Genomic DNA, 72,089 nt, shown 5'->3' with positions numbered 1-72,089 from the left:
TCATCTCTGTTAAACACAAGTATATTTTTATGGTCTGGACTATAGACATTGAATGTATATGAACTCTGAAAAAGTTGTGGTAGCCCTGGGCAAACCAAGGCAGTAAAATCACTCTAGGTATAGGGACAGTGTGAATATTAATATATGATAAATAATGGAACAATTAAAAATAATAGCACAGAGTTTTCTCTCTCTCTCTCTCTTTATTTCTCTTTCTTTTCCTTCCTTCCTTCCTTCCTTCCTTCCTTCCTTCCTTCCTTCCTTCCTTCCTTTCTTTTTCTTTCTTTCTTGCTCTTTCTTTTCTTGTCTCTCTCACACACCCACCACCCACTCTCTCCCTTCCTTTCTATTTTTATTTATTTCTCTTCCTTTTTCTTTCTTTGTCTCTTTCTCTCCCTTCCTTTTTTTCTTTCTTTCTTTCTTTCTTTCTTTCTTTCTTTCTTTCTTTCTTTCTTTCTTTCTTTCTTTCTTTCTTTCTTTCTTTCTTTCTTTCTCTCTCTCTCTCTCTCTCTCTCTCTCTCTCTCTCTCTCTTTCCACCTCTGAGACAAGTGCCGAAGATGCAGGATGAAGAAAGAAGGAAAAGAGGTGCGAAAAAGCCCAGGAAAGCAAGCGGAGGGACCAACTTTCATTTGCTCAAGGACGGTTGCTTTGCACCACTACGGCATGATCCGGGCTACAGTGGAGACACAAGTCACATCTCGGCACTTAGTTCAGTGCCCAATCTCCCCCTGCCCTCCCTGAGGCACTCTCTCTCTCTCTCTCTCTCTCTCTCTCTCACACACACACACACACACACACACACACACCCCTAGTCTGACTGGTACAGAATGATCTGGTGAGCTCCAGAGCAGTGGGCAGTGCAAGAAGGCAGAAAGCAGGTGGTAGGGATGGCGGCGGAGGGCGGAGCATGCTTCAGCCGTGGCTACTCGTGTTCTTCATTTCATTGTCCCCCAGGAGAAGGAAGAAGGCAGCATGCTCCAGCCTCTTCCCCCTGCTTCTTCCTTCTCCTAAGGGATGACGAAATGAAGAAAGCGAGTGGCCATGGCAGCTGCATGCTCTGGCCTCCACCACCAAATGCAGCCACTGTGGCTGCTTGCTTTCTTTCTTTTGTCCCCGGGAGAAGGAAGAAGTGGGTGGCACAGGTCCTGGGGCACGAAAGTAAGAAAGCAAACATCTGCAGCGGTGGTATTCCAAGAGGACGGAAGTCCCTGGACTGCTGCACATGGGCACCTCCGCCGCCCCTCTCAGCCCCAGCACAGCAAAAATGCCCCCCAAGGGCCAGCTGCCTGCCTACCAGGCCAGGCCAGAAGTGGTGCATCCCCTGAGAGAAGGAAGAAAACAAGTGGTGCTGCTGCTCCAGGAGCCATGTCCTGATGCTGCTGCAAATTGCACACATGTGCAGCCTGGGACATCCACCTGCCCCCCCCGGTCCCTCCAGGTGAGCTCGGTGATGGGGGGAATGCTAGCTAGGTGCTGCTGTCTGGGATGGGGCCATGCCAGCAATGAAGTCAGCCAAGTGAGCCTGGGAATGGTGGGGGGGCCCTCAGCAATCTTGGGGGATGGTGGGGGAGGGGGAGGCGAGTGTGGGCTTACCTGTGAGCAGGAAGATCAGAGCTGCTCAGTTGGGGCACAGGCACCATGTGGGAAGACAGGTTAAGCCATGAGGACCCAGTGTGGAGTGAGGAGTGACTGGGCGGGGTGAGCATCAGGTGAGGCAAGTGAGAATCGGGTGGGCAGGGCAAGTGAGTGAGCGGCAACCGGGCAACCAGTTCGGGCACATGGCCAGCCAGAAGTCACTACTGGTTCGGTGACCCATGCCAAATTATTGCTATTGGTTGTCCTGAACCGGTGCAAACAGGCTGAATACCACTACTGGTGCAGTCCCAAAACAACTGGAGCACCACTTGAACACCATAGGCATTGACAAATTTGCCATCAATTGCAAAAGGCAGCTTTAATTTGAACAGCTTCCATCTTGCGGCAATATCTGTAACACCATCAAACATCCAGATTTGCCTATTTCAGATCCTTGGTAAGGACTTGATAGGTAGACAAAAATGCCAAGCCCAGTCTGAACATTTGGCTGATTGTGATTATTATTATTATTATTATTATTATTATTATTATTATTATTATTATTATTATTATTATTATTTTCCCGGTCACTTGTAGACAATATAGTCTGAGATTATGACTTCCACAGTTCATTGGAAAAGACAGAAACAGTATAATAATGACATAATGACACTGGTTTAGATCAGTGGCCTCCAACCTTTTTTGTGCCGCAGCCCGGTACCGGCATCACAAAATCATCCACGGCCCAGTACTGGCATCACAAAATCATCCACGGCCCGGTACCAGCATCAGCACACATGGCAAGGTGAGCCAAGCGACCGGCCAGCCAGCCGTCCCCCTCTTCTCCCTGCCACCTTCAACTCCTCCTTTGTACCTGTGTCGATGGGCTTCGCGATGGCTTTGGGACAGTCGCTCAGCTCGCCTTGCTATGCGTGCTGAAAGAATCCTCGCACCTTAGTTTTGTTCAAAGCCGCCACCACCACCCCAATGAAACTAAGGCGTGAGGATTCTTTCAGCACCCAAATGCCGCTTTCTACCCGGAAAAGCTCACCGGAAGCACTTTTTCATCAAAACAAGATGGCGGCGCCCAGCAAACCGGCAGCCCGGTAGAAATTGTTCCATGGACCGGTACCAGTCTGGGGACTGGTGGTTGGGGAGCCCTGGTTTAGATTCTCAAAATCTACCTAACCATTCCCAAGCAGTTATGCACCCAAACATTTTCTAGGAATAAGTCTATTTTAAGTATTGTGCATAAGCTAGAACACTTTAATTTTTTTTAATTTGTAGTGCAGATTTGAAATGGCTATCTTCCAATGATATTGAAAGCAGCCTTCATTTAATGTAAATATGAGCATATTCAAAGCAAGATGTTTTGACAGCAGGCAATAGAGACAATTTAAAAAGGCCTGAGTAAAGTGAGGCAGCATATTATAAACAAGACACAAGAGGAATCATAGCAACCCCATTTTTAAAACAACATTGCAGTTCTATGATTTCTAAGCCATCTGCCTATGGAAAGTATTCACACCTCCTAGAAAATTGAGGATATTCTGTAAGTGGCATGGAATTTAACTGCTGCAGTCAGAGATACTTCCCTAGAAAGCATTTTTGCAACTGCCAAATAGTCATGTGGCTGAAGGATTCTGGGTGTTCAGAATTCTCCTACTGAACTTGTGTATTCGCCTCTTGTTTTAATTATCATTTTAAAAGCTCTGATTAAAAACAAAAGAGTCATGCAAATAAGTAAAGGACCAGACACTAAAAGCGAGGGAAATGTAAATAGACAGGAAAATGTTCAGTGAATCATTAGTCTGAATGGAAACTGCTTCAGAAAGGAAGGACAGAATGATAGTAGATTTCTTAGCCAAGCAGACGGAATTCCATTCTCTCACTCCAGCATCCCTTGCCTCTCAATTGCCAGAGGTAGAAGCATATCCATGGGAGGGTATCATTGCACATTTTTTGCCTGATTATCACAGAGTTTTTCTGAGCAACACTGTGGCCTGGAGGTGAAGATGTTCTCCTTCCATTCGGAAGGCTGAGAGTTGAAAACTAGGCAATGACAGATGTATCTAAATCAGAGTACAAAGAGAAAATATCTGCTTTGAACTCCAATTAGGCATCAGGAAGGCCAGCACATGCTCAGCTCCACTCAGTCACCCCAATCCCACACTGAAGCAAGGGATTACAAGGTTGTAAAAAGAAAGAAAAAAATACAGACTTTTTCTCTCTAAAGATTGTCCCAGTAAATGAGAATAGGCCACTTTTGAGAAGGTGTAGGACATTTAAGCACTGATCCTTGGCCATGCCCACTTCACCCCCAGCCATCTGCCTCAGCCAATTTACAGTCACCTTTCCTCCTCTGCTGGCCCTCCTCCGGCCATTCTCCATGACCAATAGCCCTACCCATCCACCGTTTGACCCAGGCGTTTTGCTGCATGGGATAAATAGACCGTAGCCAATCTGGTGGCAGGCAGAAGCAATGGTGCTGGAGGGATAGTGCGCAACTGGCAGGCAGTGGATCAATTACAGGGGCTGTGGGGTGGGCAGCGTGCAATGCAAGTTTTGTTTTTAAGGGGCTATGCTTTTGGACCGATTGAGTGGCTCCAGAAGTGTGAGTCTTAGAGGTCATGCAGAAAGAAACAGGACTGGGTTATAAAATGAAGGTGTCGGAAACAGCAAAGATGCAGCACAAAAGCATCCCGTTGCTCAGGGCCATGCGGTACTTGGAGGGGAGGGGAAGGGGCAGGGGAAGTAGCAGCTGGCAGGCCCACTAGGAAGGCAGACAGATGAAAGTATGTTGGGGAGGGACCAGGAAGAGAGAGGGGGGTACCTCTAGTCTAGAGGGCTTCACAAAGATGGCTTGGTTCACAACTCTGGGAGGAGCCAGCCTGGCGCAGCCCTGATGGTGATGGGCATTGTGACTAGTTGCACTCTCAGCAGAGAAGAAGTAGGTGTCACTGGAAGGAAGTGGTGGACGATGGGAATTGTAGTACAGACTACATGGACATTCAGAGTTAGAAGAAAGCATGTTCAAGAGAGAGAGAAGAATGGAAATTGTCCATGGGGTGTGTGTGTATGTTCAAACAGCATTACCTGTGTACATAAGTGTGAACAGAGTATGGGGACTCTATAGTAGGAGCAGATTCAGGGCTCTGCCCTGTCTCCCTCTGTCAGAACCACAACTGTCAGAACCTGTCAGAACCACAGCTCGGGAGCCCCCCCAATGGTCTGAAAGTGCAGCCCCTTTAAAAAACAATTTGCAGAGCAGCTGCAGCGCTTTAAAAACAATATCTTGCATTGCATGCTGCCCATCCTCCAGGTCCTACGATTGCCCCGCCCACTGCCAATCATGTGCTATCCCTGCAGCACTATTGCTTCCACCAGATTCTCTAATGGGGTATTTGTCCCATGCAGCAAAACACCAGGATCAGACTCTGCTTGGGTGAATGGTCAGGGAGGAAAGGTAGAGAGCCATTGGCCATGGAGAATGGCCGGAGGGGAGGGCCAGCAGAGAAGGAAAGCTGGCTATAAACAGTGGCGGATTAAGGCTCACTGGTGCCCTAAGCATTGACAAATCTTGGTGCCCCCCTCCTTTGTACATACAAGGTTTTTTTACAAATCTTCATTGGGTTTTTTTTCTTTCTCAACTTTGCGGTGCCCCTTTGGGACTGGCTTTATAAAGTATACTAATACAGATAGTGCTCAACTTATGACCACAACTGAGCCCCAATTTTATGTTGCTAAGTGAGAAGTTTAAGTGAGTATTGCTCCATTTTACAACTTTTCTTGCCACATTTGTTAACCGAATCACCGCAGTTGTTAAATTAGTAGCAGGGTTAAGTGAATCTAGTTTCCCCATTTCCTATAGTGGTCATAAGTGTGAAAAATGGTCATAAGTTACTTTTTTGAGTGCTGTTGTAACTTGGAACGGTCACTAAATGAACTGTTGTAAGTCGAAGACTATCTATACTTCATGTGATTTTGATTCTCTGCCTCTGTTTATATAGCCAAGGGTTGTATTAGCTTTTTTGGCGGCGGCTGCATGATACTGGCTCATACTGAAATGATCATCCACTAGGACTCTAAGGTTCCTCTCACAGTTACTGTTTTTGAGCTAGGTTTCTGTTAAGGTATTAACATTTAGAAACTGACCTGCAGTGAGTAGCTGCATGATATTGTGAAGCTGATGTAAGTCTGGCTGATGTAACAAGAGCGATTCAGCAGAGTATGGATATTTCCCTTTAAGGCTGGAGAGTAAAGTTCCCCTTAAGAGGTGTATATATGAAGGCAGCCATTAGAGGGCGTGGTACTCTTTCCTTGTCGCCAGTATTCAGTGAAGAAGTTCTCTGTGTGTTAAGAAGAAGGAAAGTTTTCTCGTAAAGGTATTTTTCTCACCACGTGTATACCTATTGTATATTAAACCACTGTTACTGTCTAAGTCTGTGTGCTGTGTATTGCTCCTGGGTTGTCTCATAAAGGTAGTCATGCTGCCAAATGCTCTGACAGTTTCACTGAATCTGTACTTGTACCTTTGTTTTTTTTAAAGTGTAAAACCTTGTTTTCTCCACATTAAATGTTATTTTGTTAGATAGGGCCCATTGTTCAACTCTGTCAAGATCTTTTTGGATCCTGAGCTTATCTTCTGGGTTGTTGGCTATTCCTGCCAATCTAGTGTCATCTGCATATTTGATGAGTTCCCTTCTACAGGTGAAACTCGAAAAATTAGAATATCGTGCAAAAGTTTATTTATTTCAGTAACGCAACTTAAAAGGTGAACCTAATATATGAGATAGACTCATTACATGCAAAGCAAGATAGTTCAAGCCGTGATGTGTCATAATTGAAAACCCCAAATCCACAATCTCACAAAAATTAGAATATTGTGAACAGGTTCAATATTCTAGGCTCAAAGTGTCCCACTCTAATCAGCTAATTAAGACATAACACCTGCAAAGGGTTCCTGAGCCTTTAAATGATCTCTCAGTCTGGTTCAGTAGGAATCACAATCATGGGAAAGACAGCTGACCTGACAGTTGTGCAGAAAACCATCATTGATACCCTCCATAAGGAAGGAAAGCCTCAAAAGGTAATTGCAAAAGATGCTGGATGTTCCCAAAGTGCTGTATCAAAGCACATTAATAGAAAGTTATGTGGAAGGGAAAAGTGTGAAAGATAAAGGTGCCCAAGCAGCAGGGATGACCGCAGCCTGGAGAGAATTGTCAGGAAAAGGCCATTCAAAAGTGTTCACAAGGAGTGGACTGAGGCTGGAGTCAGTGCATCAAGAGCCACCACACACAGATGGATCCTGGACATCGGCTTCAAATGTTGTATTCCTCTTGTCAAGCCACTCCTGAACAACAAACATCAGAAGCGTCTTACCTGGGCTAAAAAAACCCAGAACTGGTCTGTTGCTCAGTGGTCAAAAGTCCTCTTTTCTGATGAGCGCAACTTTTGCATCTCATTTGGAAATGGACCTAGAGTCTGGAGGAACAATGGAGAGGCTCACATTGCAATATGCTTGAAGTCCAGTGTGAAGTTTCCACAGTCTGTGTTGATTTGGGGTGCCATGTAATCTGCTGGTATTGGTCATTCATTAAGTCCAAGGTCAACGCAGCCGTCTACCAGGAGATTTTGGAGCACTTCATCCTTCCTTCCACAGATGAGCTTTATGGGGATGCTGACTTCATTTTCCAGCAGGACTTGGCATCTGCCCACACTGCCAAAAACACCAAAAGCTGGTTCAATGACCGTGGGATTACTGTGCTTGATTGGCCAGCAAACTCGCCTGACCTGAACCCCATAGAGAATCTATGGGGCATTGCCAAGAGAAAGATGAGAGACATGAGACCGAAAATGCAGAAGAGCTGAAGGCCACTATTGAAGCATCCTGGTCTTCCATAACACCTCAGCAGTGCCACAGGCTGATAGCTTCCATGCCACGCCACATTGAGGCAGTAATTGCTGCAAAAGGGGCCCAAACCAAGTACTGAGTACATATCCACGCTTATACTTTTCAGAGGTCCGATAATGTTCTATGTACAATCCTTGTTTTATTGATTGCATGTAATATTCTAATTTTCTGGATCGTGGATTTGGGGTTTTCATGAGCTGTAAGCCATAATCATCACTATTATGACAAATCATGGCTTGAACTATCTTGCTTTGCATGTAATGAGTCTATTTCATATATTAGTTTCACCTTTTAAGTTGCATTACTGAAATAAATGAACTTTGGCACGATATTCTAATTTTTCGAGTTTCACCTGTATTCCCTCATCTATGTAATTTATGAAGACGTTGAAGACTTCTGGGCCTAAGATGAAACTTTGTAGTACCCCACTGCTTAATTCCTTCCATGTAGATATAGTACCATTAAGGACAACTCATTGAGTACAGGTTGTCAGCCAGTTACAAATTCATCTGGTGGTAATTCTGTCTATTCCACATTTTCCTAGCTTACCAAGTTGCGGTCTATTTTATCAAATGCTTTGCTGAAGTCTAGGTATATTGTGTCCACAGCATTTCACTGGTTTACTAATTTAGTGATTTTGTCAAAGAATGAAATAAGATTGGTTTGGCATGATCTGTTTTTAACAAATCTGTGCTGGTTTTTAGTTATAACTTTATTTTTTTCTAGAAGTTTGCTGATCTCTTTTTTATTATCTTTTCCAGTATCTTGTCGAGCATAGATGTTAAGCTCATTGGTCTGTACAATCTGTGTCTATTCCCCCCCTCCTTTTTTTAAAAGATGGGAATCATATCAGCTCTTTTCCAATCCTCAGGTAATTTCCTGGTGTTCTAGGATTTTTGAAATATATGGTACAATTGTTCTGAGATAACATCTGCCAGCTTCTTCAGAACTCTGTGATTCATCAAGATCAGATAGGTGTTCTCTAACCATTTTCTTGCTTATTTTATTTTTTATTTCTAGTCTGTTGTTTAGGTTTTGGGTAGGTTGGGCTAATTACATTTTAGTTGAAAACTGATAAAAAGAATGAATTAAACAGCTCTGCTTTTTCTCTGCTGTTACTTCCTTGCAATCTTGTCTTTAGTGGACTGACTTGTTTCCTTGAATGTTTTTCTTGTTATTAAAATTATTTTTGCCATTTGTTGCAAGTCTATTTTATTATTATGAACCTTAGTTTTCTTGATTTTTTATTCTATTTCCTAGATTCTGAACATTTTCCCATAGAGGCTAATATGGACTTTGGAATTGTTACTTCATAATTTTTTTAAACTGAAAAATTGTTATTCTTTTAATTTCCCCTAATGTGAATGCTGCTCATACATGTCTCCTTCAAGGCTCCAAATAGTACACACAATAATTTATCCAATGGAGATACAAAGGCAATAGATGTGAGACACTGGTTAGATTGCCTTTTATTTCTTGGAGGGTACAGTGATCAGCACGTGTGGTACTCTGAACATTTAAAGAAAAGATGATTATGGGTTAGCATGAAGTGGTTCCTAAGAGTTTGGTGTTGTGGAAGAATCCTGTGAAGTTTTTGGGAAGAATACAAATTTTATAAATAAACATAATATAATTCTACACAATTACATTTGATAGATCTTAAGGCATCACAAATGTTCCTTGTATTTTAAAAATCAAGTAGGAAACGTGCCGTTATTTTTTCCTTTACAAATATTCCTGTTCTAATTCATTTTATATTTACTATATGTAACTTGTAGTTTTTTTTTTTAATTGCTTCTACAGCACATTTAATTTTGCTAATAATTCTATTAGTCAATTGTGAAACAATCATTTCAACCAAATCAAGTGATTTGGTCCAAATGCACTGAGTATAAAGTTGGAGCAATTATTTATTCAGGATATTGTACAGTCTTGCTCAAATGGAAGTCCCACTGATATCACTGAAACTCACTATCATGGAGTAAGTATAAAAATAAAGCTAGATAGTTCAAGGGACAATATGTTATTGAGTTCAGTGAATTATTTAAATAGATAAACATAAGATTCCATTGTTAGAAAAATCATCACTATTTTATCACTGAGGGCATGTAATGTAGATTACATGCCCTCAGTACCACAAAGGGGGCACCACAAAGTTGAGAAAGAAAAAAAAACCAATGAAGATTTGTAAAAAAATCTTGTATGTACAAAGGAGGGAGGCACCAAGATTTCTCAGTGCTTAGGGCACCAATGAGCCTTAATATCAAATATTGATATCCTGCATATGCAGTTAATAAGAAATGGAGAAATGATTAGGACAGTAATGGTACGTACCGGATGATTAAATTTCAGTAAAGTGAATAGAAATTTGGCATCATAACCAAACGTAGAATTACAGCCAAACATATCCATACTAAAGAGCTCTTTTTCAGTTCTTGATTTACAGCCAGTGGTGTATTAACCATTAAACAGACTAAGCACGTGCTTAGGGCACCAGTCCCAAAGGGGGCACCACAAAGTTGAGAAAGAAAAAAACCCCAATGAAGATTTGTAAAATCTTTATAAAGATTTTTTTGACAGAAACAACTGCAGCCAAAGCCTCCTTGTCAATTTGGCTGTAATTGCGCTCAGCTGGGGAAAAGGTTCTGGAGAAAAAGGCAATGGGTGCCTCAGAACCGTTAGGCAGTCTACGACTTAAAACAGCACCTATGCCAAAAGGAGAAGCGTCTGCAGCTAGAACTGAAGGCAATTGTTCATTAAATTGTATCAGGACAGCACTGGATGTAAGTAATGATTTGACAGCGTGGAAGGCATGGGCTTCCCTAGGTCCCCAGTGCCAGGGGGATTGCTTGTCCAAAAGTCTGTGCAGAGGCTCTGCAATGGAAGCTTTGTGAGGCAAGAATGAAGCATAAAAGTTAAGAAGTCCTAAAAAGGCCTGGAGCTCAGTTTTGTTAGTAGGCATGGGTGCCTCATGGATAGCCCTTACTTTGGATTTGATTGGGTGAATACCAGAGGTGTCAATTCTGTATCCCAAAAATTCTACCTGTGGGGTGGCAATAGTGCACTTGTCTTTCTTTAACTTAAGGCCTGAAACGATCGAGGACTGCTCTGACTCTTTGCAGTAACTGAGGCTTGTCAATGGCAGATATTAAAATGTCATCAAAGTACGGAACTATGCCCAGTAATCCTTGGAGAAGTCTTTCCATTAAGGATTGGAAAATCCCTGGAGCTACACTTACGCCAAATTGGAGGCGCCTACATTTGAAAGCGCCCCTGTGCGTTACTATAGCTTGCAGTTCAGCAGCTGTGTCATCAACAGGGAACTCTTGATAGGCCTGTGACATGTCTAATTTAGCGAAAATGGTTCCTGGCTCAAAAGAATGTAGAAGGTGCTGGATAACAGGGACTGGATAGGCGCTGATTTGTAAATATCTGTTCAATGATGTCTTGTAATCAGAGCATATTCTCATGCTCCTGTCTTTCTTTAGGGGTGTCACTATTGGGGTTTCCCATTTTGCGAAGTCCACAGGCTCCAATACACCTTGTTTAATTAATTTGTCCAGCTCAATGTCTAATTTGGGGCGGATTGCAAATGGTACCCTCCGAGGCTTTAAATGGATTGGTACTGCCTGAGGGTCCAAGTTGAAGGATATTGGGGTTCCTGAATAACAGCCCAGCCCCTCGCTGAACACATCAGCATAGTCCTTAAACAAGGTATCCACTTCAGCATTTGTAATAGAGTGGATTCCGCTTACATGGAGGCCAAGGGCAGGGAACCAGTCTAACCCCAACAGGTTAGGGAGTGCACCATCCACTACCACTAAAGGCAAGTGACCTTTAAAATTTTGAAATTGTACAAAAAACTTGCCTTTTCCGAGGACTGGGATGGTTCTGCCTTGGTAGTCGCGTAGGGTTAACTGGCAGCTGAGAAGCTTCTTCTTAGCCATTCTGGGAAGTAGCTTTTTCAAGGTGCCCCAGGAGATGATGGACAGTGCTGAGCCTGTGTCAATCTCCATCCTGCAAGGTTTTTCTTCTATAGAAACAAAAACACTAATTTTGTTAGAGCCTTTGTTAGTCTGCTTGGCTTGATAGCAGGTAAAACAGTCTTCAACTTGTTTTTGGAAATGTTGGGTTGTCTGAGGCTTTTGGGTAAAAGTCTTTCCTGCTTGACAGACCCTGGCTAAATGACCCTTCCTTTGGCATTTTAGACAAATGGCATTCCTGAACTTGCAGGATGCCCTGAGGTGATTTCCCCCACAGCTTAGACAAATGGGCTGATGCCGTGGAGGTAGAATGGGGTTTGGCCAATTTTCCCCTTGACTGTTTTTTTGCTGCCTGAGGCGATTTACTTCATTAGCTGCTTCAGAGCCTTCTTCTGAGGAGGCTTCATCTTAATGGATGGCTGAGCTGCCCTGGCTAATTGGATTTCCCTGAATTTCTGCTGCTGAAAGCGCAGATAGTTCAGCAGCTTGAGACTCTTCAATAGCTATTTTAAGGGTTAAATCTCTTTTAGCTAATAGACGCCTTTGTGGCCTTAAATCCCTGACTCCATAAACTAGTTGATCTAATAGCATGTCTTCCAGATAGTCTCTAAACCCACAATGCAAAGCGGCTGTTTGTAGGGCAGCCATGTACCCACTAATAGTTTCTCCCTCAGCTTGAATCTGTCTCCTAAGAGCATGTCTCCTGGCAATTTGGGATGGCTATGGGGAATTTCCTGCAATTCTTCCCAAGGAACAGTCTTAACTGAACATGGAGCCAATAATGCCGTAGCAGTGTCAAACACTGTGGCTCCGCAAAAACTTAAAAAGTAGGACTTTTTCCTATGGTCGGTAACGTCAGCAAGGTCTATGGCATCTAGAAAGCAGTCAAATCGGTTCCTGTAGGACTCCCATGTTTCAGCTGTAGGTCTGAAAGGCAGGAATGCAGGGTTCGAAGTCATCTTGCTTCAGTGGTGCCGTCTCTTTTGAAGGAAAATTGAAATTCGCACTCGTGAATAGTGATGGTAGCTCTTTAAATGACAATCAGCTTGGTAGTGACTTCGCTCAGCAATTCTTTGCCTGGTTGCCTCTTATAGGGATCCCACCTTCGTCGTCAGTATTGTAGAGTGGCGGAATAACCTGAGGCAAAACTTGGAGTGAACTTCAGCTGTAACTTTATTGACACAATGAAGGGTTGCTGTGGCTGCCGCGCTAACAAGGCAGCCAGCTGGCGGCAACAGCTGATGCCGTTTGACAGCTCCTTTTATAGCCGGCTGTCAAACGGCATCAGCCAATAGGAACGGTCCATGTTCCCGCTGGAAACATGGACCGGAGTGAAGACTGCAGATTAGTCTATTGCAAACGCTACATCTTTAATGAATATTAATATTAATGATAGAATTGAATTGGAATGGAATGTTGTTTTAATTATATACATTTATAATTTTTTCTTTTTTAAAGAATACAGTGTGTATTTTAAGAATGTACCAAGCAGAATCCAAATGGAAGTTATGTATTATATTGAATGTTACAACTTTAGGGAAAAGATATAAAGGCGTCATACTCCAATCAGTAACTACAGGAGAAATTTTGTTTAATGAGAAAAGATAATAGATAATTGAAACAGGACAGACAAAAAATATAAATACAATGATTTGAATTGAGATGAGATTTAAAATAAAATTGAGAAAATTAAAAGAGGGGAGAAGCTATGCAGAAAATGTAAAATAGTAATAAGATATGGAATAGAATATAAAAATGAGCATGAACCTGAATTTGTATCTGTACGAAGAAATGTCCTGGGATTGCACTACTTTCAAAAAAGATGTTTTATTTGTATTTTTTTTCTCTTTGTGAAAACTCAAATAAAATTTACAAAAAAAAAAGGTTGACAAAATTAGCACAAACACCTAGGATCTGCATTTCCTCTTTTGCCTATAGAGTAGCTATGAACCCTACATAACCCCTACATGACTGGATTAGGAATCCAGAAGGTATAAAGACCCACCTCTCAACTCCATTTTGTCCACTGCCCAGAATCACATGTGGTGGTTCTGCTTCATCGATAAAGAGAACCTTTCTTTCCAATCAGCTTCCAACACCCAGCCTCCATTTTACCTCCAGTGCCTTTTTCCCAGCTTGGAACTGAGCTAGATGGAGTTTCCTTCCAACAATATATCATTGTTAAGTGAATTCACTGTAGCAACACCTCCCCCCACCCCACCCATCCCCCAAAGTGATATACTCAAGTTCTGTAAAAAGCATCGGACTTTTGAATGCTACTTGAAAGGTTTTTTTGAAGTCACCTATAAAAATACAAACATTGTTATAACATATAACTACAATAAAAAAAAATGCAAACATGCAATGAAATGTGATTGGCCAAATGTGATTAATAAAGTATAAAGAAAATATACTTCATTAATCAACTGGGCAATTAATTCCTTTGAATATGTTTATATCATATAACATTTCTCTACTTGACATTGCAAAAATTAATACAACTGAACATGGCTTTTGTACACCAAACATGCTACATTCAAGAATAAGAGAGGAAAGCGGTCATTGTGAACTGCTACAAGGCTGGGGCAGCTACCAACGGAAAGAAGAGAAGAAAAAGTGTGATCAAACTGGATGAGAAATTAAAACTTTTTAAATACTAAAGGAAACACCCCCTGGAAGAACAGGGAAAAGAGAAAGCCAAAATTAAAGGTGGTGGTGTGTAAATACCACCACCACCCCCGAAGAAAGTGGTGAGGAAAGCAGTTCCCAGTGCAAACAGAAAAAGGAAGCCATTAATTAAGCACTAGAGAACAGAAAACCTTTAAAAAAATTTAAGGGGATTAATAAAAGAAATTTGAATTTACTTCTTTTTCGAATTTATTTTTCTTTCCTGACTTTTTAATTTTTTAAACATTTGCATTTAAAAATAAATTTTGAAGGATTAAAAAATTGTTAAAGTTGAAAGGGAAAGCAATGCAACAGTACCACCTACAGGGAGGAAGAATTTGAAGACAGAGGGAGAAGGGAAAAAATGACTAATTGATTATTTGGTTGTTTGACCTTGACAGCTGGAAAAACGAGGTGGTAAAGAAACATTGTTGACAGACATAGAGAGCTACATTGAGAACTTACATTGGAAACAGTGTAACTCGTGGACACTATAAGAAACAAAGAAGATATAAAGAAATAAAAGATTAAATCCCTTCTCCTCAATTGTTTTGACTCCACTGGAAAACTGCACTGTGGAATTTAACACAGGGAAATAACTCAAGGCTGGATGCTGTGACCTGATGATATAAGGTGGACTACAACTGGATAATTAAACTATACTCTTCTTGGTTTTTTTTTTTTTTCTGGGACATAACACTAGAACTACTTTGTGGATATTACTATACTCTTTTTGTTTGTTTTCTTTTTTTTAACTTTTTAAGGAGATTGATATCTTTTTTTCTTATCTCCTTTACCTTTTTACATTCAGCATAACAAGAAAAAATTTCCTTTTGACTTATTTTTATTTCCTTCTTGAATTCTTGTCTTTATTATTTAGCTTAAAATTGTCAATCTTCTCACTGGATTTGTACAGTCTTCCCCCTTTGGAATTTATTGGATTAGGGTATAGAAGAGCACAAAGAAAGAAATCTAGAGGAAGATCCCATTTGAATTATAAATTTATTTTGAATACAAAATTGATTACAAAGAGATTATTAAGAGACAACAGATACAATATCAAAAAATGAAAAAAGCAATAACATCCACCCCATCTTCAGTCTCCTTCTTGGCGGCTTCTAGCCCTGGAAGACAGAGATCTATTGACTTGATGTTACAGCAAGAAAAGGAGGTTACAATGCAGGGGGAAATTAAAATGATCCTACAAGCATTACAAGAGCAAATAGGGAGAATGGATGAAAAAATAGGAAATGTTGAAGGAAAGGTAGGCAACGTAGAAGAAAAAGTAGAGAACATTCAACAGCTGATGATGAAAAATGAGGAATGGATGGGGAAAACAGAGGAGAGAACAGATATGACAGAAAAAAGAGTAGGAGAAATGGATTACAAATTAAGAATAACGATCAAAGCAAAGAAAAAAATTATTATGTTGGAGATGGACAAAGTTGACTATTTAAGATTCCAAAACATTGAAGAAGAAAAGGAGGAAAACCTAGCAGAAATAATGGCAGAGCTACTAGCAGGGGCCTTGGAAGTAACAAAAGAAAAAGTGATAACTGTTGAAGATGAAATATTTAGAGTCTAGACTAGATATGCCCTGAGAAATAAGCTATCAAGAGAAGTACATGTCAGATTTACAAAGAAAGCTACAAGAACAGATACTAAAGTAAGTGAGAGATGATACACTAAAATACAAAGGGAAGGTGATAACAGTAGAGAAGCAAATACCAAAAAGTGTTAGAAATCTGAGGAGGGAATATCAATTCTTGACAAAATGCTTAATTAAAAGAGAGATCAACTTTAGACGGCTGATACCAGAGGGAATAATGGTAACATGGCATGAACAAGGGACATACACTAGATACAACTGAAAAAGCAGAGCAACTCTATGACCATTATTTCAGAGAACAAGAGAGAGAAAAAAGGAGGGAAATTAAAGAAATAAAACAAAGAGAAGGGACCGAAAGAAGACAAAGAGGAGATGAAAGAGAACAGGAAGAGAGAACAATCAGAGAAGAAAAACTGAAGGAACCAAGGGAGACGAGAGTGACAAGAGCAACAAAACCAGTGGTGGGATTCAAAAATGTTTATTACCGGTTCTGTGGGCATGGCTTGGTGGGCATGGCATAGCTTGGTGGGTATGACTTGGTGGGCATGACAGAGGAAAGTTACTGCAAAATCCTATTCCCTCCCCACCCCACTAACCTGCTTTCCAGGTCCGTTCTACCATGCAGGGCAACAAAAGAAGACACAGCTGATCAGCTGGGACTCAGGAGGCAGAGAATAGATGAGGGCGGGGCCAGTCAGAGGTGGGATTTGCTGGTTCTCCAAACTACTCAAAATTTCCTCTATTGGTTCTCCAGAACTGGTCAGAACCTGCTGAATACCACCTCTGAACAAAACCATATTATAAATAAAGATATGAGAACCTAAAATTGGATATAATTTGCTTACAAGAAGGGCATATTAAAAGACAACCCAAGAAAATATTGTAGTATCCTAAGAATGGGAAATTATATACCTCCCTGGCACAACAAAGTAAAAGAGGAATAGTTAATTCTGAATCCATTAATTTTGTTTACATATGACATCTAATAGATTATCCCAAACTGACCAAAGCAATCTCATTCCTCTTTTCACACACTATTTCCATATAGCACGTTTCTATGGCACATCTCTTTGTTGCCTGCTTAAGATTATTGGTTCAATCTTTCTGAATATTCTGTAGGAGTGGGGACCTCAACCCTCAAACTTTTCAGCAGTGGCCATCCTAGCTTCAAAATTCTGAAAAAACACATTCTTGAACCACAACCAAATTTCAAACAGCTGCTTTGCTAGATCAGAAGACAGACTTCTATTACTTGCCGTGAATTTCATTGCAGAGCTTTCAATTTGCTTTTGGCCATTTTCAGCACAATAAACTTTTTTTTAAAAAGAGTTTAATACAAATTTTAATTACACAAAAGAAACCTACTTTTCTTCTTCACTACAAATTAGAACAGCTTTTATAGCTAACTGCTAGAAAAAGGTAAGTTATTGTCTAGGGAAAAGTAGATCAAATTTGCTGATAAGGGCTGAGATTATGATAATATAGGCAGTTTCAGGAGTTTTTGTTTTGAAAACCTACTAAAAAACCCAATAAATGCTTTCTTGAAAGTACAGCTTATTATTGTTTCTGAGAGCAAAACTGGCTTGTAGAGTAGTGCTGACAAATGAAAAGAATGCAATATATTCAGTCAGTAAAATACTCTTTGAAAGTGTCACAGGTCAACAAATACCTCAAGAGTTGTCAGGTATTCTTATTTAGTTGATCAGTAGAAGAGGTCACATTTATTTCTTAATATATTGATGGGCACAGCATTTGTTAATGTCATAGCCTCCATAGATCTCAAATTGAAGCTTCATTGTTCTCAGGCAGAGCAAGTACATACATAAAGCCATAATGGTTAAGATATTATGGAGGTTATTGTCAAACCCATAAGTTATGTTACAAGAGCTGAAGCTCAAATACTCAGTGTTGGACTGTAGACATGGATGACGGAAGGGTTCCTTCAGAACCCATTCATCTGTCACAAGAGGCCCTGTTTGGGATGAATGGCAACTTAGAGCAAAGAGCATTATTTCTACATTTTGTTCCATGGTCTGCAATATGGAACATCTTACACAGCTAATATCAGATAATAAATTCCTTTTAAAAAAAGGCGAGATTCCCCAACACACTGTCAAGTTTTATGAAGTGTGAATATTTGCAGCTTTTTTCTCCAGCAAGGGCAGACTGTATTTTTGTTTTTGACAGGCTCACAAGGGAAACTGCATGGAAAATTAAGAAGCATCACTGATACAGTTAATTCTCAGGAACAGGGGGAAGCCCCAGTTCAGTCAGCAACAGCTGAGTAGAAGAGTGAGGAAAACAACCATTTTTAAAAAAAAGAAAAGTCAAGCTAAAATATGAATAGCCTACAAAACAGATGGGTAAGGAAAAAGCAGCAACTGTAGTGACATTCCCTGCTTAGCAAATAAAAACATTCTTTTCAGCTTTTCTTCTACCCTCCAGGAATATTGTTGAATAAATGGATTTGGAAGATGGTCAAATGTCCCTTAGAAGCTGTGTACTTTCTTCAAAAACAGTCACAGCCTGGGAGGTGGGCAGGATAATAGGCCACGTTTTTAATAATTTTCAATTCCAAAAAATCAGATTGCAAAAGCAGAATAATTTTGCAAGATCCATTCAGAGAGCTTATTGAAGTTGATATGATGAAAACTCTTTTTCACTATACAAAAATATTCATCTTTCTCTCTCCAAAATGGGCTTGATTTCCCTCCCCCCATGCAATCAATAAAACAAGGATTATACATAGAACAATATCAAACCTCTGAAAAGTATAAGCATGCATATGTACTCAATAGGTTTGGGCCCCTTTTGCAGCAATTACTGCCTCAATATAGTGTGGCACGGAAGCTATCAGCCTGTGGCACTGCTGAGGTGTTATGGAAGACCAGGATGCTTCAATAGTGGCCTTCAGCTCTTCTGCATTGTTCGGGCTCATGTCTCTCATCTTGCTCTTGGCAATGCCCCATAGATTCTCTATGGGGTTCAGGTCAGGCAAGTTTCCAGGCCAATCAAGCACAGTAATTCCACAATCATTGAACCAGGTTTTGGTGCTTTTGGCAGTGAGGGTAGGTGCCAAATCCTGCTGGAAAATGAAGTCAGCATCCTGATAAAGCTCATCTGTGGAAGGAAGCATGAAGTGCTCCAAAATCTCCTAGTAGATGGCTGTGTTGACCCTGGATTTAATGAAGAACAATGGCCAACACGAGCAGATGACATGGCTCCCCAAATCAACACAGATTGTGGAAACTTCACACTGGACTTCAAGCATCTTGCAGTGTGTGCCTCTCCATTCTTCCTCCAGACTCTGGGTCCTTGGTTTCCAAATGAGATGCAAAAGTTGCTCTCATCAAAAAAGAGTTTTGACCACTGAGCAACAGACCAATTCTGTTTTTCTTTAGCCCAGGTAAGACGCTTCTGAAGTTGTTTGTTGTTCAGGAGTGGCTTGACAAGAGGAATATGACATTTGAAGCCCATGTCCAGGATCCGTCTGTGTGTGGTAGCTCTTGATGCACTGACTCCAGCCTCAGTCCATTCCTTGTGAAAGTCCCCAACACTTTTGAATGGCCTTTTCCTGACAATCCTCTCCAGACTGTGGTCATCCCTGCTGCTTGGGCACCTTTTTCTTTCACACTTTTCCCTTCCACATAACTTTCTATTAATGTGCTTTGATACAGCACTTTGGGAACATCCAACTTCATTTGCAATTACCTTTTGAGGCTTTCCTTCCTTATGGAGGGTATCAATGATGGTTTTCTGCACAACTGTCAGGTCAGCTGTCTTTCCCATGATTGTGATTCCTACTGAACCAGACTGAGAGACTATTTAAAGGCTCAGGAACCCTTTGCAGGTGTTATGCTTTAATTAGCTGATTAGAGTGGGACACTTTGAGCCTAGAATATTGAACCTGTTCACAATATTCTAATTTTCTGAGATTGTGGATTTGGGGTTTTCATGAGCCGTAATCATCTCAATTATGATACATCACGGCTTGAACTATCTTGCTTTGCATGTAATGAGTCTATCTCATATATTAGGTACACCTTTTAAGTTGCATTATTGAAATAAATGAACTTTTGCACAATATTCTAATTTTTTGAGTTTCACCTGTATAATAACAGTAGCTAGAATAGCCTTTGCACAATGTTGGAAGAAAGAATATATATCATCTGAAGGCCTAGTAATAAAAAAAAAGTGTGCATGGAAATGGGTAAGTTGACTATAGAATTAAAAGGAAAAGAAGATTCTGAATTTTATTCAATATGGGAGAAATGGTACAACTGGATAAAGAATAGAAATAAGAAAAGGAAATGTACAATATAGATGTAAAAGATATAGAAATAGAATGTATAGATTATAATAGATATGGAATGTAGTTGTATAAAATACAGTTTGTCACAGTACTGTTTAATATTGATTGAGATAGGTAAAAATAAAAATTCAATAAAATAATAAATAAATAAAATTCAAATAAAAGACAGACCACCTCCTTGTATTCCCCAATACAAGATCCCAGCTGAGGCAGTCCAACCTATAAGGAAATTAATAAAAGCTGAGCTAGAAAAGGGAGTCCTCAGAAAAAGTACCTCTCCTTTAACACCCCTATTTTTCCAGAAAAAAAAATCAAAGGTAAACAATGAAGGGAACCCCATTTTTAGATTTGTCACGACCTGAGGCTTGTACCCCTGTGGTGCCAAATCCAGCAACTATAATTACTGAGGTTCTGACCTCAGCTATGTATTTTATTGTCATAGACCTATGTTCCGCTTTTTTTGGCATCCCGATAGATCACACATCCCAATACCTATTTGTGTTCACTTGAGAAGACCAACAGTATACATGGACTTGCTTGCCACAAGGCTACACTGAGTCTCCCACCCTATTTTCTCACATTTTAAAAGCAGACCTCTCCTCTATCTCCCTTCAACAGTCAACTTTAATCCAATATGTTGATGATTTGTTGCTGGCATCTAAGACTGAGATAGCATGTAAACTAGACATTCTACACTTACTTCAAGCCTTGGCAGAAAGGGAGCACAAAGCTTCTCCTTCCAAATTACAATATTTAAAATGAGAAGTAACATATCTGGGCTACATCATCGCACCAGGAATTAGGAAATTGGCACCCAGTCGAGTACAAACTATTATAGGCACGAAGCCAGCCCACACAAAATAGCAAGAACCTTATTGGATGTATTAGACTTCTGCCGCCTGTGAGAATCAAGGATATAGCTTATTGACCCAATAGATTCAATAAGTCCTATGGATGATAGCAAGTCCCAGAAGAACGAGACATGAACCAGTTTTCAGCTAGGATAGTTTCAAAATATACCAGAACTATTTGTTATCCTGCTGAGCCATTGCTAACTGTGAAAACATATTTTTGCAAAGTATGCACTTGGATGGATAAGTTTAAAATAGGAAGAATGAAACTGTTGGAAATGAGGAACTGGAAGTAATGTACACAGGTGTTTAAGGAAAGTGACAGTTAGTGAAGTTGTAAAGCGTGTATGTGGTTAGAAGAAAAGTATAAAGGATAGGATTGGAGATCAGCTCGGGGCCCTTTGATTTATGGCAGTCCTTGCAGGACCTGCTATATATCACTGGACCCCATTGCAATGGCTTATTAATGTAAGTGTACTAGTGCTATTATATCTTTTATATCTACTCATTTCTTATGTTCCAAATTATTAGAAACAATAAACCTCTGGTCTTAAAGTTAGAATTTTTGTTTGTGTTGCTGTTTCCTATTGATATTTTTTTATGACACACCCATGGATCCCCTCGTTTGGGGAATTAGTCAGACCACTAATACAACTGACAGGGAAAAAATGCCTGACCCAATCAACTGGTCAAAATCTTTAGATCAAACACTTCAAACAATAAATCGAACTTTAGACTCAGCCCCTGCACTTGGCATCCCTGGCTATAGGAAACCTTTCATCCTCTTTATCCATGAAAAATTGAGTGTCGCTTCAGGTATCTTAACACAGCCATTTGGTCCTACACACCGACCAATAGCGTATTACTCAATAACATTAGACCCAGTGGCTCAGGGGGCAGTTTCTTGCTTAAGAGCTGTAGCAGCCACCGTGGGAATAGTAAAAAGATCTAAGGATATAATATTTGGACAATCATTAACTTTAAAAGTCCCCCATGAGGTTTTCGTAATCCTTTTAAAATCCCAGATTCAAGCTTTCACTCAGCAGCAACTAGTTCAATACGAGGCTGAACTATTCACTCAGAAAACATCACATTTGAAAGATGCACTACCTTAAATCCAGCCACACTACTTGTCATGCCCCTGGTGGAGACTGACTCTGAGGGAGAGGAGGAACAGCTGACAGGGAGTGGAAGTGTGGCTCCAGAGGTTATAGAGGAGGCTGGGGAAGGGCAGAGGCTGGCTCAGCAGTCAGAGGAGGACCCAGGCCCATCCCCTCTCCATCCTAGGGCATGCAGGGAGGAGAGGATAAGGGAGAGACATGATCTACTCGGGAGGAGAGAGCCTTGATCTTCTTCATGGGCTGCAGCTGCAACAACTGAGTAAGAGGATAGACATGTGTACGGGCGAGCGCTGGAAACAAAACATGGAAATATCTCTAGTTTATGGTTCCTCTCTGAGTTTGGCATCCTTCCCAGTGTGTGTTCTGTTATCTGTGGACGTCCTCCAGCCTTTATCTTGCTTGGTTTGTGTTGTTGTTTTTTTCCTCCTTCTTGTAACTGCTTGTGTGGGAGTTGTCTTCCATCAAGGATATTTGGAGCTTGGAAGCAAAGTGAAGGAATAAAAGGGGTTTCACCAGGTTTCTGTGACTGTGTTTATTTTGTATCCCCCCCCGTCATCACACTACTCCTCACAGAACAGACCAAAGAAAGTCTTCATGTCTGCCTTCATCGAGTTCACAACACTGAACTATTCCGACCTGATTTGACAGATGCCCCACTGCAAAACCCAGACATAGAGCTTTTTACTGATGGCTCCTCTTACACACACAAGTTTTAGAAGCTGCTATAGTCTCCCTCCACGAGGTCGTCCGGGCATCCCCCCTCCCTCCCTTGCACAGCACTCAAGTGGCAGAACTCATAGCTTTAACAAAAGCCTACGAAGCCACAAAGAACGGGTCTACTAACATCTTTACTGATTCCAGATACGCTTTTGGGGTTGGTCGTGCAACAGGAGCCTTGTGGAAACAGTGAGGTTTTTTAACATCAGCTGGACATCATATTGCACATGCAAAACTAGTAGCTCAATTATTAGAAGCTATTCAACTACCAAAAGCTTTGGCAGTCATCCACTGTAGAGCCAATCAAAAGGATGACTCCACAGTAACAAAAGGAAACCAGTATACAGATGTAACAGCCAAATGGGTAGTGACAAAACCTCTGCCTCACGACCTCATGGCTCCAGCATTAACAGTCAACCCTGAAGCACCTTACAAAGAATTTTTGGACAATGGAGAAGCTGAACAATGGGAAAATAAGTTAGGGGCAGACTTTAAGGAGGGATTCTGGAGGTCCCCAGGTGGCAGACCCATAGCCCTATGCCACCTCCTTAGATTAATTTGCCAGAAATTACACACTAAAAGTCATTGTGGGACCCAAGCAATGGTAGATGCTATGAGGATGGTATGGTATGAAGCAGGAGCCTATAGTGAGGCAACAAGGGTGGCAAGCACCTGTAAAACCTGCCAGGAAAATAATACCATCTCCAGAAAATCCATCTATGAAGGAGGAAGATTCTGGTCGCAAAGTCCTTTTGAGAAAATACAAATGGACTACATACAGTTACCAAGGGCAAATGGGTACCAGTATGTTCTTGTATGCAGGGACCAACTAACACACTGGGTGGAGGCCTTCCCATGCCGTGCCACAGCCCTTGAAACAGCCATACATCTCCTTAAAGATATTGTGCCCAGATTTGGGGTACCCAGTGTTCTGGACATGGATAGGGGCAAACATTTCATAGCTCAGCTCCTCACCCATATATTCCAAGCCCTTGGCATCACCTAAAACCTCCACGTGCCATATCACCAACTTCTTCTAGGGGGACAGAGATAACAAACAAAGAGGTGAAGACCCTACTGGGCAAACTCTGCCAAGAGACAAATCTCTCTTGGCTGCGAGTGCTACCAATTGTGCTCTTCTATATTGGAACTAGACCCCAACAAGATATAGGAATTTCCCCCTTTAAATCCTCTTTTGTCGTCCTCTTGACATATTACAAGGCCTAGACACCCCCCCCCAATCCCTCAGCTTAGATAAGGGGGATAAGGTTCTCTCATCTTATCTTACAGCCCTACACAAAAGACTACAGATCCTGTGGACGTGAGTGCCCTGACATAGACACTACCCCTGGAAGAAGCCCTGAATCCCTTCAGACCAGGAGGTTGGGTGTGGATCAAACTCTTCACCAGAACCTCACCTTTGCAATCCAGGTGGAAAGGACCCTATCAAGTCTTGTTAACCACACAGACAGACATCAAGGTTGCAGAGAAAGACTCCTGGATCCACTGGACACATGTGAAACCTGCTGTAGTGGATCACAGCCCATCTCAACCTCCTAAAGTGCCACCACTGAAACTGAAAAAGAACCCAGAAACTGAACAGTGGATCCTGGAAACCTTCTTTAATATTTCACAAAATGGGGAGGGAGAAAACAATTGGAATTGTACTTTGTAAAATTATTTTTCTACTTACGCTTGTAACCTATGTAACACCATTCCTAGAACCTAATCTTTTTCCAGAGAAAGGATATACTTAGGAGTATTTAGCTACTGCAGTTTTCAACATTACAGACTTTTGCCTAGCTGGAAGAAAATCTATAACAGATATCCTCATAACATGTTTGATGAGAGTATCATCAGCACCACAAGCTATCTTCAATCACACTAGACTCAAGGATTTTCAATTAGCAAATTCTAGTATTTTTGACTGGGGACCCCCTTCGGACATGAAAGACCACACCATGTACACACTCCAAGTTTCTGCAACCACTGATGCAGCCATATGTTTTAACCTCAGTGAATGCCACTCACCAAAGGTCTGTTGGAAGTTAAAACCCACCCCATTCCTAGGAAAATGAAATATTTTAGGATATACTAAAAAGACAGAATATTTCCCTTAAAAAGAAAAGTAGACACTCAGAGATGCCACCTTTGTTAATGGATGGGCCATTAAGGCCTAGGCCAGAGTAGTCTACATAATAAAGGCCTCTGTCCATCTCACCACCTGGTCTGGGAAGATTGCATCAGCCAGTACTCAAGTGAAGCCATGCAGTCCAGACAAAGCCTATGAAGTTAGCTAAGACCCCCGCCCCTGGGAGTCTGAAAGCCAATGGGATACATTTTTTGCACAGGAACAGGAAACACTAAGGTGGAGCCCAACAGAGGTTATAAAACTAAGGGTCTCTCAGCATCTCAACCTTTTTTCCTTCTTTCTTCACCCAGGGCATGTGATCCTGTCCACCATTAAACCATCTTTCATAGCAGTCACCATGTTTCCAGTCTTTCTTCCCCACTTGGAATTGAACCCAGAAGGCTATTTCTTCCAACAGGTTCAAGAATGCATCAACTTAAATCACACAGGCTTTACATGCAACCACACAGAAATCATTCCATTTTCTTACAACTATATAAAGCTCCCTCCTGGTTGGTTTATACTCTGTGGATTAAGGGCTTACTCCTACCTCCCAGCTAATTTTACAGTGGGACCTTGCACCTGAGGAACATTAGCCATATTAATGCCATCATTACAGAGATGACACAGAGCTTTTCACACTTTGGCCTCTGTCTGTGACTCCAAAGTTTCTCTATTCACCAAAGCTGAGTATGTAGCATTGGCAGTACCACCAGTGGGAGTGCCAGGGCTGGCAACACAAAACTACAAACCTAAATAGCCTGGCATGTACCCTAGCAAAAAGTTTGAATGATGATGCCCTGAATAAGGAATTGAAGCAAGTCAGGCAAGCAACCCTGGAGAACAGAGTAGTTAGAGATTACCTCTTATTAAGACACAATCGTGGCTGCGAAGAGTTTGAGGGAATGTGTTGCTTTGACTTAGAAGAAAACTCAGGGTTCCCCTCCTTTTGACAAGATTAACCCCAGGACAGGAGAAAACCGGTATACCGAGCAAGATTAGACCAAAAGACAGGAAAATCAAAATCAGAGCAATCACCAAAACTAAAGAAACACGTATAATCCTTAAACTACACAAAAACTTCAAAGGAACTGTAGATGTGTTGTTTTGACTTAGAAGAAAACTCAGGGCTCATAGAAAAGCATCTCAAAGAGCTGGCACAAAACATTGGACATAACCAACCCTCCTTAGATCTATCCTGTCTGTTTTCCTCGCTACCAGACTGGCTGAAAGTCCTCATTTTAAGCATAATCACAGTCACAACCATTGGACTTCTCCTGTGCTGTCTCTGTCACTCTATTCCCCCATGTCTCACTTGCCTTAAAAACTGTTGCTCCACCCCTTCAAGACAAATCACAAATGGAAAACAATTGGCTACAATATGGTTCAAATTGACTATGACTACCAGGTATACTCTGATACTACACCAGATTGTGCTGGGGAGAAATATTAACACCAATTATTTGCCCCAGCCCAAAATGGGGGATTGTAGTAAGGTTTAGGGAGATATTACCCCAGAATGGACAGTGTCAGAATACTGAAGTAAAACAAGACTCTTTTTAAAAGAGCAAACCTCACAGAATCTAAAATAATTTCATTCAATAAAGAGGCAAAGACATAATCTTTAATTGAAAGACCAGACACATTGCCAAAAGGCGTTACACAATCACAAAAAGAAACATAGACAAAGACTAAAAATAAACAAATAAACAGGAGGCCCTGGAAAACTTCCAGAGGCCATCACTAGAAATAACAAAACATAGATTCCAGACAATACAAAAGCAAACATTTATCTACACAAACTTCCTCCCCCCCTTTTGACAAGATTAACCCCAGGACAGGAAAAAAACAGAATACAGAGCAAAATTAGACCAAAAGACAAGAAAACCAAAATCAGAGCAATCACTGTAACTAAAGAAACACCTATAATTCTTAAACTACACAAAAACTTCAAAGGAATAAGATGTATAAAAATAAGAACTGGTATCTGTACAATTGGTCTGCAACCCAAGAATTCTCTTGCCTTCCTGAATAAAAGATCCCTTTCAGGCAACTCAAATTCTTTCTCCAAACGTTGGTGTCAGCTCCCAGCTGGGAAACAAACTGGGCATTTCTTCCAACGGCTATCTACTACAGATTTAAGTAACTTTGCATATCTTTCATGAGGTTTCATGCTAAACTACCTTTAAAATGAAACTTTGTCTTTACTTTATTGATTAGTCATTGGGCCATATCAAAGTGCAGAGTTCCAGTCACAAATTATTACTAGAATCTGATAAAAACAATTTAAAATTGAATTGGATAAAATACAATTTAAAATGAAATTTGAATAAAATACAATATGTAAAATATGATAAAATTATATTTCAATATCACCCCTACAATCTATCCCAATCAGTCCCACATATGCTGATCTCAACTAAACCATTTACTCTGCTATGTTAAATGTTATTTTCAGATTCTGGCTGCACATAAGTTGTTTTGATGTGGAAAATAGCTTCATGTCTCTCTCATCTTTAAGCTTCGTGTGTTTCTTATCTTTCCTACTAAATATCTAAATAATTTATTACATGTAAAATTAATATTAGAATTTCATTCAAGTGAAATATATCTTTCTATATCTGAAAATACATGTATAGGACATGCACATCTCATGTGCAGTCAGTATGCCTGTATTATATGAATGCTAATCAAATGGATGTCATTTTAATTAAAAAGGCTCTTAATTAAAGACTAGCATCTGCTGAATCAGATGAATTTAAACACAGGCTCTCTAATCTGGTCTGCTCCAGATGTGTTTCTTTTTAATTCCCATGCTAGTTCGGATGTCACACTGACTAGAGAGATCAGGACATAAGCACATGGGAAGGGCAGGGATTGAGGAAATGTGCTACCTGACCTTTTAAGTGGCCAGAACTGTATCCTATACTTACCAACTCAAGCATATGCCTACTCATTTACTCATCAGGAAATTTCATTCATTGTGCAACAATATTGGACCCTTTTCATTCAGTGCATGGTATTGCAGCCATCATACTAAGCAGGGCTTAATCCCTTATAAACATGCTCAAGAGCGGCGCCAGCCGCTACCAGCACTCTGTAGCTTCTGTAAACGAACAAAAGAGATCTACAGCCGGTGTCCAAACAACCCACATATTCGTGCTTTCTTCTTGTTCTGAAACGACTCGGGAGGGGGAGAGGTTTTATGCTCCTTTCCAATCCTTCGAGAATTTCTCCCGGGAAGTTCTCCCGGGCAGGTTTTGCCCATCCCCATCGATTTCCTCGCTCCGTCACCTCCACGTGTTCAGCTCCACCTCCTTTACCTTGATGGCACGGCATTTATTGGGCCCTTGAAGGAATAGGGCCAGCAGCAACGAGGAAATCTACGCGCTTCGATCTCTTCGAGATCCGAGTACTTCTCAATTAATCGCCAGGATCGTCTGCGCTTGGGCCGCCCTTCCAATCCAAAGGCGTCTGCTCAGGCGCCACGAGCCAATCCGCCGTCAAGAGGTGGGCGGAGGCGGCAGAACAGCTGTCCAGGGAAGGTAGAGTGCGCGTCCAGAGCGCTGGTCTGCTGCCGCCGCCTCTCCAGTTGCCTCAGACCTCAAACTTCAAACGTAAACCGAGCCTGTGCAAAGGAACATGTATGGCGGCTGGAAAAGGTGAGCGATGTGGTAAAGTCCAAGGCGCAATCCAGACTCTGATCTTTTCTTGGACTTGCCATGAATCATTGGCTCCAGCACCATCATAATCCGAGGTAAGCTTTCCAAAAAGGACGGGTCGCCTTGCAAGACTCAATCATTCATAGGGAGCTTCTTCTCAGTACGGAGATTCCACCTTAAGCTATATATTAAATGGAATGGGAGGAGAGCACGGATGTTGACGATTTCTTTAGCGCTTAACAAACCTCCTTTACGCGCGATCCTTCAGCAGCGAGTTGTGTCATTATGATTTCATAATTAATCATCAAACCCGACAAACCCTTTGCCACAGGACCTTCTAATAACGTGGCGCTGCTTGTTTTTTTCTGAAAAGGAGAGCTCACGCAGTGGCGGAGAATAATCAGAGTGGGAGAGGTTAACTAAGCGTGGCACGGAAGCATCAATCTTTAAAGCAAACTTGGGGAACAGGAGGTTTCAACGTTCTTTGGAGAATGGTGCTGCATGATATTTCCCAGATATCCAGAATATAGTGATATTCTACAATTGATGAGGCATCACAACTCCACAGGATCATTTTTGTCCTAGAAATTTTGGAGTTCAGATGTGCTCGGTGGTAGTGATGCCCTGTTGCAATGGCCATCTTTCCCAGATCTATTTGAATTTAATGATAAAGTCCCAAGAAAGTATGTTTTGGAAATATGCATGGCTTCAGAGAATGAGTTAAGGATGATCACTGATAAGGTGGTCATAGTTTGTCCTATGATGGGATGTATTTAGGTTACAATAATTCTTTTTAGATTTTCATTTATAAATACTAGCCAACCTACACAAATATTATGAATATAAACATCCACTCTCTGCTTTTTGGACAGGGGTGTTTTTCTGACACTAATTGCTAAGCATGAACCAGAATGAGAAAAAGGAGTGGTGAAATACAATACTGAAAAGATGTTGATGAAGTGTAAGGTAAGGAATTTGAAGTATCACAATCAAGATGAATCAATAAATCAAAGAAAAATTCTTAATGAACCCAATAAGAAAAAATGCATGAAGAATTTACTGCATGTATTTAATTGAACTGCTGGAAATATCTACAATTATGAAATTGTCTGGATCAGCCAGAATGGTATGTAGAGTAATTTCAACAACTGGGAAAATTTGATTGTCAAAATTACATGGTGAGTTGACTTCACAGTAGAAGGAGAAAATAGGACATGAATCAAAAACCTATGTCACAGCAAACTACACAAATGTAAAAAAAGATAAATCTGACTAAAATTAATAATGTAAGTTGTTAAGAGTTGTTCCTTGTTTATATGTTCAGAAAAATCCAGTGTATGTGCACCTAACACAAATATAAAGTAGGTGGCATTGTTTGCAATTGATACAATCATAACATCACTTATAACTGATAGCAAAACTATTAGGAAACATACTATAAAGTATATAAACATCTGCAAAGTTTCCTGTGTATATTAAATAGACATCCGAAGAGTCTATATTTTATGTTTAATTTTGGTAGAGAATATGTTGAGCCAATTAAAATGTTAATGTGTTTACTTTAGTAAATTTGATTAATTGAACCTGGGTACATCTATAAATTAACAATGCAATTTTCAATAAATTTCTGAATATGAAAGTAATTGTAATAGATTTACTTTCAATGAAATATACTCAATTGCAGCCTAGATTTGTGGTAGATATGAAATGCTTACTATGCTGAGTAAGACTAGCATTCACCAGCAAATTCTTAACTGTACAGATTAACCGCCTGCCCTTTACGTAAAAATTTACACAAAATAGTACATTTTCATTCATCTTTATCCAAGGCTAGTAGAGGTTTTGCATCTTGGAATGAAGCAATTGTGCTTTTTTTTACTAATAAGAATTGAAAACCATTGAATTTGATAGTAGTTGAAATTAACATCATTATTTTGTTTTTTCTGGATCTTTCATTACACTGAAAAATGCTTTAAAAAGGATTAAAAACTGTTATATAAGTTATCAGATACTTCAGGGAAAGTGCAAGGAAATTCTCTCAAAAATTGCATAAAACATACATTTAAATGCAATGTATACATTGATTAAGGATAGTTATGACCAGTTTGGTAAACTTAAATTAAAAAGATACAAAGACTTCTAGCCTAGAGGAAAGAAATAATTTAGATCTCATACTTAAGTATCAATCTTTTATGGTGGCTCAGCAATCAGATTCATGGGATTTTTGTATTCGAGATGTTTACCCTAAATCTTGGAATGAAGCAACTGTGCTTTTTTTTACTAATAAAAACTGCAAACCATTGAATTTGATAGTAGTTGAAATTAACATCATTATTTTGTTTTTTCTGGATCTTTCATTACACACTCAAATCTGCGTCATAGATAAATAATTTTGAATGCCTGAAATGTATTAGTTTCTCTTTTTTATCCTTTTTTCTTCTAACCATTTTTTCTTGTAAGAAAAATAAAATAAAATTAATATCAATGGTTCTAGTTTCTCCCAGCATTTTCTGGAATGATTGACAGTTAAAGAAAGCAGAAGTACAACGCCTTTGAGATCATTTTTACCTTTTCTCCCACAGAGAATAGAAAATCTTTAGATAATATTTTTATGAAAAATATATTGTTCTTGTGTAGAGGTTATATGAAAATCAGCCATTTTTCAGTTGTACCTTATTTTTCTTATATTATGAGAAAAATAAGACAAATGAGATATTCAGGTTTCTACCAACTCTATCGTATTTCTTTTCCTGGATTTCAGTTTTGTTGCCAATTACCACTGGTTATCCACTGAGCATGATCAGACATCATCAGATTATTATTATTTTTTTGCCTTTCCCTGAAAGGTATTTTATACTTCAGTAAAAATCAAATTTCATTTTAACCCATGTTATTCAGATTAGTTCATGAATATATAATACCATAGGACCAATGAAAATGAAAGCAGATACCATGTTACAACACAAAACAAAATTTGCATATATTTAAAAACTATTTCAGTATTAATTTCCTGATAGTAAATATCCTGCTATTTCTATCCATTACATAAATTTTGTCAAGTGTAGAGTGACTGTCCATAATACTTCCTTTTCTAAAAAGTGAAATTATCACCCCCTATATATAATATTGCTAAATCTGGTTTTTAAAAAGTGTTGTTAGATGTTATTTATTTTACTGCACCACTGTTTCCTGTATAAACATCAATGTACCAATATGGTATATTGCTAAAAAGAGTTACCACATCCGGTGTAACTGAATAACTGAACTTGCCACTGAGCAGTAATTATGAAGTTTTTGTATATCTAATGCAGTGTTTCTCAACCGTGGCAACTTTAAGATGTGGACTTTAACTTCTAGAATTCCGCAGCCAGCTAGTTCACCTGACTTAAATTTGTCTTAAATATCCCTAATACGAGGGATAAATGAATGAATGAATCAGAGTCAGGATATTGAAGTATCTGATGGAAGGAATACTGAAGCTTAATTCCCTATTTCTTGGAAAGAACAGTTGCCAACAATGGCCAGATTTTTGGCTAGAGACAGACTTGGATAAGCTGTTGACAAATTAGTCGTTCATGGAAGGCACAGAAATAACAATGGTGTCAATAAAAGGAAGGGTCAGAAGCTGTGCTTCCCTCTTAGCCAACATCTCTTTCTGTGTCTTCTGATGCAGTTCTTGAGGATCCTATAGCTTTCCAAGCAGCATTCTAGAAGCCACAGAATGCTACCAGGCAATTGTGAAGATCACTTCTTAGGGAGCTCTGCTAAGCGGTGATCCTATATCTAAAAAATGGATATAGAAAAACCTTAGAAAACCATTCTCCACTGTATATATTTGAATGACATTTAGGACAGAACTTTGTATTGGCTAATCCTCCATAAAAGAGATGCCCAACTGAAACAGGAAAAGCTTTTATTGAATAATGTTAGTGCTAGGAGTTTAGTAAACCACACAAAAATTTGGTTTTCAAAGTTCAGCTTCCTCCACTACGGTGCCATTACCTAATGTTTCTGTAATATTTAGCTGTTAAAGGCAGCTTACAAATATTAAGTAAGTAAAGAACTAGTTGCCATCAAGACATCAAGTTGCCATCCATTTCAGTCCATCCTTTAGAAAGAGTTTCAATGTATGTAAGGCCCAGACTCTCACCCCTTCAAAGGATAAGAATGAACTTCTGATAAACTGGTTACTTCAAAAGGAATTCTTTATTGTAAAAAGGAAGTTATTCAAGTACTAGTCAAAGCAGGGTCTAATATGCCTCCAGGCATACAGCATAGATAAAGAGAGTTTGAATACCTCCCCTTATTCTGATGTGGATTTAGTCAATACAAAAAAGCAATATGTTAATCCCCCCCCCCCTTTTCTGGGAACATAGTTGAGAGAAGTTTCCCAAGAAGTTTCTTTTGGAACTGTAATTTTTATGGCCCCTTCTCCTTTTGCTATCTCTCCAAGAGGTGACAAGTTTCCAGGCACCTGGGCTCCAGTCATGTGCAAGTTATACAGATTCAATACAAGACTTAAGATATTAAGGTTACATCAAAAAGGATTACTTGTACCAACTCCCCCCTGCTTTCTTCTTCCATTGAAGAATGGCAGATACACAGATCTGACAGAATTCCTGCTTCCATTTTAGTTTTTATCCTGTAACTGAGGGGAACATATTTATCCAGCTATACCAGTCAATGGAAATAAATTATTTATGTTCAATACTAAAGAAAGTTAATTGTTATGAAAGGTGATGTCATATACTTATATATTTCTTTTTGTCTCTTCTTTTCTGCGTTTGATTTTTCCCCCCATATTTTCTCATTCCTTTGAAACTTTTTGATCAACCCTTTGTATTTAGAATTATATCTGTTCGGCTTTAATTTTACATATAAAGTACCGCATGTGCTAAATGCTGCCTTTTTAAAAGTATTCTGTTTTTTGCATTCTGTACTGCGAAAAACATGTTTCCATATCTGAATGTGAGTTAATAGTGTTCTTTGTGTACACTTAAGCATTCTTGGTATGGCACAAGTGTTTACTCCTAAATTGATCTCTTTTTCCTCCTTGCCTGCATGCTTAGTATAAAAGCAAAAAAAAGGTACAGATTTGCTCTTGTGCCATATTTTGGAAGATCTAAAAGGGCTTCAGTACAGAAATCAGAGAAAACACTCAATGAAATCGATAATGGTGATCAATATCAAAAGAAAAATCAGACTAAATTAGCTATTTTTTAGATAATCCAAAGGATTATCCAATAGATAATCCAACAGATAACTATTCCTTTCCATGGCATTGGAGTGAATGTAAGGAGAGAGTCTTTCAGGCTAAGCTCAACTGTTAGCAACCTCATGGATATATTCATATTTTTCTTCGCAACAGTATTGATGAGATTTACTATTCCATTGTTGGGTTATTTAGATTTTCTTAAAACTTCCAAATCTAGCTTGGCTTTCTTCCAAATAAACACTAATCAGACTTGACCTGCTTTGATTTTGAGATCAGCCATGATTGGGGGGGGGGGTGTTAACACCTAATGGGTTGTTATTATAACACAGACTGAAAGATAAGACATTCTGAAACCATCATAGTTTAAGAGTTTTGTTGTTTCATCTTAGATGTGGTTTCAGCTTGAAAGATGGTAATGTAAATTCTAATATATCACTGTTAAAAAATAACCCCATAGCCCCCAGTTTTTCAAAATCGGCCTCATCTTATTTTTATGCTAAGGATCACTTCAACGCCCCCCCCCAAAAAAAAATTAGATCAGCTGTTTTCATACTTGCTTTTATTTTAAAGGAACACCCAGCTTCCAAATGGGATTCTGTACATTCAGTAATGGTAACTCATGCCTCATAAAGAAACTTATCATTATGACTGAATTTCTCCAGAAAAATGAATCTGCATTTCAAGTGTGAATACTACCTGCGGGGCATGACAGTGAATATGAGTGTTAGAATCTCATTCAGAATGTGTAGGCAGCTCTGGGTTTTCTAACAGTTTATCCCAGAGATGCAGTAGACCAGGAAATCATTTATTTAACAAGATAAATTTCCAGCAGTTTATTCAATATAATCTGTTTTCCTCTTAACAGAGTAAGGCAACTTTATTTGCACAGCATAAAATAAATCTGCCAACGATATATATATTGTTTTTGTCTCTCTCTAAACCCTCTTTGCCCTCAGAAAACTTGGGGACTATTTGAGAAAACAGTTGTTGGGTGTTAACCTATTACAAACATGAATGTTTGATGCATTAAAGACCAATAATACATTTGGTTATTAATTACATCCATTCTTCAATGTTTAAAGCAATCTTTAATAAAGGAAAGCAGTAGGAAAGAATTCCTTTTTTATTTAAGCCTCTCAAATCACTCTGGTGTTTACAGATTATGGTAAGTGTCCAAACAAGCCAGAAGTGCAGGATTGGGGTTTTCTAATTCTTATCTACCAGTATTAAGTAGTTACAGAGATGAATGACAAGCTGGGGGTGGGGGTTAGGCTTGTGGTTTAGGATAGCATGTTATATGTTGGATAACTGCATGTTTCTTCTGAGATTTTAAATTGCCAGCTGTTAAAACCACATACTTGTGGAATAACTTCCAGTGCTGATAAGCTTTTTGTACCTTTTCTTGTAATTGCTGGTAATTATCTCTGCATCTGAATATTAAATTAAGGTGTTTCATGATGTCCGGACATCTTATTCAAATGAAGATGGGAAAATGTGTTTACAAACAAAATCTGCCTTGCTTTTGTAGGCTTTGGTCAAAGAGCTGAATCTGCTACTAACAGATGAATTGAAATAGTTCCCTTAATAATTTCTTAATAATTTCTCCATAAAACTGTCTTCTAAAATTCTATCTTTTCCTAATTTAACATATTTATTCAACTAATTACTATGGATTAATGTCTTTTAAACATTCCGATGAGTTTTTATTCTTATTCCTCTTCTAACCTCCCTAAATGCATTGCCCATAGACCACAGTTTGGAAAATATAAAAATAATTTATTAAAAAAATAACCATGTAGCCAAAATTCACATTTTTTCAGAGCACAGTTTGCAAGCTTTTTACTGTAGCATCCAAATTGTTTTCTTCAGACAAGATGATTAAAAAAAATCCAGAAAAAGTGAGGTAAAGGCAAAATGGGACTGCTATTAAAACTAAATTATAGCTGAAATGGAATGCAAAATTAATGTGCAAATTGGATAGCATCAAATGGAGAGAGAAAGATAATGTAACAAAAATACAGCAATCAATTTATTGCTTGAATAAAGTTTCCCTCTTCCGTGATGCTCTAGCAAACCTACACAATTTTTATGTGTCCAGTGATGCTAAAATTTTTATTCATAATTGAAGGTGTACATTAAAGCACATCTCTGTGACTCATTAGTATCATACAGAATTTTCCTTGGTCCACTGTACAATAAACTTCTCAAATGTGATGACCTCCAGATTGTTAGATTACACAACCAGAAATAACATAAGTTACAGTAGCATTTTTGGAGATCATCAGTTTGAGGAAGACCGGTCTGTAATGACTTCATCTACAGGAAGTCTTAGAATTCAGACAATGTACAAAGCCACAATATGCTTAAGATATTGATTTTGATTTTGACTTTGCATGTTGCGTAAACTTCAACAGTTATGGTTTTTAATACAACACAGTTAAAGCAAGCAATGGCTCAGTACTATATATTAATCTAGTCAATGGCAGAGGTTTAACCAATAATTTTATTTAAGATTCTCTATCAGCAATTTATATTGCATTTTGTTACTGAATTACTTGTGACCCACACATTTCCTATGTTCTGGTTACTGTTTATTAGAATTATCTGTTGATACTATTTTACAAATTCTGTACTATTCCTATAATTCAAAAATACATAATTTCTAACTGTTAGGTAGATACAACATAAAAGTCAGGATTTTAAATTAGTTTAATTGTAAACCTGTGAATTAGAATTATCATGGTTATTGAATGTGGACATAAAAACAAAGTTCCCAGGAGGTTATAATGGTTATGTATAATGCATATGATATATGAATATCATTGCTGTTTGAAAAAGTAACTAGGCCAGTGAAAAATAATTAATTCCGAAATTTTGTTCTATAGATCATATTTGATATTCAACTCCAAGGCAAATAGTTGGTTTCTGTATGGTTGCAAAGGTTTTAAGAATGCTTTGTTTTGACAAAGCTTTGAACACAGCATATGCAAAAGGAACCACTTCCTTTGCACCACTTTACTCTCTCCAACATTCATCTTTTCAAATCATGGAATGTGTTCTTGGACCCTCTGAACCTTAAAATTACTAGTGTTACTATTCCTGAGACCATCGTCTGGGAACTGTCCTTAAATATCACATTTCGATTCTTACTATGTAACAGAGCCCCTGATTATGACATTGAACATGTAAACAAGCAAAATTAACTACTAACATGGGCAACATCCTGCCCACACACTTTTATCTTTCTTGGTGACTTCGATCTACCTCACATTAACTGGACCCTAAACAAATGTAAAACTGAACCCATACATGCAACCTTCTACAATGCTGTAACAAATCTGGGATTGGTAGTAACCAACAATACTAGACTTAACAACTGTCTCGATCTCATCTTCTGCAATAGTTTGAATTCAATTTATGGAATACAAATTAAAGAACCCTTTTCCAACAGTGACCACAGCATGATTGACTTTTGTCTCAACATACATCCACAAAAAAATCATCACAACTATGTGATCCCCAATTGTAACTTCAAAAAAGGCAACTATGATCTTATAGACAACAATCTCTCATCCCTTGATTGGCAACTATACGTACCAATAACAACTCCCCAAACCAGAAAAAACAGATTACCCATAACAATAAGGAAGCTTCAATCCAAAAATAGATCACTTTGGCAGAAAAACAAATCTGGTCACGTTGCCAACTTCAAAAGCCGATACAAAAATTTATGCCACCTGATAAAGACTGAATGCACCAATTATCACATTAAATAAGAGGAAAACCTTCTACGCACTAATTCCACCCACGCTTTCTACAATTTTGTAAACAACAAACTAAAAGACTCAAGGTCCATCCCACCACTGAAAGGACCTAATGGTAAAGACTGCAACGATGACACCATTAAAGCCAACCTCTTTAACACATTCTTTGCCTCAGTATTTGTAAACAGCAATGCAATGGATGATCCAGCAATGGATCATGCCCAATATTTCCTAGCTGAACCACAGACAACTACAATGATCTAATACATATCGATTTTACAGAAGACAATGTTGAAAAAGCACTACGCAATCTAAAACCATCTCTATCTATTGGACCAGACGGAATATATGCCTGCTTCTTAAAAAAGCTATCCACTGCCATAGCTGAACCTCTAAGCATAATCTTTGAAAAAATTTTCAGGACCAGCTCCTTGCCAAAACTATGGTCACAAGCCACGGTCATCCCCATCTTCAAAAAGGGAGACCCCAGCCTAATTGGAAATTACAGACCAATCTCTTTATGCTGCATCACCTGTAAAGTCATGGAATCAATTATTAATCAAAAACATATGGACTACACAACGAGATCAGGGCAAAGCAATAGACACAATCTAGATAGACTTCTGTAAATCCTTTGATTCAGTGGTACATGACAAACTACACCTAAAACTAAAATCTTATGGTATCTCTGGACACCTGCATAACTGGATAGAAACATTCCTGTCAAACAGAGAACAAATGGTCAAAATTAGGAGCGTCCTATCAAATTCTGTACCTGTCAACAGTGGTGTCCCCCAAGGCAGTGTTCTAGGACCAACTGTCTTCATACTCTACATAAATGATCTCTGTGATCATATTAAGAGCAACTGTGTTCTCTTCGCTGATGATGTAAAGCTGTTCAACACCACAGTCAATACAGTGACCACAGCATGATTGACTTTTGTCTCAACATACATCCACAAAAAAATCAAAAAGACCTTCAAAAAGACCTTGACTATGTATCAGAATGGCCAAACAAATGGCAACTTCAAATCTCAACAAATAAATGCTCTGTCTTACATATTGGCAAAAAAAACAACAACAACAGAAAATAAAATACAAGCTGAATAGTCAAGACCTTGTTGATGATCCAAGCTCTGTAAAGGACCTTGGAATACTCATCTCTAATGATCTAAGTGCTAAGAGCCCACTGTAACTACATAGCCAAAAAGGCATTAACAATTGTTAACCTAATCCTATGTAGCTTTTTCTCTGGTAATATCACAATACTAACTAGAGCATACAAAACATTTGCTAGACCAATATTCAAATACAGCTCATCAGTCTGGAACCCACATTATGTATCTGATATTAACACAGTTGAGAAAGTCCAGAAATATTTCACAAGAAGAGTTCTCCACTACTCGTTGCAGAATACCTTATGCCACCAGACTTGAAATTCTAGACCTAGACAACCTAGAACTATGCCCTCTTCGGTTCGATCTAAGTATAGTATATAAAATCATACATTGCAATGTCCTACCTGTCAATGAATATTTCAGCTTCAACCATAACAATACAAGAACAAACAATAGATACAAACTCAAGATTAACCGCACCAAACTTGATTGCAGGAAATACAACTTCAGCAACAGAGTGGTCAGTGTCTGGAATACTCTACCTGACTTTGTGATTTCTTCCCCAAACCCCAAAAACTTTAACCTTAGACTGTCTACTATTGACCTCACCCCTTTCCTAAGAGGTCTGTAGGGGGGCGTGCATAAGCACACCAATGTGCCTACCATCCCTATCCTATTGTTTCCTTTTATTTTCTTATATGTATCAATCAATTAAAACATTAAAAATACAAAAACAGTCATTATTAAAATATATAAAAGCTATTGGGCTTTTATATATTAACCACAGAAAATGGAGCAACATTAACCACAGAAATGGAGCAATCTTAACATTTGTCTGGTTCCCTAGCCATGCCTAACTCCAAAAAACTTTAGGAAAAATGCTGTGGTGCCCTTGGCTGGATTTATGCCAACTCTCTCCACCTCCCCTTCATGGAACTTTATCAAGATTGGCAGGATTCTAATGAAGCATTGTTTTTAAAACCCTGGTCTAGCTGACTCATGTTTGAGAGAGGACTCCAACAGGAAACCTACCTCCTCCAATTAAAAAGTAGGCAGTGTTAGAAAATGTCCAAGAAATCTTTGAGAAGCATTGCAAGAATTGTATTTAAATGTGGCCTTAACAATGTTCAAAACTAATTTGATATATTTTAAGGTTGCCACAAATTTTATTGGATTAATTGTTGCTTTTCAGCAAACTTACTTTTCAGCATTAGTGTGATAACATTTCCAAGGGCTAGATTGCTGACCGGAAGCAATAAGCTTGAAATATAATGTAACTTTGGGATATGTAATCAGCAGCATGCTATAATCTGCTTATATTCTAGGTCTGTGCTTTCAGCTGTGAAAGTACTCATTCTTAATACAATATATTGATACAGAAAGGTCATTGCTGAGCACATGAAATGACTAATATAAAAACACAACAGACCTTCATGGTTCCATTTGTTCTTGCTGCTAGGAATGTATTAGGAAAGGAATTTTAGAGAGAATATATTTTGAATTTTTTCCATAAATTATATAAAAAAAAAAACCAGCTACAATTTGGCTCTGCAGTTTGGATTATGGATGTGCTCCCAGTGCCCCCAACCTTTTGGGCACCAGGGACTGGTTCCATGGAAAAATACTTTTCCACGGACCAAGGGAGCCATAGTTTCATGTGCTACCTAGATTCTGTGAATGCACAGATGAAGCTTCACTCACTTGCATGGCCCAATTCCTAATAAGCCACAGACTCGTACTGGTCCACAGACTGGGGTTGGGGACTCCTGCTATAAACAACTATAATCTCACCAGGCCAATTTAAAGAGAGGTAAAACAAAAAGATGGCAGCCATTTCTGCATAGTTAAAATCCTACCCTTTTTTCACTTGCTATTATACCTAAAGGGATCTGATTGCATATTTGTGGGTGTCATCTTTCCTTTTTTAATTTCTTTTCCTTTTTCAAATGTTCTTACTTCCCATGATGTCATCTTCCTTTAAATCATATCAGTTATAACAGCTTAAAAAGGGAGGATGCTGAATTGCAGTCTTTGATTCCTTCAATATTTCATCCATTGTACTGTGCTGTGTACTGACCACAGTACTGTGTTCAATGCATTAAGTTCAGAATAAGGCCAGACCAAACAAACTACACTATGTTTTAGCATGGGGTGTCAAACTTGATTTTATTGAGGGCCACATCAAGCTTGTGGTTGACCTCAGGGGGTCAGATGGGCATGGCTAGGTTGGGCGTGTCCAGCTCAACATCACTCCTGTTGGGTGGGCATCTATGGTGACCTGGGCAGGGCTGGGGGGATCCATTGCCTCCAGCAGAAGATGAGATCAGGGCTAGCACCAAACTCTTGTCCACCAGAGGAGCCTTACCATCCCTTTCAGGCCATATGGATGATGGCAGCGCAGACCACCCAGAGCCCTGGGCAATGGAGAGCAAGCGTCCAGCCTCAAGCTCCCGGGGCACCAGGACCCCACAGCCCAGTCCTGCTTCCTCAAGTGGGTGCCCAGCTGCACTTACCTCCTTGTTGAAGCTGCTACTGCTATGTTTGCTCTCCTTGGCCAGGTTGCTCATGGTGTGTATGGGAGGGCAAAGTGTGTGAGTCAGAGGCAGGTGCACTCCCTCTTCAAAGCATCCTCAGCAATAGGATGGGAGACCACCAGAAGAGGTCAGGAGGAGGGGACAAGGGGATGGCAAACCAGGGCTGCTGGTGGCCAAGTGCTAAGGTAGGATTTCCCTCAAACCATTCCTCTCATAATCTTCCTTCCTTCTTCCCTTTTCTTTTTCCTTCCCTCTTCATTTGCCTTTCTTCTCCCTTCCCCTCTTTCTTCTTTTCTTTGTCTTTTCTCTTTCCCTTTCTTCTTTCCTGTCCCTTCTTGGATGCTTAAATGCAAAAGGAGAAACATTTCTCAATGCTTCCTTGTCTTGTGATCAAATGCCACTTTTGCTAGTAGTTTATGGTCACTTAAAAGACTGAGAACAAACCAGGCTCAGTTTATCCCATTCTTGCACTTTGTGGGGGTGTCCACAGACAATAGTACAACAAAACTGTCAAAATGGTGGTTGTGTAGTTGATCAGAGTTCCTCTGTTTTTTTATGTGCAACAGCTTTAACATTTAGGAACAGACATAAGTTAGTTGCTTTTCTATTAATACATAATCCTTAAAAGGGCTCTCCTGTAGGGACCCTGCCATCGTCTAATTTAGACTGGAAATATAGCAAAGAAAAATATTTTCCCCACTCTGCTTTGTCCTGTTTTCTCCATTGGAAATGGCTGTTTGCAACGCACAAGGAAGAAATACTTTCCTAAGAGCTCACAGTTCAGGAATACCAATGTTAACTTGGATTGCCAACAAAGTTCTGTCTGTGACAAAACAGAACACAAAATTGATTTTTTTTCTTTGAACTGGGGCATCTCCAACCAAGATGCCCCTCTTTCCTTCCTCCCTCTTTCCCTCCCTCTCTCATTCCCTGCCTCCCTCCTTCTCATTTCCTTCTTCCCTCCCTCGCCTTCCTTTTTTTTTTTTAAAGCTAACAGAGGCTCCAGGCAGAGCTGGCAACAGGCAGGCAGTGGTGGACAGAGGACAGAGACATTTTGATGCCATTGCCCCCTGTTGTTACCTCTGCGGCTGACAGGGCCTCTGGGTGGCTCTCAGCTTGCCTCTCCCAGACCCCCACATATGTTAGTTTATATGTGTGTGTGCATGTGCGTGCATGCATGGGGGCGGGGAGTTTCACCTCTTGCAGCCCTGTGCCCTCCACAGAGACCTTAGTTGACAAGCTGCAAATTAATGAAAGCTGGATTTTTGGAGTGCTTGCTTATTTTCTAACCTATTACCACCTCAGTGGTGTGTACTCAAGGTACTCTGGACTTCACCCCCCCCCCACAACCTGCTGCCAATCACATCGCGCCCTCTGCCCCCAGCCCCATGGAAGGCTGCAAGAAGCCCCCATCCCAGCTTCTCTTATTCTGTTCTCCCCCAATGTCACAGCATAGGGCTTCAAAAGGAGAGACCCCCCTGTGCCCCCCCACACACACGTGCGGGTCTGGGAAAGGAGAGCTGAGAGCCACACAGAGGCCCATCAGGCACAAAGGCAACCTGCAGAGCAGTGGCTTCTCTTTTTTGTCCTCCCCTCCGTTGCCTCCACACCTGGACTGACATGCCTGATGCCGAAAGAGGACTTCTGCTCCTCCCCCCCACAATGCCAGAAGCCATACACCACTGCCATTTGCCTGCTGCATTCCCCTCACAGCCCCTGTGATCGCCCATTGCATACTTGCAGGCAGAAGCACCATAGTCCTAAATGCGTGTGGGGCATAGAGGTGCCAGTGTGGGCACAGTACTGATCTACAATTTGGTGTGGGCCAAAACATGGTCAGCCTTAGATCCAACCCCTGCAGTTGCCCTGGAGCCAGTGAGAGAGCAATCCACCACCTCATGCCATCCACCACCTCAACCCTGCCTGCCTTGGGCGTGCACACAGGAAGCGGTGAGCGCACGCATCCTGGGTGAAAGGTAAGCACTCAGAACATAGCTTGTGGGGCAAGACAGTCCCCAGGGACACCATGCCCCACGCATTTGCCCCCTCCAGGGGGCAGGGTGGAGGTGGCCCTCACTGGCTCTAGGATAGCTGAAGTTTGGGCAGGCCGCGGTCCAGTCCAGTATATGGCCATCAAGTTATTGATCAGCACCAGGCCAACCTGGGCTGGAGCTGAGGCATCTGGGGCTGGACCTTCACTGTCTCCAGGACCTCCCCACAGGTCAGATCTTGCCATATCGTGGGCCGGATCTGGCCTGTGGGGCTTGAGTGTGACACCACTATTTTAACATGATATGTAAGTGTAATCAGAAGGGTTTTTTTTTTTAAAAAAAATCAAAACTGTATAAGAAACCTTCCTTAGGGGTGACATGATAGTATACCAGTATTTGAGGGGCTAACACAAAGTAGAGAGGATCAACTTATTTTCCAAAGCACCAGAAGGCAAGACAAATAATGGATGGAAATTAATTGAGGAGAGAGACAATCTGGAATTCAGGAGAAACTTCCTAACAGTGAGGATAATTAACCAGTGGAACAGCTTGCCTATAGAAATTGTAGGTACTTCTTCACTGGTTGTTTTTAAGAAAAATACTGGACAGAAACTATCTGAAATGGTATAAGATCTCCTGCTTGAGCAAAGGGTTGGACTAGAAGACTCCCAAGATCCCTTCCAGCTCTATTCTAATTGATTCTGATTTTTGTAAGAAAGAACCGCATGTTCTCATGTTTTAAAAAGTGCAAATACACATGACTCATTTCGTTGTCCAACAAAGCAGAAAAAATGAAGTCATAATATTACTGATTTTTTTCTCACAGTATAACTAAAAAATCTAATCAAACTGGAAGAAAATCTTTCAGCCAGTGGATTTTGATGCTTACTGTGGATATAACAAATAAACAAGCAAAAATATTTAATAATTTTGCTCTTTCGTGGCATTTTGAAAGAAAACATTTCCATTCTTAGACAATATAAAATATAAGTACTTCTTTTCAACATTTTAATTGAAATGAATAACATCAACTCCTTTAATCCTAGACATTTTGTACAAAATGTAAGATTGCAATAATAGTCAGTTCTCTATGTTTCAGGCTGTCCTCAAACAGAAATGAAACTCAGTAGTTTCTCTAATGCTGCTGCATCATGTAATTTTGCCTATGGTGGCCACAAAGGGCTTTAGTAACTGCTATAGATTGAATTCATGCTGCTGGCACCTTTGCTTCTTCCACCTTGCTTGCAAATTTAGATTTCGGCATGATAGATATGGATTCAGAACCAGTAGTGGTGGTAAAAGGCATAAACTGGGAGTCTTGAGTTCTAATCCCGGTCTTGGCATGAAATCAGATGGATGACTTTGGGCCACTATCTCTCACCCAGCAGGCATTAACAAAACAACTTCTGAAAATCTTGCCAGTAAATTGCAGACCCTTGTCTAGACATTTGCCAGGAAAAAAGAAAAATTCAAGTCTTACATCAAATAAAGCATAATTTCTTACCATCATTTATAAAATACTAATAAAAATAATGTTTTTTATTCAAAAATAAGTTCAAAAGGTAGTTCAAAGAAGACATGGGCAGGGCCTCTTTGATAATGTTTAGTGTACTTCATGGAAGATGAAAAGAGGAACTGCTGAACTAAGATCCAATATTTCTTAACTTTGGACCTGCAAGTTTTGGTTACTGAGTTATGTGGTTCAGGTTGTATTTTCATGCTGTACATAAGTAGACATTAGGACGAAGTGCTTCTTAAATAGTTCTGAAAAGTTGCATTGCAATGTAGTTCCTATCTTTTCATTGCTTTAATGAAGGCAGTCTCATCTTTTAATAAGATCACATAACCCATGTGCAGAGGCCAGATGATCCCAGGACATAACATGAATTGCAGACAGACTTATTCTAAAGCATCTTTAGGAACAGACTCCAAACTACCATCTACAGCGAGCTTTTCCAAAGTCGTCAGTATTGAACCCCAACCATTGATGGGACTAGCCATTATAACCATAATCATTATTATTTGTAATATTATTAGTTAAAGTATTAGTTTTAAATTATTTTCATATAATGTTTGGGAGTTGATGAACTATCTCAAATTTAATGAAGAAGTTGAAGAATTTGGGGAACTTTGGGTCCAGAGCAGGGATCTTCAAACTTGACAGCTTTAAGACTTATGGACTTCAACTCCTCCAGTCATGTTAGCTCAGGAATTCTGGGAGTTGAAGTCCACAAGTCTTAAACTTGCCAAGTTTGAAGACCCATGGTCTAGAGCCATGATGGCGAACCTATGGCCCGCGTGCCACAGGTGGCACACAGAGCCATTTCTGCCGGCACGCGAGCTGCAAGCAAACTTACCTCACTGCGCATGCATGTGCCTCAGCTGATTTTCTGTAGGCTTTGCAGGATGAAAACTAGGCCCAATTCGTCACTTCCTGTTTTTCTGAAAATACTGGAAGTGATGAAACAGGGCTAGTTTTCGGCCCGCAAAGCCTGCAGAAGCCTTCCTCAAGCCTCTGGGAGGCCAAAAAAGGCCTCAAACCAGCCAAAAATCAGCTGTGAGGCACAGTGCAGGTAAGGGCCATCAGAATGGGTGAGTGGGTGGGGATTGCGCATATATGGGGTGGGGTGTGAATGCACAATTTTTGGCACAGGAGCCCAAAAGGTTAGCCACCACTGGTCTAGAGCTATCAAGATCCTGATAATGGTATTTTGATGTCCCTGTGAAAAGCATCCAGTCTTTTCTTAAAGATGCCTAATTAACAATATATAGCCATGAATTTATTTCCTCTAATTAGGGAAACCAATCAGACTGTACATCAGGCTATAATTTTAAATACTAAATAATAGTAATACCCTGTACTACATTTTGGTTAAAGTCTTTTATTCTGTTTTATCTGTAAGCACCTGATACAATATGTGACATTGAGAATCAAAGCACATTTGCTATAATCAAAATCCTACTTATAAAACAGCATTCTCTATAAGATTCAGACTGTTGATAAGTAGAATATATCTTATTACCAGTGTGAAGAATATATAAGTAGATGGAAATGGAAAAAATAAGTCGTCTGTTTCATCTTTAGTATATCATCCTATGATATTAAACAGAAAATCACTCAAAGACTTTGAAAACAGCAGCACACCATTGTTTTTTCTTATTATGTGAGATCGTCACTTATTTTCTAATATACTCTTTTTGAATGATAAGGAACAGTTATATTAAAGTAATTTTAAATTTTTTTTTTCTTGTGGCATATTATTATTGAATATGATTGTCATGTCTCATATTCCTACCTAGATCAGGCAATAAATCAATATTTTTAAAAAGGACCAGAACATAAAAGCATTTTTTATTTAAGTTTTATTAATTTTCTACTATTACACTTAATTATTGCACTGGGTTATTTTATTTGTGTAACAATACGAATTATATTCCTAATTGTTGCCCCTTTTTTCCAGCCATTGATAAAATAAATTCCATGTTTGATAGTATTCTGTATCTTCTTTCGGTTTGATCTTCAATGCAAGTCTGCCCATTTCTGCACAGTCCATTATCTTATTAATTATCTCTTCATCTAGTGGTGTTTATTTTTCCAATGCTGAGCAAATATAATCCTTGCTGCTTCTAATACATGCAATATTAAATGTATACTTTGTTTATCATTTTTTCTGGTACTAACCATAGCTAATTAAAATTCAGGTTTAAGATCTACATGTTTCCTAACATCTTTTCTAACCACATGTGTATTTTGCCCCCCCCTTTCTTTGCTTTAATACAAGTCCACCACAGATATGTGCCAGATTTCCATTACATTTCCAACATTTACTAGGCATGTTTTTGAACATTTTGGCTAACTGGCAGGTGTAAGTGCCATCTATTAAACTTTTTATATAAGTTTTCTTTATAAGAAGTTGCCATTGTTAACTTATAATTTACTTCCCATATGTTATGCCATTTCTCTAGGTCTATATTATATCTAGTTCTATATTGTATTTATTATATCTCACTGTATCATTGTTTCTTTTACTTGTTCATCTTCCATTTTCAAATTTAATAGAAAGTTGCATAGTTTCTTAATCAATTTTTCATTGGAGTTCAACAATGTCTAATCGAAGATTGTTCTTTATAAAAGCCATACATTTTCACATCTTTATCATATCTAGATTGCATTTGCAATTGAGGCCACCATGATAATGTCAGGGTTCCAGAAATTGTTCAGTTTAATCAGTAACTCCGAGACAAGCATATTCTCAAAGTGCTTTATTAAAACAAAAAACTTTGGCACGTCTGTGAGATTTTGAAACTAAAGTTTCCTCCCAGACCTCCACAATACTCAATCAACACCCACCCATTTTCTCCCACATCATCAATCACGTGAACCAATCACCCTTCAACTACAAATCTTGCTGCGCAATAAAGAATGACCTTGATAGTCTTACGTATCTCTTATGTGTACTGAAAACTACTCAAATAACAACGACACCCCCCCTTCCATCCTCCATATCTGTGTGGTAGCTTTAATAGGGATTCCAAAGCTGACAGATAACTCAATACCCTGGTCTTTGAACCCTTAGAAACAAAAGATTACTATATTTAGAAGGACATGACTTACAACTTGGATGGCACGCATTTTTATGGTATGAGAAAAATAAAAGTTACAGATATTTCCAAAATCACTATGTAAGAAATTCATTTTTGTCGGTGTGGGAAAAACAAAAGGTAAAATCTACTTGAGAATCCCAGGAGGGATCTAAGCGATGGAAGTGTTTATTCATCCAAATCTGGTGAAATTTGATAAAATTTTGACATATGAAGATATCTTGAACATTGAAAGGAAACCAAAATCTAAAAGCATAAATATTTTCATTATGTTGAACATTACAGAGAAGTCCCCAAAACTTTTATCCCAAGTTTTTAAATGTCAAAAACTTATCAAATCATTAATTCTATGTCCTGTCATATTGTTATTTTATGTTTGGATATATAACAACAATATGACAGGAGAAACTGGACTGTTTTTTCCCCCTCTATCTTGTATATTCAATACATTACTCTTATTAATGATTTTGTAAAATTTTGGGCAAGATTTCACAAACATCTATAAAATTTGCTTGGTAAAGATTTAATTATTAATAAAGCAAAGATAGAATATTTTGAAACTCTTTGAAACTCTTACTTCACAATGGTGAATAATTTAGAAATTCACTAGACCTTATTTATAGACTTGGTAAAGTATGACCCAAAACCAATGAGATCAAAAATTGTGTGAATAAATGGATTAGAAGTTGAATGTAGAAAAAATGCAACAGTGAGAATTTGAATGAAACAGCATTAAATTCATTTATTTCAATGAAACAGCATTAAAGTATAGTACTTAAAAAAATGGTCAGGTCAGAACAAGAAGGGTGGGACAAAGAAGAAGCCATCTTTAATGACCAAGCAACTTTAAGAGGGGTAAAAAAGGGAAAGGGGCGAAAGGGAGTTAAAAACTTAAAACTTGAAGCAACAACCAAAAAAAAGAGTAATTTGAAAAGTAACTATAACATTAGGAAGAAGCAGATGGGAGGATCACGGAAGGGAAAATCAGATAGAAAAGGGAATAAAAAGGGGAGAGAGAAGAAGAGGGGGAAGATGGAAAGGAAAAGAAGTTATAAAGGACAGAAACAATATATAGAGAAACAGGAAAATTGTACAAGAATTAAAGGTATAAGCCTATTTAAAAGACACAGACAATGGTTAAAAATTAATTTAAAGAGAGGATTCTGCAAGGCTATATGAGATAGCATTGTTATATTAGAAATAGAAAAGAGTTAGAAAATATGATAGATGATTAAAGTAACAGATAACATTTACACTGTTATTTAATGGAATATTTGTTAGTAATTAAATGAAACACGATAAGAGAATAAGGCTCTTAATGGTTTTTTTTTAAAAATATATAATTGAAAAGAAACATGAAAGATTTTTAATGAAATTAATATTGGTTGACAGGATGAATATGAATAAGAATAATTTTATTTATTTATAATTTATTATTGTATTTATAATTTTTATTGACTACTGTTAATAATTATTATTTTTGTTTTCTGTTTAAAGATAGTAATGAGTAAAATATGAAATATAGGTTATTAAAGTGAATGACAACTGATATTATTAGGTAAGGAAATGTTTATTAAAAGATGGAAATGTTCTAAATAGAAATGTAAAAGATTGCTATCAATATTAATGGTCGAGCTGAACTTGAATAGAATAATTATTTCATTTACTATTGTTATACATATATATACATATACATACACACACACACACACACACACACACGCAAGCTGTTTTTTTTAACACTTTCTTATTTTTTCACTTTCGCTTCCTGGGGTTACTATTTAGTTGCAAAGTTCCAGTTAAGATGTATCTTTTAGAAGTCTTATTAAGATTTAACTTTAGATTCTTTTGAATTCCAGGCAGACTCCTCCTTCTCAATCCTGCCCTTATTCTTTTCCTCTCCCTTCCCACTTATAGCAAAAAAAGAAGATTTTTTAGTGTTCAGAAATCTTTATTGTCCCTTTGGCATTTAATTATATTTCCAGTTTAATTACCTATTGGTGCCAAAGTGGATTTTTCCGATTTCTTATTCAGCTCTCTTCATTGTCAAGAGAGTGAAGAAAAAAAAACTTTCCCCTTTCACTTTCGTTCGCTGCTTCCGACTTTTCTTTGGGAGCGATGTTATCTTTTATAAAATTTGAATTCCAGGGTACCTTAGTTGTTGCTTTTTATCCCAGTCAGCCAAAACTTTCACTTCTTAATTTCCTCCTGCACTTTCTTTTCTGGTTGAGTGCTTCTTTGAGTCAGCCATTTCTGACCGCCCCTCTTATTGCCTTCGGGAAAGGGAGTTTGGCCAGCTGAGGAGGAGAAATGTGGCTCTCCTCGACCCTGCTGGCGTTCTCCCCCATCTTCACCACCTCTACGGGGTGGCTTGGCCCTGAAGCCAGCTGGTTTGGGGCGCTCCAGTGGTGAGCCCAGGCAGAAACCGTGCACGATCGCGGATTCCTGCCTGCCACCGAAGCCCTGCAAACCAGAAGTCCAAGCACTACAACATTTTTGTGGTTGACATTTTGAACACCAAGTCCACACGTTTAATCCAGTTGACCCGTATCTGATACACCACATTAATCCTTTCCTTCTATATGAATACAACCATTTCTGACATCATGAGGTGAATTTTCTCATATTAGCATTGTTAGTAACTTTTAATATTGATAAATAAGGAAGTTGCTTAGTGAGTTGTATAATTATTTTCTGTCTATTTTTCCATGGGAGTGAAGGATGGGCATAAAGGGAAAAATGGTGATAATAAACTTTTAAAATATAATTATTATTTTAAAAGATTAATGATAAAAGCAATACAAATATTAAAAAAGAAAGGGAAAATACAGAATAATAGTAAATGTAAAAGTAGAAAAAGAAAGTAGAGAAACAAAGAAAAATAGAAGAAAAGATTTTAAAGAAGTAGCTTCCAATCTTTTTCACTATGGCTATAAAGCATTTATATTTTACCCTCTCTCTCTAAGTATACATCATAATTTCTAGCTTCCATAAGCCATCCTTTCTAATTGACAATCCTATAAATCACAAGTTCTTTTTATATTTTTAGCAAAAATAAAAATCCATGAAGGTGTTCCAGTCACTAATAAATGTAATAGTTGATCTTTTCTAAGACTGTAAGTTAACTTTGTCATCTTCACTACTTTTTTTATCTTCATCAACCATTCTTCTATTGTGGATATTTTAAAGTCTTTTCACTTTTTTGCAGTATACAGTAATAGTTTTGCAGCGTGATAATATATACAGTATATATATATATCTGCAAACTAATACATATACAGTAATAGTAAACTATTACATATACAGTAATAGTTTTGCAGAGTGATAATATAGTGGTACCTTGGTATTCAGTTGCTTTGAAATTTAATCTCATTTTATCAAATTTAATCCTGTCAAATTTAATACTCAGCATATTTTGATGTTAACATTTTGTCCCAGTACTGATTGTTTGGTACTCAACGCGCAAGCTAAAACTTGTCTGTGTCGGCTGCCTTGTGACTCACTACATTATTCCTTACAGGAAAAAATTGTTTGCTACTCCTTGTTTTTGGTACGCATCATGCTTCCCATTACCAATTAAAAATGAGTACCAAGGTACCATTGTATATAAAAATAATTGTCTGTGGCTCTTTTAGTTGCTTATCCATTAATCCCAACAAGAAGTGGTGATCATAAATCTATGAGCAACTTTTTGGGTGAATATGGTAAAATGTTGAATACTTTTATATATTAATATCTTTTTTTAAAAAAATTGTATCTCTCTCCCTTTCTGTCTTAACAGTGATTGGTACAAAGTGACCTACATGCCTAAAGGGTGGCAAGGAAAATTGGAAGACGGCTAAAATACAGTCATGTCTTTTGTTTGGCACACTATTCTCTCTCTTCATGGGAACTACAAGAGGTTGGGTTGCCTCTTAATTTTCACTGTAAGTGTATGTTGTAATGCCTCTTTAATGTGCCCCACCACTTGCATCTGTGCCAGTGATATTATGAGCTGCACCAGCAGAAACCTCTCAAGAGTGCCATCAACTCTTTTCAAACACATAAAAAGACTGGATATGAGTCACAACAAAATTGGGATTTTGGATCAAGACTGGATACCCATGCTGCTTGAGAAGTTGAACACCCTCATCCTCAATCATAACAACATTTTCAGTATTTCTATTGGGAGCTTCTCGGTTGTTCCAAATATCAAATACCTAGACCTGTCATCCAACAATTTGAAGTTATTGGGCAGTCCTATATTTCAGGAACTGAGAATGCTGGAGGTTCTGTTGCTTTATAACAATCATATTGCACAGGTTGATTCTGCTGCTTTTGGAGGAATTCATACCCTTCAAAAGCTGTATTTAAGTTACAACTCTCTCACACGCTTCCCAATTGAACTCTACACTGGGAAGTACAAGCTCTCAGAACTTGTATTCTTAGATCTTTCTTATAATCAGATCCAATCAATACCAGTTAATGACATGAGATTAGTACCAGCCCGACACTTAAGTGGAATTTATCTTCATGGGAACCCATTTCATTGTGACTGCATACTTTATTCCATGCTGAACTTGTGGTATCTTCGACATTTTACTTCAGTGGAAAACTTCAAGACTGAATACACATGCAATAAAGATTCCCAAAAACTGCCTTTATTGCAGAACAATTATTTAAATTGTTCAGAAAGCACCATTAACGGTTCTTTTCATGCCTTTGGTTTTATTCATGAAGCACAAATTGGTGAGCGAATTATAGTACCCTGTGATACCAAAATCAGTGATGCTGGGACTAGTTTTATTTGGATCAGGCCAGATAATCAAGTTTTAGAGCCAGGAAAGACAACTGAACAGTTCAAAGTATTTCATAATGGGAGCCTGGAAATAGATGATGCTCAGTATGAAGACTCTGGACTTTATTCCTGCATTGCAATAAATAAGAAAAGATTACTGAATGAAACAATTGAAGTAAGAATAAATGTCAGCAATTTCACAATGGACAAATCTTACTCACATGAAACATTCAACACTGCTTTTACAACCCTTGCAGCTTGTGTAGCCAGTATTATTTTGGTACTTCTTTACCTCTACTTGACGCCCTGTCCTTGTAAGTGCAAATCAAAGAAGAGGAAAAGGCAACTAAACCAAAATAGCACTTCTCATGCATCCATATTAACCTCCAACACACCACTCAAACTTCCAGTCGATGAGAAGAAAGCTAGCAGTAGCAAAAGGGTGGTGTTTCTTGAACCTGTGAAGGAACCTAAACCAGGTCAAAATGGGAAAATCAGAATATTTCCCAATGAGACTGTAATTGCTGAAAGTATCCTGAAAACACCCCGAACAAAAGCAGACTGCGATTCCACAAACTCAGCATTCTCAGACATGCCTTTCATGCCATCTTCTTAAGTGTTCCTCCTGCGCTGATGTCATAATCCTGTCAGCAGTAGCCACAGCTTTAACCAATGCTGAAAGAAAAGTCATGGAAAACTTACGATTTTTTAAATAAAATGGAAATTTTGAAGGTTGAAATTAATTGCTGTTACCTTGTTCCTTCTCAGTGGGAAGAACATGCATTAATCTTAAAACATTCAGGAGGAGCTCATTGTTACATGACAGGAGTATCAGAATAGGCTGGTATACCTTGTATTTTTTCTAATATTTCCTCTGAAATGAATTAGGAGGTAGCCTTAAGGAGGAACATGTTGGATCATTCAAACATGTTTGATCACTTCTCATTCAGTGGAAGAAAACCTACGCAGCAGAAGTCCTTATTAGCTTAGACCTCTAGCTGTTTCACTGAATAGAATCAGTGGGATTGTATTATCAGGGATGAGAGTTTGTCTTATAGTGTTTATAGAAGAACGAAATAGCCATTTATTCAATTTCTGTCAATGCCTTGTGATACGGGGTACATAAAGAAGCAAATAAATTTAAATAATACAGAATATTCCCAAATAATGTTTAGATAAATTTCAAAACTGGACAGGGATTAGGTTTTTTCTTTTTCTGTAATGAATTTTAAAAACTAGAATGTATGGTAAATCTAGTAAGAGATAATCTTCAAAAATGTAACTTATACAGAACCCATACTGTCCAGAGGCCTTGAAGCCCTGTATTTCAGAAGGATATCACCTTAGTCTTGTTAAGAAACCTAGTCCAAAAATATTTAAGAAGTACTATTTTTCCAGTTGGTATGGTGTGGAGAGAGGTACACTATTGGAATGTCTGTCTTTACAGGTCTTAAAGGGATAAGAGCCATGATACCATAGAAGTATATCCAGCCTGTTTGGATTAAAACTTATGTATGTGTGCTGTGTGGATTGAACAGAAAATGTCTACAAAAAGAACGCATAGAATTAGTTTTGTAAAATTATTGAGATTTGTGCGATTAAATATTTTGTATAAGTACTACTGCACTATTTTTGATGACTTATTTAGAGCCATAATCCAAACTGTTGCTCCCAAGATAAATGTTGCTTTCACATCAGTGGCATGAATATCTAGACTTTACCTTCTGTAGAACTAGAAATTCAGTTCATTGAATTTGATTGTTTAGAGCATTATTTTAAAAACTTCCATCTTGTAAAAACTAGTTAAGCTAGTTCTCTTTGTCATTGTCTAATGTGCAACTATCAAAGCAACCATTCACGAAGTTTACATCTTGTGAGGTTTTGATATAAAATTGACAAGTCATAATTTCAGAATGATCCATTCCATTAGAAAGCTGGAACTTGTATAAGTAAAATACATTTTAACATATTTTGTGTTAGTAAATGAAATACAAAAAAACAATATGTTATTTGCAAGTTATTTGGCATAGCATTGTTTATCCCATTTGGATTCCTGTCAAACTGGTAGACATTTCTACAGTGACATGCGGCATAGGTTACAATTTCTTGGTTTTGTGTATAACTTGCAGGTGAGAATCTTCCTTTCGCTGGCGTGCTGAGCTGGGTGGGAGGAATGCCGGGGACAGAAGCAATCGCGCCTCCTTGGCAAAAGTGGTGGAAAGGGGTGCTGGCAAACTCTTCTGGGGTGCTCCAGAGCACAGATGCGCATCAGTGCCGCAGGTTGGAAGGTTGGGGCCATGCAAGAAGCATGCTCAGGGGGGAGCCTGCCCATTCATGCCTCCGCTGCCCCCTCGCCCCCAGCAGCAGCAGTGGCTGTTGGGCTGCCGCTTCCAGGCAGAATGCTAGAGGAGCTTCTGGCGGGGAGGCGAGCTGCCTGAATCGCCGGCATGCTGAGCTGGGTGAGAAGAACGCCAGGGACAGAAACAGTCACACCACCTTGGCAAAAGTGGTGGGAAGGGGGACTGCATGGGACAGGCAGCTCTTCTGGGGCACCCAAGCTGGCCAGGTGCTCTGGAGCATGGATGCACTGTGGGCTGGAGCCACACAACAACCCCACTCAGGCGGAGAGGGAGGGAAGCCCTGGCCCGCCCGTCCTGCCCATCAGTTCTGCCCCTCTCTGGGTATTTTGGCATGCATGCCCAATACTCTTCCTTGCTGGTCTTTGCACCTGCATGCGCACCAGAAACCAGACCAAGTGGCAGATGCACATGCGCATGTTGGAAACAAGATGATCTTCCTGGTGCATGCATATGCACCAGGTGGCTGCTCTTCTGATTTTTGGTGCACATGCTCACATGAAGTCCAGCTGGCTGGCGCACTGGAACCCAGAAGAGCAATGAGCGATGGCTCCGCATGCCCGGAGAAATGGCTCTGTGTGCCACTTCCAGCACGTGTGCCATAGGTTCAGCATCACGGCCCTATACCATTTCAAATAGATGGTTGTTTGGTCTTTTCTTTAAAATCTCCAGTGATGAAGCACCTACAACTTCTGTTTTTGTCTTCAGGTTCTTAATCATCTTAGTTGCTTTCTTTGCACTTTTTCAAAAGTCTCAACATCTATTTGTAGATATTCTGCCTTATTTATTTGTCCTTTTTTGTACTTATCCTTCTTGTCTTTCAGTTTATCAAAGAGATCTTTGTGCAACTGATTTCTTCTTGGATTTCTTGTTTTTCTTTTTCAGTGGTATTGTATTGGACCGGGCTTTTATGATCATATTTTTCAGAGTTTTCCATGCTTCTTGAATTATTTTCCCCTTTAGGATTTTTATCCATGGACTTTTTTCTTACTCTCCCTATGAGTTTGTAAAAATCAGCTCTTTTAAAGTATAAGATTACATTGGATTACATTCTATTGCTTGGGTTAATTCCAATATGACATGGTCACTCTTGCCCAATTTCAATTCCATCACTTCTTCTATATTAATACGAATTACATCCAGTATAGCTTTTCTTCTAGTTTCCTCCTCTACCTTTTGGATAACAAAGTTGTTAGGGATCTGTTCAATCTCCCACTTGCTACAGAGTTTGTGTCCAGTTGATATTAACTAATGCTAACTAATGTTTACTAAAGCTAATCAGTAAAAGTTAACGCTAATAAATTAACAAATGCATGTAGGAAACATATCACATGTGGTATGTTTCTTATATACATTTATTAATTGATTATCCAAAAATTCATCTATTTTTTCTGCTTGGTTGGATGGCCTGTAGTAATGTCATTTTTATATTAACCCATATGGTTCTCATCCTTAGTTTTGTGTAGAAATGTAGTGATGTTTTGTATATAATGCAATTCCACCTCCTCTTTCGTTAGACCTGTTTCTGTTGAATAGTTTATATTATTCCATCGGTACATTCCAGTCATAAGTTTCTTCCCACCAAGTTTCAGTAATAGCAACTATATAGTATCTACCTTCATGTACTAATATTTCAAATTCACCCTGTTTATTTCCTAAACTTTGAGCATTAGTGTATATGCATTTGAGTCCTTTATGGATCTTGGTTATGTTTCTTACATCTCCTACGTTGTAGCTGAGATTTCCATCCTTTCATAATTGAAAATAGGTTCTAAATGTCATAGAGATTGCCCCCCCGCCATTTTAATTTAAATCCCTTTTGATAAGATGAGCCAGTCTTTTCTGAATATATTCTTTCCAGTTCTTGTGAGGTGCAGTCCATCCCTTGCCAGTAGCCCTTCATGTAGTTAATACAAACATGGTCAGGAAAGCCAGAGTTCTGTTGACAACACCAGTTTTTAAGCAATGGTTCGTTTGTAAAATCCTTTTCTCCCTCATTGGATGGTGGCCTTTTGTTGGAAGTATAGATGAAAACAACCTTGTAAGAAGGTTTCTATCAAAATATTAATAATGTATTGTTGCTGTTCCTTGGGCAAACCATAGGTCTATTCTCCTTAGTTCCACATCTCCAGAATGAGTTGAAAACCACCATGATGGTGATCATAACAGTACCATTAAGAAAACCTCATCGTGTATGAATTTTGACACATGAATGGAAGCTCCAGTAACAGTCACAACCATTAGCTTGTCTTTTATTTTTTAATTACCCTTGCAAATACTGTTGTCTACTACATTCATTTCCTATCAGTTCTGAACATGAAAGAGTGTTAAATGGTCTCCTTGATCTATACTTGTTGTTATCTTAGTTTTACTATTCAATGATTGTTGATATCCTAAGTCAGCTGTATTTTCTTTTATACAAAGCCTTGAAGCCTTGCTACTATATAAGTTCAGGGACATCCAGTCTTTACAGAAATGGCTTAGAATGACCAAACTAAAATGCTATTTCTCTGTAGTTAATGTAAATTAAATTATTTTCTTTGCTTTAGTTTTTCTTTTTAAGCAAAGGAGAAGCAGAGCAGTTCATCTTGCTGAGGATTTGCATTTGTAAGAGTAAGTTATATGTGCAATAGGCCAGTTTACAAATCTATAGTAAATACAAGTCTAAAGCTCTCTATTCCTTTACATGTCATGTGACTTTCATGTTGTCTTGGTTCAATAATAAAGTATCTTGAAACAAATTTTTGAATCCCTGTGCCTTTGATTTTGTAAATAACCAATTAAATTAAAAATGAAATGAAGTAAACAAACCAACAATTATGTGCTACTTTGTTGCTTTTGTTCTGCACATATTTATTCATTTGGCCATGAATAGGGAGAAGCAAAACTTCTATAAAGCATTCTGCAACTGATATCACATTGTGCTAAGCCATAATTTATTCATAGTTTGCTCATCCATGGTTTAGTGCATAACCCCTATTAGCTGAGATCAGAAATGCTAAGACAACACAAAATACATTACAGAATAGCATAATGTATGTAATGCATATGATCAAAGTACAGTGTATAAGACCTATAAGCAATCTCTAAGCATATTACAAGATTCAGGTCCCCACTTTATCTTCAAAAGTTTCAAATGTACAAAGAAAGAACCAGTTTTGCTCTATTGCAATGAATAAATTTAATGTCAACAAAATGATTTTAACTAATTTGGTGTAACAGTCAACATTAACCACCTATCCTGCCTTTCCATGAGAATTGTAAATAAAGCAAGATAACAAATAAATGGGGCCAAAATAGTAAATAAACATATTAAGCATAGACAGAATTGCCTTGGCAATAAAGTCAGTGTTCTTGGCTGAAGTCTCTTAAAAGATTTTCATAGTAGCCATAGCAATAGCAATAACATTTAGACTTATATATCACTTTATAGTGCTTTACAACCCTCTCTAGGCGGTTTACAGAGTCAGCATATTGCCCCCAACAATTTTACCCACCTCGCTAAGTCAACCTTGAGCCTGGTGAGATTGGATCTGCCAAATTGCAGGCTGCAGCAGAAGTATCTTGCAGTACTGCACTCTAACCACTGTGCCACCGAGGCTCTTAAGAGTCATGAGATTTCTACTTCAAATCTGTTTTAAAAGTAACAAGATAAGGAACTGAACCAAAAGAACAGCAATTTTCTGATTAGATAAGTTGTTCAGTATTCATAATTTAAAATATTTTTTAAAATTATACTGAACAGCAGGTTTTAAGCTTATCAATGCAATTTTCATTACTTCCTGATTCAAAATGACAAGAAACCACCTTGCTAATTTTTAGTAAGAAAGTATTCTGAGGATCACAAAATAATTTGTCCTGTGGCTATATGCAGTCAAGATTTGTATCATAAAGAGATAAGCAAGATTTCTTAATTGTTTGGCTACTGATGGTGATGATAGTTTTCAAAAATATTTTACTATGCTACCCTTGAGTAGCTATATTTTTTCCAGATGAAAAATTCATGAGCATCCAAAGCACTATAATGGGGTTTTCTCCAATTTATGAAATGTTATTTATTTATTAAATAGATTTATATACCCAACTCACAATAATTATGGGAATAGGAGATAAAGTCATTTTGGCAACCAAAATATACAAATAATTTCAAGGGAAATATTATTTAAAACATTTGAATGATCCATCTTTAATTATGAAGAACCAATTGAATCACATGAGCTTATGAGCCCATATGTATTATTTGAGTTTAGCAGCTTTGGTAGACAACTGTGTAAAAACAATGCATCTTCATTGTAAGTAGATTCCAAAGTTATCCAGGTACCAATTGACCTTTCAATTTTTGATGCTCACCCATCTATCTGTTTATTGGTTGTATTAAGCCATTGCATTTAAACATGCAATTTGGGTGCTTTGTAACAAACATGCAAAATATTTTTTTGAACACCGTGCTTGCAACTTGAACATGGTCTCCAGTTTACACAATTCTCGAGGAAGTGGGTAGGAATTCCAAATGTTAATGAAAGGGCTCATATACAGCTGCTCCTTCATGTTCCTGTGTTTTCAAATTAAATTAAGCTAAAGGCTCTCCAAAAATGGAGCATTATGCAACTTCCATGATAATTAGTGATGCACACAACTCAGTAAGTAGAGACTAGATTTTTTTTTAGTTTGGTGCAACTGCAAACTATAATCCTGAAATATCCTGGAGGTTATCTGACTGGAGAAAGGCTTGTTTTTGGCAGTGATGCCTTATCTCTCAGCACCATGCTGCTAACATTTGGCTTATACTTTTGGTATTTCATAAATCAACTGAGTTCAGAGTGAATCATGATTTTCAATATATAAGGAATTTATTGTCAGACGTCATATCGTTTATAAAAGATCATGGAATATATATTATCTTCTCATAAGACTACTAATTATGTCCATGGAATACGTTTTTCCTAATATGTACAAAAGTTCAATTGATGTGTGCTTCAAAAAACATGAGAGCTACGTCCTCATTCATTTGATTTGCATATATTCTGAGTCTACGTGCAGGTGGCAACTTTCTGCATGTTTGGAGAGATGGGTATGTTTTCTTTTATGATGAAAAAATAAATAGTTTCAAGAAACAGAACTTAACTTGTAATTTTAGCTATGGTAGTTTTCCAATTCTTACACTGAGTGGCCAATACCAGTACAACAATAATCCCTTTTGAAAATATCCTAAAGGCTTAATTTCTTCATCTACGCCCTAGAGCAATAGTAGAAACTCAGATTCTAGAGAGGGATTATAATACTAAAAGCCATTGAACTGTAGAAGACAACTTTTACAAAATTAAAAGGCAGATTTTAGCAGACCATTATCAATAATATCATCTGTAATCCTTTTAAAGGGATGCAGTGACTCAGTGGCTAAGACACTGAGTTGGTTGATTGAAAGGTCGGCAGTTCAGCGGTTCGAATCCCTAGTGCCACGTAACGGGGTGAGCTCCCGTTACTTGTCCCAGCTTCTGCTAACCTAGCAGTTTGAAAGCACGTAAAAAATGCAAATAGAAAAACAGGGACCACTTTTCGTGGGAAGGTAACAGCATTCCATGCATCTTTGGCATTTAGTCGTGCCGGCCACATGACCATGGAGACGTCTTTGGACAGTGCTGGCTCTTCAGCTTTGAAACGGAGATGAGCACCACCCCTAGAGTTGGGAAGCTTTAATCCTTTTAAACTAGAAAACAACAGTTCCTCATCTTATATAAATATTTAAGGCAATGTCAATTATGGAGAATGAACACTGATTCCTGAAGATGGTGAAAAAATACCACTCCTTTGACATACATTTCTATTCCACAGCATAACTTTGAGGAAGTCATCATCATTCCATCTGTACTGAGTTGTCATGGTAAAGAAAAAATCAAATTCAGAATGAATGGATAACAGCAAAATAGATCTATGAATAATCACAATGGCCAATTACTATGATTTTTCAAATTATACTTGGAAAAAGGGGATCTGGGAGTAAAAAATGTCCTTTCTGGACCATAATATTCACATTTAGTTTTAAAGCAAGCTGAATTCCATCTGTATCAGGCATAGCAATCACTTGGTGGTTAGCGCCTCATAAAATGTTTTCAGAATGAAAACAAGCATTGCAGTCATCAAATCAATATGCATGATGCAGCGCCTTCAAGGTGGGACATGGGATTGAGGAGTTTCTTTACTTTTAACCTTCTTACGGGATTAAACCTGCTAGAATTTACATTATATAATGCATTTTTCTGTATCACAATCCATCAGCCTTAGGAAAACAATGTGGCAGAAAAAAGAATGGCTGGTCTCACTATTTTTGTATTCATCCTGTTTCTAAAAGGTTTGTGCTGCTAAGACTAGATACTATTGCAAACATGACAAAGGCAAACACAAATGTCACATTTACACCTTTAATGCCATATTATTTATTTACATCATCGTTAAACTGCTTTTGTGAAAAACTCTCATACCTTTCTACGGTTTTAAAACAAAAAATATAAATCCCTCAGCCATTGATGAATTGCTATTCTAGGATACCTTGAAATTTACCAAGTGTAGGAAGTGATTTTTCTGAGTGAAGGGGAAAATTCTGATGCTCATCAGTCCCACAGTGTTCTCCAAATGTACTGGATAAGGAATTCTAAGAGTTGAAGTCTAATATAGCTGGGGGACATTTGATCAGAAATCTGTTCTAAATTCTTTTTGTTGCAGTTTAGAGAAGAGAAGCTCTATATCAGGGGTCTCAAACTGGCGGCTCAGAGGCCCAATGCATCATGCACAGGTCACCCCCACCCAGCTCCATGAATGGGGAAAGTGTCACAAAATGTCACATGATGGCAATATGATATGGCGAGTTTGACACCCATGTTCTATACACAGCTCTGAACCTAGAACCCAACCTTTCCTTTGATTCTACTTCCTGTAGAGCATTGATAATGCTTGCTGTGCAGCTGTCTGAAGTTGGCTACCCATATCCTGGAGCAAAATTTGACATAGAATTTCTTTGCAATCAATATTTTCATATGAATTGTCTCAGCCCTGATATATTAGTTCTAATACATTTACAATCAGATATTTCAAGTCTTTACTGTATGCATCTAGTAAGATTCCCAATCAAAAAAACTCCGGTTTCAAATCTATGTGTTTCTTTGTCGTTTTTTCCAACCACATGCAGATTTTAGTCCAATATTTTCTAGCATCCTCACAGGTCTACCACATATGGTAGTATCTGATTGTAAATGTATTAACTGTGGCTAGGATTGTATTTGCTAAAAATTGGAAAAATGAGAAAATTCCATTGCAGGAAGAAATTATTAAGAAAATATTGGAATGTGTTGAGATGAGTAGACTGACATTTGAAATTAGAGAGCAAGAGGATAAACAATTTTATAAAATTTGGGACCCTTTCTATCAATGGTTGGATGATAAAATACAATAATAGAATATTTAGAATGTTAGATAATAAGGAATATCTTTGTTTTTTCTTTTTCTTTTGTTATTTGATATCATATCTATAAAGTGTTTTTTTAGGATAGATTTGGTATGATTATATGATTTGTTATAGAATAAACTACCTAAATTATAGTTATCTCATAAAGTATGAATGAATAAAATCATAGTCAAATGATTTTTTAATAATGATAAGAGGACATACAAGTTTGGATTGATAATACGAGTTATTATGTAACATAACCGTAATTGAGACTACGAAACGAATGCACAAAACTGATGAACCAACCGACACACTGTTTGTATATATGTATGGAAGAGAGATGATGTTTTAATGCTTTGTTTGTTTTGTTTGTTTTTAAAAAAACCAATAAAATTGTTTTCAAAAAAAAATCAATACTCTCTTCTCACTTCTCTCACTCTTCTGGGTGCTTGTTTCAGAACCACAATTTCCTTATCTTTATATTTCAATGTTTTGTCTCTTGTCACCTGTAATATTTGCATTTTAATAGCTTTCTTTGTAAATCTAATATGAACTTCTCTTGGCAAATTATTTCTCACTGCATATCTTGTGAAAACTCAAAAAACCTCATCTATTCATCCACCACCTTCTCTTTAGTTATATCCAGTGCTTCAGCCAAGATTTCTATCATTATCTCTGCCAAATTTTGTCCCTTTTCTTCCTCTATGTTTTGGAATCTAAGATAAAATTCTGATCTGTCCATCTCCCATCTCAGCATCCCATTCTTATCTTGTTCAACCACAGTTAATCTGCCATCAATATCTCCAATCTTCTTATCTCTTTGTTTGTCTTTTTCAATTTTTTGGAATCTCTCATCATACTTCATCATCATTTGTTGAATATTCTCCACCTTTTCATCAGTTTTTCCTGTTCTTTGCTCAATGTTCTCTGTTCTCTTTTCAGTATTGTCTGTTCTTGCTTGTATGTTTTGAATTCCTTGCATTATCATCTGCAGCATCACCTTTTCCTGTTCTTTTTCTTGTTTTAGAAAATTTATGTCTATTGATATATTACTTTCTGTGGCTTCTTTTAATCCCAGATAAGCTTTTTGGTTGTTGGAAGAAATATCCATCTGGTTCTGTTCCAAGCTGGGAGAAAGACACTGGAAATGTGGAGGCTGATTGTAAAGAAAGTGTAATGATGAACAGAACCAATAGCAGTCCTGGGTCAGCTGACAAATTGGTTTGATGAGTACATGGATTTTTATAAATTTCAGAGATTCTGTTAGGGGGTTTGTGCAATGTTTGAAATGCCCTTAGGAGACTTTGCAATGTAATGAGCACCGTGTCTTCTGATAAATGGTAGTGGGTTAATCCTATTATGTCCTGAAGGATCATGTCCTGTTCCTCTTATTCCCATTATCCTGGAGCTGAAGGTCTTTTGTTTTGTAGATAGCCTGGCAGTCTTTCTTAATGAGCACAAAATATCTGCTGGGAACTATTAAGAAAGATTGAGTCTGTTTCCTGCCTCTAAAAAACATCTTTCTCCATTCTCATTTAGGGAAATATAATATTTTGCCTTTTTAAGTGTTCCTCAAAATATTTCATTCTTCTGGAAGTGGCTTCCCGCATGTTCTTTTGTTTCTGATTGATAAAATCATTTCCATTTGTAAGGATTGCCTCTCCTTCTTACTTAAGAAAATGAAGACTCTTGAAATGAAGGATTTCAAAAGGAAACTTTTATTAAGCAGAAGTGACAGCATTCAAAGTAATGTCTGCCTACCCTTAGGCAAGACAACTATAATTAAAACCTTAGCCAGAATTTCTTTAGCCAGAATGTTAATTCAGCCACCCCCCAGGTGTGAAGATGTTATTTCCCAGTCGCTCTGAGAAACCGTATAAGTATACATTCCCATATTCTCCTTCCACTGGCTATTAGCATGAAATAAACTACATGGCTTTCCCAGCTATCCATCTCCCCAAGAAGTGGGTAATCTCAGGTTGCTCTGGTGCCAGGATACCAGTTATAAAAATGCCATTTTTATACAATACAATTGATTCGAGTCCAAGACCCCTCTTCTTCCAATTGAATGGCAGTATCACTTTTTAGGGATCTGACACCATCTCTTGCTCTTTCTGTTTGAATGTCAAAACTAGCAGATTTTATCATTTTTTTCATCTCTAGTTCCTTTTAGGTAAATTGTAATATTACTTGTTATATTAGGTATATTACACTTCATCCTCATGATATCTTATAAACAAATCTATATGGATTGAAATGAATATCCATCTGCTCTTTCAAAGTCCTGAGTAGAGGAAAAAATTGGATTTTCTTTGCATTCTTAAACAACGTTTGGTTCAATTTCTTATTCCAGATGTTCCTGCTTTAGACCACATATGCTGCTTTTTGAAGGACTTCTCTTACAAGTTCTTTGAAGCAGGTGACTGCTTGATACGAATGTCTTGTGGACACATGTAGTACTTGGATGGAAACAGGCAGGATTCTTTGGAGCCACTTTCGGTGTTCTTGCTGTATCCCTTGGAAGTTCTGTAGATAAATTATATCTTTATTGAACACACAGAATAACCAGGGTAGTGTTTTAATAAAGAAAGCGACAATATTGTGCAAACATTTGCCGCTGCCATGGCAAATATTCTTAAGAAAGTGTGTTTTATGCAGTTTCAGAAAAGGGTGACAAAAATCTAAATCCTCAGAAGATGGAAAGAGGTGATATGCTTAGCCTTAAGAATATATAATATCTTCTCTATATCGTTCCAATTTTAGTGTATGTGCTGCCAAAGCATCTTTCTTATTACCAAGTAGGGACATGGAATAACTGGTTTAAATTATAGGAAGACAGATTCTAATTGAAGAAAAACATTCCTAAAGTAACAGAAACAGCAGAGTTGATTATACAGAATGGTGATTTCCCTGCATCTTCTTTGGCTGTGTTCATGTGGAGGCAAAACAGCTACCTGCTGAGCAAAGGATTGGGCCCAATGGTCTAAACGGCTCTTCCATCTGTATTATATGGTTCCATAAAACCTTCAATAATCAGTTGGACTATTATCTCCTTTTCACAATTTGCAATGCAGTAAAGCAGCTCCTTTGCCTTGTCTTCCATCTGTTCATTTTTCTTCCATCTGCTAGATAAGTGGTGGTTTTCAATCTTTGTCTAAATTAGTGAATCTGTTTCCTCAGTTAAATTACTGAATGTATCGGAGTCAATGTAGATTCCTTCATACTGCTTTTCAGAATTAGCTTCAAAATCCCCTCTGATAAGTTTCTGCTTACCAGCTTTGCTTTATCTATCCTTGCTAACATATTTCTCTCTGGAATGAAGCCAGATTTCTTTCTTACAAGCAGTTCCTTTTCTCTAGGGTGGGAGGGTCACTGAATTCCCATATGCTTAGATTACAGGAAAGCTTATTTGTTGGCTTTAAATTCAACTTATCTATTCCCTTCTGATTTTTTTAGAGTAACTATGCATATATTAAAATGAATTTTATTTATAATAAATAAAACTTTCAATATTTTCATCATAAATTGTAAGGTTTTATCTTCCCCCACTGCTAGAACATTCAACATAATTTCAAAGAAGTCTGCGAGTTGTTAAACATAAATCAACAAAAACTACATCAAATTGAATCATCCCTTCAACTTTTACTGTAGCATTTCATTTTAGATAATAATAAATAATGGAACCAAAATTGAATCATCAGTTGCTAGTAAAATCACTCTAAATTATTTTTTGTTAATTGTATATGGTTTATTTATAACCAACAATTTTTTGTGGACAGTGTAATGACTGGGTTAATATATTTTTCACACAATGTGACAATAATAATACAATTACATATACAGAGGTTTTTATCTTTCAACTTCTAACCTTGATATGCTCATTATAATATATTTTTATGTATCAATATATATTATATTGTTTTCCCAATTTGTACTTATTTCTTTATTTTTCCCATTTGTTGAGGTTCTTCTATATTCACCTTATTATTTTTAAACAATACTATTCTCTCTTTATGATTTTTATCACTTTCTTCAAAAATATGTGTAAACATCAATAACATTTCTTCATACAATATACTCATTAGCCCGTTAAGTCACTAATGTTTTAATATTATAAATATCACTTAGTGTTCCACCACATTTTCAATATCTCAATTTTCTATGAACACCAATAAAACCAATGGTTAATAAGATTTAATCAGTCCTCAGATTATATCTCCAAGTTCCCTGTATTTATAGTTCTTGAAAACTACATATTCCAGTATATTTTTTGCACCCTTAATCATAATAATATATTTAGATATACCTAATCCTAGTCTTCCACCTTCTAATCTTAATATATTTATCGTTATAATAAATTCTATTATATATCTATATATGCAGTGGTGGGATTCAGCTGGTTCTAGTTGGTTTGGGAAAACCATTAGTGATAATTCTGGCTGGCCCCACCCATTTTTCTTTTTCCCTGCTCCTTGTATTTCCCTTGCACCAGCATCCACATTGTATTTCCCTCCCCAGAGTGCCAAGAAGCTTTGAGCACATCGCAAAATTCCACCTCTTGGCACTCGGGGGAGGGAAAGCACCACTGGGGAGAAGTCACCCTGCTGAACCCAAAGGTATGCTCCATGGTACCTAAGAAGGGGCCAGGTCACCACCAAGACTGGCCCTGGATGGGCAGGTCTCTCTCTTCACTGTCTGAATTTTGCGATGCTTTCTGGGTCCTTCTGTGAGGAGATGGCGTGTGGGCGAGCCTTACCTGCTATAGTGGCCGTAGCAGCGCATCCAGCCATGGTGAAGGCAGCAAAGGCAGTAGCCTTCATCTTCAAAGGTGAGGAGGGATGGCAGCTGGGGGGGGGGTACGACGAGCAGGGGCTTCATCTTCAAATGTGAGGAAGGGTGGCAGTGGAGGTATGTGTGGTAGGTGGGGGCTTTGGGTGGTGTGTCCCCTGCAGGGCACAGCTGGCCACGATTCAAGGGGGAAATTTCTGGGAAGCAGGGCAGTTGCAGTATGCACAGTAGAAAGGCTCACCTGGGGCTTTGGTGGCTTCTGCCCTGCTACTCACCCGGGCTTGGCCCTTCCTTCCAAGGGTTGTCTCCTTCAAGCACCCAAGAATTGGTCCCAGAGACGGGATCCGCTCAGTGCCCCTGCAGGATTTCAGCCTCCCAAGTCCCTATCCCTGCAAGGTGAAAGAGCCAGTTTCGTTTGTGGGCACACCTGCTGTGCCCCCCTAGCAGGTTCCATGGACAGCAAGGCTTTCTGCAAACTAACATAAAGCAAGAATGAAAGAGGTAAAGGGCTACACTTTGCTAGTTATTCTTTGTTTCCGATCTGTTGAGGAAGCGGATGGACTCTATTTTATAAATTTCCCTTTCCAACCACATGGTTCTGTAGTGAAAATTATAACCCAAGAACATATAGATCTGTTAAAATGTTCCCATTCTCACTTTCCATATTGGGAATCCCTCAGTACCATGCAATAATCTCATCAAATAATTCATCAGGCAAATGTTGGTGGTTTTTAAACTAGACCAATGCAAACAATGTGCCCACAATGAGTTGATAAAATGAAACTTTATTTAATTGGTCATCTCATTGCACTTCAGAATCCCAAAGGTGCTTTTCAAGAGGCAAATGGACTTTCTGGTTTTTCTTTGTAGACACTTCTTGGATGAGAAGCAAAACATCTTCAGAGAAAAACCAGAAAGCCCAGTTGCCTCTTGAAAAAAGCACTTTTGAGACAACCATAACCTGGATGACTGAGAATCTCCATAGATATCAAGCTCCAGAATCCTTGCTTTGCTGCAGAGTAAAGAGCAACAACCTGGTTTGTTTGCACTGAGGAGGCAGGCAGGGAGTTGGTAGGGTTTATCCATTTAGCAAAGCCTTAAGGGATGATTGAAGAGGACTTGATTGAAAATAACTAGATAGAACTCCAGTTCTACTTAGTCCTTCTGCTTTTGTGATTTCCACCAAATACCAAGTCAGATCAATAATGGAACATTTGCAGGCAGACAGGAAAAGGCTCACGTATAAATTTAAGCCAAAGAAATCCTGATAAAAGCCCCCTCCCTAGTCGAAAGCCTGCAAATGGCAATCACAAGACCCAGGACAGTGCAATGGTCATAAATACATGCCAATTGCCAAAACAATATAATTGGTATTTGTCCCTCTGGCCACTAGACGGGGCTAGAGAGCAACAACAGTATATATAAAAATTGTATGCTGGGGCATGAAAGCCAGAATCTAAAATATCTAATCTACACAGCAATACTGCACTGCAACTACAGTCCAGGTTAAATTGTGCTGCAGAAAATTATAAAAGTATTTATCACAATGGTTTTTTTTCAAAGATATCTAACTCAGTCAGCAGTAGTGATAGTCCTCAACTTACAATTGCAAACAGATTATTAAGTGATGTCATTGTTAAGCAAGTCATCACATGACCAGATTCAATTTTACAATCATTTTACTACAGTCACTAAGCAAATCGCCACAGTTAAGTGAATCAATAAGCAGTCAATAAGCACATTTGGCTTCCCTTTGTTTTGCATAGTTCAATTTTGTACAGTTAACATAGATAACTGTTGCCATAACGGTTTAATATGGTGTAAAATTTTAAGTGTTTTTTTGCAACTGTATTTCTTTCTGTCTAATTTCATCCATTATCCTTTGTGTCTTTTCCTGGTTTTTTTTTTCCTTCCCTAAGCGATTATACTATATGAAATAGCCCCTCATGGCTGTTTTACTAGAACCCCATACTGTCATTAAACTTATGTTTTTCCCCAGATTGTTCTCAAAGTATTCCTGCAATTTCTTTTTACAGTCTTTTACAATCCTTTCCTTATGCAAAATAGCTTTGTTTAGTCTCCATGTGAAACTCAAACTCTTTCTTCTTAAAACCAAAAGCACTGAATTATGGTCTGAGAAAGATTTAGACAGAATGCTCACTTTAAAAATTTTATTTACAAGATTTTTAGATATCCATATCATATCAATCCCTGAAAAAGATTTATGTCTTTCAGAGAAGAAGGCATCTCCATTTTTATATCTCCAGGAGTCCACTAATACTAAATTGTCTGTCATCTCAAAAAAAAAATCTTAGGTAATTTACTCTGTGAGGATTTAACCTCTTTGGTAGCTGTTCTATCCAAGGCTGCTGCTATCACCCCATTCTAATCCCACAACACAAACCAATTTCCATACAAAAAAGGCAATAACTAATCCATTAAATAATCTAAGAATTTGGCCTATACATACCCAACACTATTGATTTTAACCCGTTAAGTTCTATTTCTACTCAGGGGTGGGATTCAGCCAGTTTGGGCTGGTTTGGGAAAACCGGACGTTAATTTTACATCCAGTTTGGTGAACTGGTGGTTCCAACAACCAGCTGAACCTACCCCACCCCTCCCCTCCCCTCCCAGGAGTCTCCATGCTGGCTCCCAGGTAAGTGCAGGGAGGCCTCCTAAGCCCAAAATTGGGTGTGTGGGGGGAGCATCATGCCTCCCTCCCGTGCCCCATTTTGGTTCCAGTGAGACTTGATAGTCCCAAAATGGGGTGCAGGGGGGCGGTGAAAGAAAGAAAGAGAAAGAAAGAGGGATGGAGAAAGAAAAAGAGTGTTAGGATTGTCTCTCCTTCTTACTTAAGAAAGTGAAGACTCTTGAAAGCCTCCTGAGAGCAAGAATGGTGCACAGGGTGTGTGTGTGTGTGTGTGTGTGTGCAGCATGAACCTCACACCCCATTTTTGTTCCAGGAGGCTTCAGGAAGGCTTACTAGGCCCAAAACGGGATGCAGGGGAGTGGCAAAAGAAAGAAAGAGGGACGGTGGAAAGAAAAAGTGTGTACGGATTACCGCTCCTTCTTACTTAAGAAAGTGAAGACTCTTGAAACGAAGTATTTCAAAAGGAACCTTTTATTAAGCAGAAGTGATAACAATACATTCAAAGCAGTGTCTGAATACCCTTAGGCAAGACAAGTAGAATTAAAGCATTAGAGACCCCTCCTTTTAGCCAGATGCGGATTCGGCCAATCCATAGGAGTGAAGATGTTATTGTACTGGCCTCTCTGAGAAACAGATAAGCATGCGTTCCCATGGCCATCTTTCGCTGACTTGCAAAATGAAACAACCCATGTGGCCCTCCCCCATAAACATTCCCCAAGAGATGAGAATATCTCAGGGAACTTTGGTGCCAGGATACAAGTTATAAAATAACAGTTGTCATAGGCAATAGTAATGAATCAGATTCAAGGGGCTCTCTTCTCCCAATTGAATGGCAGTATCACTTTTAGGGATCTGATGGGGGGGAAGGGAGAAAGAAAGGAAAGAAAAGAAAAGAAAGAAAAAAAGAAAGAGAGAGAGAGGGAGAGAAGAGGGAGGGCGGGAAGGGAGAAAAAAGGGAAGGAAGGGAGGAAAAGAAAGAGGAGGGAGGGGAGAAAGAAAGAAAGAGGAGGGGGAGAAAGAGAGAGAAAGAAAGGGAGGGAGGGGAGTAAGAAAGAACGAGGGAGGGAAAAGAGAAAGAAAGAAAAAAGAAAAAGAAAGGGAGAAAGAGGGAAGGGAAAATGAATGAGATATGGATGGATGGATGGACAGATGGATAGAGTGAGGGGGAGGGAGAGAAAAAGGAGAGGAAGGAAGGACCACAAACACTGGCACTAGATGTAGCTTCAGAGGATGCTTTGAAGCAGCACAGCAATCCAGGGCTAGAAAATACCTCGGTACTAGTCCAACCCTCTGCTCCAAGAGCATTTTTAAAGTGCTCTCTCTTTTGAGCCACCCAGTCACATGACCACATAGCCATGCCTGCCCGGTCACATGACCACATAGCCATGCCCACAGAACCAGTAGTCATTTTTTTTAATCCCACCACTATTTCCACTACTATAAATCTAGCCTGATCATCTTCTATAAGCAGCTTAGGCTGAAACTGGGTTTTTAAAAAACAACTCCATTAATATTTTTTACACCTGCAGATATGAATTCCTCTCCTAATTATTTATCAAATATTTCTTGTCTTGTTTCTTAGTATGTGTTTCTTGAAGACAAACTATATCCAAATTAAGTTTTCTCAAATGAATTCCATTCCCACCCCCACTTTGATGGAGCATTTGCTCCATTAATATTCCATGTGAAAAACTCAATTTCTATCTTTAAGCACTGTAATAGATTCCTGTACAACTACCATGACCCCCTCTTCTTCTTTCTTTTTTCTTCTCTCTGTTACATCTTCTTGTCAATGCCAATTTTAGGCTCTTGTACAACCACTTGTTTTTGATCTTGGTTAGTCACTAACTTCTTTTCTATGTCTTTTCTGTACATGTGTCAGGGATTAGCTTATATCTGATCAGAGGTGGTGTTCAGCAGGTTCTGGCCAGTTCTGGAGAACCAGTAGTGGAAATTTTGAGTAGTTCGGAGAACTGGCAAATGCCACTTCTGACTGGGAGATTTTACAGTGTCCTTCCCCTGCCACGCCCACCAAGCCATGCCCACAGTAGTAAATTTTTTTGAATCCCATCACTGTATCTGATTAAAAAGTCCTTAGCTTTCTCTATGGACTTCAGCCTAAATCTTTGCTCATGGTAGGTAAGTGTCATCTCTTCTAATCCATCCCAGTGAAATAAGATTCTTCTCTGCTTCATGATATCAGTAAAAAAAGCATAAGCTTTTTTTTTTTCTCAAAAAGGGATTTCCTTCAAAACAATAATATCTGCATTATCCATTTTCAGGCCATATTTAAAATGGCAATCCAG

The 72,089-nt window shown here is 38.5% G+C and overlaps 1 protein-coding gene across 2 annotated transcripts; it reads left to right on the top strand.

Moving 5' to 3' along the window:
- Positions 1-28,043: 28,043 nt before the first annotated feature.
- Positions 28,044-57,642, top strand: AMIGO2 (adhesion molecule with Ig like domain 2). 2 transcript variants are annotated; one of them, XM_026700552.2, is made up of 3 exons: positions 28,044-28,638; positions 29,416-29,509; positions 51,549-57,642. In XM_026700552.2, exon 3 carries the CDS (start codon positions 51,619-51,621, stop codon positions 53,158-53,160), a length of 1,542 nt encoding a protein of 513 aa, XP_026556337.1. In that variant the 5' UTR covers positions 28,044-28,638; positions 29,416-29,509; positions 51,549-51,618; the 3' UTR covers positions 53,161-57,642. The 2 variants fall into 2 exon arrangements, with proteins under 2 accessions (XP_026556337.1, XP_087790545.1); XM_087934419.1 differs by lacking the exons at positions 28,044-28,638; positions 29,416-29,509 and adding an exon at positions 29,635-29,669.
- The last annotated feature ends 14,447 nt before the right edge of the window (positions 57,643-72,089 follow it).

This window comes from Pseudonaja textilis, chromosome 5 (assembly GCF_049901715.1).
Source record: "Pseudonaja textilis isolate UNSWEBS1 chromosome 5, rPseTex1.2, whole genome shotgun sequence".
Classification (NCBI taxonomy): domain Eukaryota; kingdom Metazoa; phylum Chordata; class Lepidosauria; order Squamata; family Elapidae; genus Pseudonaja; species Pseudonaja textilis.
Note: the sequence above shows the minus strand (reverse complement) of the source record. Positions and strands in the feature narration are given on the sequence as shown.

Excerpts from the sequence above, each read along its gene's own strand:
- AMIGO2 (XM_026700552.2), top strand. The coding sequence starts at position 51,619 with ATGTCTTTTGTTTGGCACACTATTCTCTCTCTTCATGGGAACTACAAG.